Genomic DNA, 72,089 nt, shown 5'->3' with positions numbered 1-72,089 from the left:
GGATGTGAGAGTTGGACTGTGAAGAAAGCTGAGTGCCGAAGAATTGATGCTTTTTAACTGTGGTGTTGGAGAAGGCTCTTGAGAGTCCCTTGGACTGCAAAGAGATCCAACCAGTCCATTCTAAAGGAGATCAGTCCTGGGTGTTCATTGGAAGGACTGATGCTGAAGCTGAAACTCCAATACTTTGGCCACCTGATGTGAAGAGCTGACTCATTGGAAAAGACCCTGATGCTGGGAGGGATTGTGGACAGGAGGAGAAGGGGGCGACAGAGGATGAGATGACTGGATGGCATCACTGACTTGATGGACATGAGTTTGTGTAAACTCCGGGAGTTGGTGATGGACAGGGAGGCCTGGCGTGCTGTGATTCATGGGGTCAGAAAGAGTCAGACATGACTGAGCGACTGAACTGAACTGAGATTAGTTAAATAAAACATACATTAATAATAAAAAGTGACTTACAGAGTCACTTTAAGCATTTTCCCACAAGTCCACATACACTCAAGCCAAATAGACATGGCAAATCTGTTAATTTCTGATAATTTATCATAAAAATAAACATTTTTGAGAGTTGAATAAAGAGTAAAATATTTTATTAAGAACTCCATGTGTGCCAAGCTCTATAAACACTAGAAATAGATAGATAAATAAGATATAAATGTTATTTTGAAAAAGGTTTCTCCTGTTTAATAGGAGAAATCTTTTAAATAAGTGTTTTTATATTTAAATTTTAAAATATATTAAAAACTTCAATATAATATGAACACTATGATGATATAATGATAATAATAGTTATAAGTAGAGCAAAGCTGATTGCTACAAGCTTTGTCTTTGAATGAAACTGTCAAAGATGCAGTTGTAAAGAGTTGATTTTGAAGAGTCTGTTGAACTTCACCAGGGGAAATACAGAGAACGGTTTGTGTAACTGAATTAGCAACACATGAGACAGCCCAGTACTTTTTTAGGCAGTGAAAATTATTTTATTGTGTATGGACTAGTGGGCTCGAGAGCGGCTTCCCTGGTGGTTCAGTGATAAAGAATCTCACTGCCAATATCGGAGATGCAGGTTCAGTCCCTGGGTTTAGAAGATCCCCTGGAGAAGAAAGTGGCAACCCACACCAGTGTTTTTTCCTGGAAAATCCCACGGACAGAGGAACCTGGTGGGCTACAGCCCATGGGTTGTGAAAGAGTCAAGACGTAATTTAGTGACTAACAACAGTGGGTTCTGGAGTAGAAGCCATAGACTTTGAGAAATTGAGTCTGAACAATTAAAAAGATAGAGTAAGCATCTGTGAATCTCATGCTGTGTTGTGCTTATTCGTTTGGTTATGTCTGACTCTTTGTTACCTCATGGACTGTAGCCCACCAGGCTCCTCTGTCCATGGGGATTCTCCAGGCATGCGGTGCCATGCCTTTCTCCAGGGGATCTTCCCAATCTGGGGATAGAATGCAAGTCTCTGATATTACAGACAGATTCTTTACCATCTGAATGTCATGCTAAGGTAGCTGAATCCTGAAAATGATGGGGGAAAACTGGCCAGTTGTAAATAAGGAATAACATAATTGGATTTGTGTTTTAGAAAGATCATTCTGCCAGCATTTAGAAGAGCATGAGTGAGAGCCTTTTCCAATCACCAAGTTAAAGCCCCCTAAACTCTACCTACTTACCCTTAGAGAGTTTACAATGGACATGTTTACAGCTGTCACCATGGTTGCTATAACAAAATAATTAATATAGGGACTCTTTTATGTAGTTACACTTTACTCCAGTGGCTCATGGAAAAAGATCATTGGTTGACTCTTTTGCATTTTACAATCCTCTGGTAACCTACTTAAGATAGAAATCACATGTCATCAGTTTGGACAGAGTCAAATATTAAAAATGCTTTAAACTATGATTAAGAACAAGTACTGGGGGGTTTGGTATGATTAACGCAATATGTATCATGATTAAAAGATTTGAGAAACAGAAACTTGAATTAAATAGAGTCTGGAGACCAGAAAGTAAAGCTTTCATACTTGGTGGTAATAGCAGAACCCTACAGGGAGAAAGACTTCTCTCCTCTCCTGGCAAGCACTCAGCCAATGAAAAGCCATGGACCCTTTGATTACTGTGGCCCTCACAACTTCCTTTTGCCCTCTATAAATGTGTTCTTCACTTGCCTAGAGGGGACTTGCATTTGGCTTGCTTGGTTGCAGACCCTGAATTGAAATTCTCTACTGATTCCAAATAAACACATTTTTGCTGAAGAAATTATCTGGCAGTCTATTTGTTTTAGGTCAACAATAATTTTCTCTTTATTTTCCTATTTTATAGTCTTGCGTTGAGAGTTATAAGGATCAATATATTGCACAACCCCGCCCTAGGCAAAGTCTTTTCCATTCCATCTGCCAACCCAAATGTTAAATTGTAGAAACAACTACACAATGACCCTCTTGGTAGCCAAACTCTAGCAGTGGTTTTTCATCAAAACACAACTATTACTGTCTAATGCAGGAGGCATCTGGTATTCAGTCTGGAAAAGCAGAGCTCCAAAAAAGTGAGAACAAAAAAGAGAGCTGAAAATTAATCTCAGAACATCATATTTCATTGTTTCATTCGAAAAATAAAATCACCAGGAACCAACTAGGTCCTCAGCCTAGGAAAGACTTAGTGAAGGCTGCATAGAACCATGGTCTGCACAAGCAGTTCATTTTCAGGCCCTTTGAGCCCTGAACTGCACCATACTGCTGTAACAAATGCTGAAATCCTCTTAAATCATGGGCGGTGGTATCAGTTAGAGAAGACAAGCTGTCCTGGCCCCAGTTTCGGTCTCTGCTGCTCCCTGTCCCACTGCCTATATGAAGGGACTAACCTGCATATTCCCAGAAGATGTGGGTCTGACTCCGTTCATCACCTAAGAATTCTGCCTTAGGATGTGGGCACCACAAACTAATGGCTCATGTCAAGGCAGGTGTGAGCCAAGAATTATATTGATATTGAAAACTCAATTTTATTATTGACCTTCTGTATTTTAGAAATTACCAAATACAATGGAAAAATGATCAATGAGGAGACTTAAATTAGAGTTCTAAGTCTGGTATGCTAATTTATATCACTGAAAGAGATAGATAATTTTTATCATTATATTTTTGTAGCATAAAAATATATTGTAAAGCTTAATGTAGTTGATTTTAGATCAAGAATCTATATTGTGTATTTTAGAAGTTAAGAACATGCAAAGACATAATATTTATAATTAAATGATATAATTTATATATCTTTAATGTTGAAACTCAGTTTAAAAAAATCATTAAAATTTTTGATAATTATCATAGTGTTTTCTTTTTTTAACAAAGGTGCTTGCTGTAATAAAGAATCCATAAGAAAGCATAAAAGGCATAATTAAAATGCATTTCAATGCCTCACTAAACTTTGAATTTTCTTCATGTTAGTTTCACAATCTATGAAATTTTAGAAGCATTAAATACTTCATTTATGCACTTTTTTTAAATTAATTTAATCATTTGCCAAACTTTTGAATGGTCACCATGTGCTATGACCAATACAAAACTAAATAATATTATTTCTTTGATGAAAGCCACACTGACAACTTTGACAAAAGAAAGCTGATAGCACAAAAGCAGAGGTTAAATATATATATACATATATATATATGTATATATGTATATATGTGTGTGTAAAGTTTAAAATTAAGAACAAGACACACAGAATGTAATAGACAAATAATTTAGTGCAAGGACAAAAAAGGTATTCACATGTCACTACATTGTGTGTGTAAACTTTCATATAAAAATGTGTTCAAATGGTTATTAGCCTTCCATCAACTGAATGTAGGTGTGTAAGACAGACAAGGAATAACATTTAATTAGAATCAACTCAGTAGCACAGAGCTTATTTTTCCCAATTTTCTAAGTTTCAGAGAACTTAATAATTTTCTCAAAGTCTCAGAGCCTCAAAGGAGGGTCAACTAGCATGAAAAAGCTAATAATTCTGACTTTGAAGCCTCTGTCCTATGGGCACTTTGGCTATTTAAAAGGGAGAGGAAAATTCTCTGGTATTTGTTATTGTCAGAAGAATTCACTTCCATAGAATGCTTTTCCCTCTGACATTGTCAGATAAAAGAAGCCCTATCATAAAGTTTAATAATGTCAATAATAACAAGAGCTTTTAAAATCTCTTATGGTTGAAAATGGGAGTAGCTGTCAATGTGAACACTTGTCCTGCTGCTGCATTTATGGGTTCAATGTAAAAGGTTTCATTTAATTTCTAATTGGGCTTCTCCTCTGACCTCTGGCCTCTTCTATTTCCATCTCTCTCTTACCTTCTAATTTTCAAATAATTTTAGAATATAAAAACTTTGCAAGAGTATTGTTGACTTCCTGAAAACACCTCGCTCAGTTTGTCCTAAGGTTATCATCTTAAATAATTGTGAGAAAATAAGCAAAACCAGGAAAGTAATATTGTGTTTGTGCTTAGTCACTAAGTACTGTCTGACTCTTTGGTACAATTCTCAGTTCAGTTGCTCAGTCGTGTCTGACTCTTTGCAACTCCATGGACTACAGCATACCAGGCTTCCCTGTCAATCACCAACTCCCAGAGCTTACTCAAACTCATGTCCATTGAGTTAGTGATGCCATCCAACCATCTCATCCTCTGTCATCCCTTTGTCCTTCCACCTTCAATCTTTCCCAGCATCAGGGTCTTTTCAAATGAGTCAGCTCTTCCCATCAGGTGGCCAAAGTATTGGAGTTTCAGCTTCAGCATCAGTCCTTCCAATGAATACTATTCACTGCTAAATGATACTAAACTATACTATTCACTGCTAAACTACAGGGCTTTCCTGTTGGCTCAACTGGTAAGAAAATCTGTCTGCAATCAAGGAAATCTGGGTTCAGTCCCTGAGTTGGGAAGATCCCCTGTATAAGGGAATGGCAACACACTCCAGTATTCTTACCTGGAAAATTCCATGGACAGAGGAGCCTGGTGGGCTATAGTTCATGGGGTCTCAAAGAGTCTGATACAATTGAGCAACTAACATTTTCACTAAACTACAGAGTTTATTCAAAATTCACTCTTTCTCCCTGTCAGTTTTCATTGTTGTTTCAGGATCCCACATTGTATTTAGTTCTTATGTCTTCTCTATCAACTTCAATCTGTGGCAGTTCTTTAGCTTTCCTTGTCTCTCACAACCTTGATGCTTTTGAAAATCGCTGGTCAGTTATTTTGTAGTGTGTGTATTCAGTCGTTATTTTGTGTCTGACTTTTTGTGATCCTATGGACTATAGCACGCCAGGCTTCCCTGTCCTTCACTATCTCCTGGAGTTTGCTCAAATTCATGTCCATGAGGCAATGATGCTATCTAACCATCTCATCTTTTGCTGCCCTCTTCTCCTTTTGCCTTTAGTCTTTCCCAACATCAGGGTCTTTTCCAATGAGTTGGCTCTTTGCATCAGGTGACCAAAGTATTAGAGCTTCAGCTTCAGCATCACCATAATTTGTGTTTTTCTGACATTTTTAATGATTAAACCAGCATTGCACATTTGAACAAGAATATCAAAGATAGGGTTTTGTGTCCTCAGTACATCTTATCAGATATGATATTACTATTTATGTTGTTAAATTGATCATTTGGTTAAGCTATTATCTTCCTGGTTCCTCCACTGAAAGCTTCTATTTTCCTTTTATTAATAAAAATATCTTGAGGAGAGATACTTTGAGACTGTACAAATGTCCTATTTTTCCTCAAAATCTTAACTTCATCTCTATGCACATGCATGGCATTGGACAAATTATTTAAATTCTATGCCTCAGGTTCCACGTATTTAAATTAGACACAATAATTATTTCTTTTCTGTGGACTTTTATAAGTATTAAAACATGTAAAGAACTAGTGTACAGTAGGGATTTAATAAATTATTTTTAAAATATAAATATTGCAGAATTTAGAGGATGAAAAAGAGTTATGAAAGAGGAATATCAAAATTCCAATAAAGGGAATAAGAAAATAAGCAGTAGACATCATGTCATACTTTAAAGTCTGAAGGAAATCTGAAATGGTAGAAAACAGGGACAGTGGAGAATAAAAGTGTTAGAAGGTGTATCTGTGAGTTTCTTACATCAGTGATAAGGATTTGAGTCTCTGTCTGAAGACCACATTTTATTCTAAACAAATATAAAGGATCCTAGGAATTGCTTATTAATATTTTTAAATGGAGCAGTAACATGGTCCATACATACATACATACATGTTACATACATAACATGTATGCAAGGCGAGTGCAGAGAAAAAGAGAGTGAGTCAGGCAGTCAGGCAAGAAAAGGGAAATCTATTAGAGGGAAAAGAGAGGATGACTGGCCCTTAAGGAGAACCAGCATCCTCCCTTTCTGATGGGGTCTTTCTTATACACCACCAATGAAAAATTCTCTGAAGGGATGGTTAATTTTCAGCTTGTAGTTGAGTCCTATGGCCATGTAGCCAGAGGTCTGGAATCCGGTGGTCTCCTAGTTTTGAGAAGGTAGGCGCTAGTGAGAAAACAGAATGTCATTTGGGCAATTGGTCAGTTTTAGATCCCTGTGATTTTACTCTTTGTTTTTTAGGTCAACATAATGAGCCATCTTAACAATGAGACCCCATGTGGGCCCTATCAATACTTAGTTTAAAGGTAGTCTGTGATCTGGGTAATATTTTGGAGGTGCAAAAGTAGGCCTCGCAAGACCAGTTAGGAAATCAAAATAGTGGAGGTTTAAACGGATGACTGCAATAGAGATAGAACCTAATCATCTCCCTTTACATCCTTTTCGACATTTTCTGCTTTTCAGAAAAGTACTAGCCGTTTGCCTACACTGGCCAATTAGGCGTTATCTTAGTATAATACTTTCTGAATATAAAATATGTGTGGTCAGATTTCTAAAATGTTACCTCCATAGCAACCCCATGGCACAGGTAATTTTATTATATTTATTCTAAATACAAGAAAACTGAAGTTCAAACAGAATAAACCCAATCTCATCCCAACAAAACCAGTCTAATTAATCACTAAATTTTGTTCATTTTGTATCCTAAATATTTCTTAAATAGTGTCTCCTTCCTTCCTCTCCACTGCCAGTAGCTTGGCTTAAGTTTCTCCAGTGCATATGTCAACTTCATTTGAACTGGTGGATTGCCTCTGGCATTGCCGCTTCTCCATGCATTTCACATTTGCAGCAGAATGATGACCCTAAACATCAAATCTGGGTATCTTCCTCCCCTGCTTTAAAAGCCCTGCTGCTTTTCCATTGCTCACAGGTTAGAGAGCAAACTTTTTAGAACTAAAGAATTTACTTCTTTCAATTGTTATGTGAATATTGAAGAATCCTTGCATCCCTGGCTAAAGCCCACTTGGTTATCATGTATGATATTTTTAATATGTTGTTGGATTCTGAAAGATAAAAGCCATATGATCATCTCAATAGATGCAGAGAAAACCTTTGACATAATTCAACATCCATTTATGATAAAAATCCTCCAGAAAGCAGGCATAGAACAAACATACCTCAACATGATAAAAGTCATAGATGATAAACTGACAGCAATCATTATTCACAATGGTGAAAAATTGAAAGCTTTCCCCCTAAAGTCAGGAATAAGACAAGGATGCCCATTCTCACCACTACTATTCAACATAGCTTTGGAAGTTTTAGTCACAGCATTCAGAAAAGAAAAAGAAAAAAAGGGAATCCATATTGGAAAAGAAGAAGTAAAACTCACTGTTTGCAGAGACATGATCCTCTACATAGAAAACCCTAAAGACTCCACCAGAAAATTACTAGAGCTAATCAATGAATATAGTAGAGTTGCAGAATATATAATTAACACACCCTTGCATTCCTATACACTAACAATGAGAAAACAGAAATTAAGGAAATGATTCCATTCATCATTGCAACGAAAAGAATAAAATGCTTAGGAATAAATCTACCTAAAGAAACAAAAGACCTATGTATAGAAAACTATAAAACACTGATGAAAGAAATCAAAGAGGACACAAATAGATGGAGAAATATACCATGATCATGGATCAGAAAAATCAATATAACGAAAATAAGTATACTACGCAAAGCAATCTATAGATTCAATGCAATCCCTATCAAGCTCCCAACAGTATTTTTCAGAGAACTAGAACAAATAATCTCACAATTTGTATGGAAATACAAAAAACCTTGAATAGCCAAAGCAATCTTGAGAAAGAAGAATGGAATTGGAGGAGTCAACCTGCCTGACTTCAGACTATACTACAAAGTAACAGTCATCAAGAGAGTATGGTACTGGCATAAAGACAGAAACATAGATCAATGGAACCAAATAGAAAGCCCATAGATAAATCCATGCACCTATGGACAGATACCTTATCTTTGACAAAGGAAGCAAGAATATACGATGGAGAAAAGACAATCTCTTTAACAAGTGGTGCTGGGAAAACTGGTCAACCACTTGTAAAAGAAGGAATAAAAGAAGGAAACTAGCACACTTTCTAACACCATACATAAAAATAAACTCAAAATGGATTAAAGATCTAAATGTAAGACCAGAAACTATAAAACTTCTAGAGGAGAACATAGGCAAAACACTCTCTGACATAAATCATAGCAGGATCCTCTATGACCCACCTCCTAGAGTAACGTAAATAAAAGCAAAAATAAACAAATGGGACCTAATTAAACTTAAAAGCTTTTGCACAATGAAGGAAACTATAAGTAAGGTGGAAAGACAGCCTTCAGAATGGGAGAAAATAATAGCAAATGAAGCAACTGACAAAGAATTAATCTCAAAAATATACAAACAACTCCTGCAACTCAATTCCAGAAAAATAAGCAACCCAATCAAAAAATGGGCCAAAGAACTAAACAGACATCTCACACCGGTCAGAATGGCTGCTGTCAAAAGTCTACAAACAATAAATGCTGGAGAGGGTGTGGAGAAAAAGGGACCCTCTTACATTGTTGGTGGGAATGCAAAGTAGTGCAGCCACTATGGAGAACAGTGTGGAGAGTCCTTAAAAAAGCTGGAAGTAGAACTGCCAAACACCACAGCAATCCCACTGCTGGACATACACACCAAGGAAATCAGAATTGAAAGAGACACGTGTACCCCAATGTTCATTGCAACACTGTTTACAATAGCCAGGACATGCAAGCAACCTAGATGTTCATTGGCAGTCGAATGGATAAGAAAGCAGTGGTACATGTACACAATGGAATATTACTCAGCTATTAAAAAGAATGCATTGAATCAGTTCTAATGAGGTGGGTGAAACTGGAGCCTATTATAAACAGCGAAGTAAGTCAGAAAGAAAAACACCAATACAGTATATTAATGCATATATATGGAATTTAGAAAAATGGTAACAATGACCCTGTATGTTAGACAGCAAAAGAGACACAATGTAAAGAACAGACTTTTTGACTCTGTGGGGGAAGGCAAGGGTAGGATGATTTGAGAGAATAGCATTGAAACATGTCTTTTATCATATGTGAAATAGATTGCCAGTCAAGATTCGATGCATGAGATAGGGTGCTCAGGGCTGGTGCACTGTGATGACGCTGAGGGATGGGATGGGGAGGGAGGTGGGAGGGTCAGGATGGGGAACACATGTACACCCATGGCTGATTCATGTGAATGTATGGCAAAAACCACCACACTATTGTAAAGTAATTAGACTCCAATTAAAATTTAAGAAAAAAAAGAATTTACTGTCATTTCTTCTCCAGCTTAATCGATCAGCAGCCTCACCCCCAACTTCTGTTTTTATCCTCATTCCTCCCACTTTATTACTTTCCACCAAACAATTGTATTGGTAATGACTTGCAGTAATACACTATACTCTCAGCTGATGGTATTTTTGCTTGCCAGTAACCCTGTTTCTGACACTTCCTCATTCCCTTTTTTTACTTGGGGAAATCTTTAAGTTAACCAGAGTTTAGTGAAAAATTTTCCTCTTTTGTGAAGCTTCCATTTCTCAAAAGACTGAATTTATGCTTCTTACATATTCCAATATATTTTATATTTACCTGCATATATTATTGCACTTAATACTATTTATTTCCTGTATATTCTTCTAGGGATTCTATTCTTCCTTTAAATGGTAATTTCTTTGATAACAAGCTGGTATCTATCTCTTTCATCATTATATTGTCAATGCCTTATGCAATGTATCTCCTATGGTAGGTACTAATGTATATGTATATACACACATATATATAGTGTATACTTGTAAATGCTTATATGTATATAGTATAAACTGAATATTTCAATTTGTGAATTAAGATGGCCAAATGAATAATTGAAATAAAGATACAAATAAAATATTTTCTGTATTTGTTTTTCAATGACAATATGAAATGGCACAATATTAGTGGTTAAGAATTTCCAGGAACGTTGTTCATATAACATACACATCTCTACAGCAGGCTGCAATCCATGGGGTATCAAAGAGTCAGACACAACTGAGCATGCACACATGCACACACACATGCATATAAAGAAATATTAATGTTATAAAAAACAATTAAATACATATTTACTTGACTATCTGTAATAAGATGTACTTTTTGATTTCTTATTCTATCTAGTTCATGAATCTCTTCTTATATGTTATTTAGGGAACTGCAGTGATGACCATCATTAAATTATTATGCCAGTCTTCACTGTTACATAGATAACTTGACTTTTTCTGTTTTTCATTCTAATGATTTAGGGGCAGATTTTGTTGTAGCTCCAGATTCATGGCTTTCTGTTTTTATTGGGTTCCTCTTTCCAGACACAAGATCCATATAATCAATCATGTTTATTGGTCTTTAGCCCCAGCACTTCATAATCTGATTGCTAAAAATGCTCTGATTTCCCTGGAACAGGCATATTTTTTTAAATATGTTCCTTGACTCAATGGACATGAGCATAAAGTGGCGTGAACAGGAGAGTAACATGGAGAGACAGCAGGTTTGGCATCAGAAGTAGCAGCATCAGGAGTCTCAGCAGGGGGACAGTATTTCCAGGCACTTCCCAAGCATCATGTCACGAGTCCAACCTGTTCCGGTCTCTCCTGCCTAGGGAGGCTGGTTCTTGATTAATACCAAGTCAAGTGTTTTGTCCTTGCAAGGTTTTACTTAGCAAGCCTGAGGTTAAAGATGACTTTTCCTTTTATCTGTGAATACTTTATCTCCCATTTATAGATGGAGCACCTTTTTCCCCACAGGGAAATACCAGTATGCTAAATCTCTATTGATTTAACTGTTGTCTATTAAAAAGGATTAGATAAACACAATGAATTATAGACAAAGGTAAAATAATTTATGCTCGGTGTCCGTGCCTAAGAGTCAAATTGAGTTCCTGATTTAGAGTGGGGTTTTTAACATGCAAATAATTGTATTTGTTCACTCAAGCCATGAAAACATGTCCCAGTATTATGACCTTTATAGCATTGATATAAGCTAGGCAGAGTAGTTATATGGTACACATAAACAGGAGTCCAGAAGTCAGGGTATTGGATTTATGGCAAATGCCACCTCTAACTATGTAACCTTGGTCAGCTCACTCAAATGTTCTGAGCCTCAATTGCCTTGGTAATAATCGGCTATGTTCCTGTTGTCAATAACATACAGATACAGTTTATCTTTGATGATGAGAGCTTATTGTAAGGCTGTGTGATGAAATGACATGGAATAGGAAATTGTTAGCATTTTAGCCCTAATCCTGGAACTTCCAAACTAGAATGATGTAGTTAAAAGTAAAATAGAAAATTAAGCATCAAATAAGATAAAAACAGATGTAGTATTTCATAGTCTCCATGTGAACCTATTACTGTTATTGTCAAGATATATCATATGGGCTTCCAGGGCGACACAGTGGTAAAGAACACACCTGCCAATGCAAGAGACGCAGGAGAGGCAGTTTTGACCCCTGGGTCAGGAAGACCCCCTAGCAGAGGAAATGGCAACCCTCTCCAGTGTTCTTCCCTGGGAATCTCATGGACAGAGGAGCCTGTGAGTTATAGTCCATGGCATCATAAAGAGCCAAATATGGCTAAGCAACTGAACACGAACAGATGATATCTTATGAGTAGTTAAGTTTCTCACCATCCAGTGTTAATCACACCAATTAGAAATGATTTTGGACAAAGCTGCCTCAAAGGCAAGTGGATCTGTGTAACTAGGTTCACTTTAGTTCACAAACCAATTCTTGCTATAATCAATAGTGGCTAAAGCAGTAGTTTTGAATTCATTAGATGATCATGATATACCATTCTAATCTGTTTAAAAAAAAGCATTTGGGGAAAATTTCTTCAGGAGAGTATATTTTTCTTTAGATGAAGGTGTCAAACCTATAGGTTTGCCATGAAGATTTACATGTATGGAAACTGTGAAATATTAAGTAAAATCAATTATTATATGATGATAAACAAGAGAACTTTTAGAATTTCTTGTGTTTTCTAATGTATTATGAATTATTATCTGTGGTAAAGATACTTTAGCTAGCTAATTAAAATATAGTCAAGTATTAATTATTAAAATCTCAATTAGAATCAGTTTTTAAGTTAAAAATATTCTCTGGAAATCAATCATGTGATGTTAATTGCCCAGTCTAGCCAATTGTCTTTATTCATGGTTTCTTTATTTGCAAATTCATCCTGAAATTTATTTGGAACTCTAAAATTAATCGAGTTCAAGTCATTCACAAACATGGACAGAGTGAGGAAAACTTTGAGTTGTTCTGGGAGTGCATTTCCAGGTGAGACCAAACAAGACAACTCTTGACTTCTTTTTACAGCTTTCATACCGTAAACAAAGATCTTGCTTGCAATTCATGCATTATCGTCTTTTTTTTTTTTTTTAATTTTTGTGCTTTTTCTTGATAATTTTGTCATTTAAAGTGGCCCCCAGATTTAGTGCTGAAGTGCTATCTAGTGTTCCTAAGTTGTTAACAGTGTTCCTTCTTGTTCACAGCAAGAAGGCTATGATATGCCTTACATACAAAATAAGCATATTAGATAAATTTTGTCCAGGCATGAGTTATGGTACCCTTGGCTGTGAATCCAGTGTTGACAAATCAGCAGTATATATTCAACAAGGGTCTTTAAATAGAAACTCATGTAAAATAAAGTTCTATATTGATTGGTCAATGAAAATGTTGTGACCAGATTAGGAACCTAATCCTGTATTTTCCCCATCAAAAATGGTTCGAGATTCACTAACCCAGTGTTTGCAGTGACTTTTTAGAACATTACTACCAAACATTTTAAGACCTTGAGTATATTTATTTCTCCTACTCAGTTTTATGGTCCTACATGGCATAAAATGAGAGGGAGCAAATGTGTGATTTGTAGAAGAAATTTTCCCTGAAGGACTAAGATATAGCCTTAGTTTATGTAACAGCAACACGCTGGCAGAAATCATAGTCATGAAAGGAAACTTTGGGGAGAGACAGACCAGAACAAGACAGAGTGAAGAATGGGGAATGAATCCTCCTCCTCACTGATCGTGTTCCAATAAGACTTCATGTAGAACTCAATGATGGAGCTGTGTTTCAAGTATTTGTCTGTCTCACCTAAGAGACCACAGACTTCTTCACAGAAGAGAGTCTACCCGGCTTATAAAATCTGCAGATATGCAAGACCATACCAAGATAGAAGTGAAAGAAGCATTATCAGCCAAGTCATTATCTACAGTTCAGTGACTCTTACTTTGCCTGCTAAAGTCATCCCACAGTGTGTCTAAGAATCCTGGTGGATGTTATTCATGAGCTCATTAACACTTCTGGCTCACTAGGGTTGACACGAGGCCTCATTCATTTATTGTTTGCTTGTTTGGCTCAATCCTCTTTCCCTGGGTATCATCCTGTCTGTTGACTCTGCCCAGTTTCCTCACATCACTAGAGATTCTGCTGATTACTGACCTATCTATCACTAATACTGTTCTGTCTAGGTAGTATCACTCCATCCTGGGCACAGTTCACAAACTGGCTGAAAACCTCTACTATTCTCTATATTGGACACTGTCCCTCTGTTTTCCAGGAACTGTCTGATACCTTTCCCAGAGAAACCCTTCAGGTATCATGTTTGAGTGATATTCTATATTGCTGTTGATGTACAATTCACCTCTGGTTTAGTTTATGCACCCCGTTAATTAGGCAACATAGACTTGCTTCTTGAATCCCAGTCTTATAGAGTTTTCAGTTAAAAAAAAAAAAAAGTCCTTTTACTCATATGGCCCTCTCATCAGAACTCAGCAGCAGTCTATGGAGTATTGATAGTGAAAACAAATTGTTTAACACCATGCTCTGCAGAGAAATTTTTTTCCAGCCCTAGGTTATGACATCCTGCTTCTGGCCCAAAATTATATGTATTGTGTTCAAGAGTGTAGGTTCTCAGCCTTTCTGATTGGACACTGACTCCACAACATTACTGTTGAATGATCTTTGGAAAATTATTCAATTTCCTTGGGCCTCCCATTCCATATATATAAAATCAGTATTACAGTAATCACCAGGGTATCATCTGCCATCTAGTCTGTGGGATTGTCTAGCATGTATACATCAGTTACACTTAAATAAAACTGGAATTATTAAACACTCAGTGAAGTTTAGTTATTTTTCCTTTGAGATATATTCTCACCTCATACAAATTGATGTGAATTAGATTTACCTCTTAAACTTTTTAGACAAGTCCAGATATGTCTTAATAGTAGGCTTGATCTTTCATTGCCTGATACAATTCTGACCTTTCAGTACACTGCAGTTTTAGCACATTTAAGTAGTAGTTCAGGAGACATTTGTTGAATAAATAATAAAAAGAGATTAAGGCATTGAAATACACAGAAAAGGGAATATGCCACTAATACACAGTAGTGATTTCAGTTGGAGAAAGACAGGAGAGCTTAATTATGCCTAAGGAAAAGCAAAATGCCTCATAACATTTCTTAAATAAAAAATAACATACACTTACTGAGTAACTTTTCATGCCGTGTACTGGCATATATTTTCTCATTTAACAGTCCTGTATTTGTATGTTCTTTTCACTTTTCCCACTTGTGGATGAAAAAATTAAGAAAGAGAGGAAGTAAGTTTGTCAGGGTGACAGGTAATATGGGGTAGGGTGGGGAATCACATGTTGATAATCTTAACATAACAGTGTCGCCTTTTTTAAGGAATCTTTTTAATTTTTTAAAAATGTTTTTGAAGTATAATTGATATACCGTGTTGTGTTAATGCTATATAGCAAAGTGACTCAGTTATATATATATATATATATATATATATATATATGTATATACATTCTAACATCATGTTCTTAATTACATTCTTAACAGAAGAAAAAGGTGAATGAATGAGGTAAATGAGTGAATGAGAATTTAACAGGCACTGTAGATATTAAGGCATAAGCCCTTGCTTGCATCAACTTGATGGGTTTGAAAACCAGTTACCTCATTAGTTAAATGAGTAGTTAACTCATTTTTCTGTGCCTTTTTCCTGACCTATCAAACAACGACAAACATGATATGCATGTAACCAATTATTATGAGGTTTAAATGGAATAATAATATAAAAGACTTATCTGTCTGGCAGACGGTATATTTTAATAAATAGCTACAACTATCATTATTTTTCTAGCTCTTAATTTTATTACTTTTATTTCTTAGTTTAATATTTTACTTACTTAAGGATGAGTTGAAACAAATGGGAATCATTATACACGTTTAAATTAAATGTTATTCTATCAGATAAGTTCTAAAATAGTTTGGTGGGCAAAAATATAAACTTCACTTCCTTGGAATGTTAATGTAAATGAAACCTTTCATTATCTAATTATTTTAGAGAAAGGAGTGTTCTTTTCCATTTTTATGGATGCAGGTGTAAAAACAGAAGAATTACAGTCATACTGCTAGGATACAACTTGCTTTTGAAAGAGTTAGGAGAAGAAATCAGTTTCTTCTGAGAAATCTTTGTGTGAGAATAATAGCAAAACCCTAAGATGTCTTCTTTTTTATGGTCATGACTGTGCCTACAGTGGCACCTTAAATAACACATTTTACAAAAATAGATTGAAGGAGAATGTATTTTCTCCCGAGAATTATACAGAACAAGAGAATATTTATTATCTGTTGTTGGTATTTTGATCATTTTCCTTTAGAGTATAGACAGTGGCAAAGATGCCAACTTGCAACAAATAGTTGAAAACACTTTCTGGTTTAGAGCAGTAAGGCAATTGTTCCAAGATTTTCTGAATGTGGCCTGCAGAAATAAGCAGTTCTTTCATGGCAGATAGATTGTGATGATTATTCTTCAGCTCCTGTTGTAAAATTGTACTATAATTGATTTTTTTTCTAAGTTCACATATACTTAACTAATAGACTTGTATATAAATGGATGTTCTAATTTGAATTCTAAATCATGAACTGAGACCAAATTAAAAAAAATGCAAATCCTTCTCAAGTCTGTAATTGAGTCCTTATTATACCTAATCTTCAAGATCTTCACAATCACAGTCTTTTTAAGTTTGTTTATAAATATGTTTACTTAGCACTCTTTTTATACCATTAGTTGCCAGTTGTATTCAAATAGTTTATTTCCTTTACTCTAAGAGAACACTGCTTGGCAGGTGGATTCTTTACCACTGAGCCACCTGGAAAGCCCATATGAATACATATTATTACTAAAAGTATATTGTTCTGGAATCCTATGCCATTCTATATCTTGATCAAGGCAGAGCTGATCCTTCATATCACTGATATGATGCTTTAATAATCAAAACACTTTATCTCTTAAGGTATGGATAAACCTCCCTTAGGAAGAGCAGTTACTTCTGTAAGAATCAATACATGATGAGGCGTATGCAGATAAATTAAAGAAGTGATAAGTAATATGAAGAAAGATCAAAGCAAAATGAGGAAATAAAGAGTGATAGAGTTGTGGTGACTTTTCTGTTTTGCATAACATTGTTAGGGAACGCCTCTTTGAGTAGGTGATATTTAAGGAGATCCCTAATGCTGGGCTGGAGGAAGCACATGCTGGAATCAAGATTGATGGGGGAAATATCAATAACCTCAGATATGCAGATGACACCACTCTTATGGCAGAAAGTGAAGAAGAACTAAAGAGTCTCTTGATGGAAGTGAAAGAGGAGAGAAAAAAAGTTGGCTTAAAGCTCAACATTCAGAAAACTAAGACCATGGCATCTGGTCCCATCACTTCATGGCAAATAGATGGGAAAACAGTGGCTGACTTTATTTTTCTGGGCTCCAAAATCACAGAAGATGGTTATTGGAGCAATGAAATTAAAAGATGCTTACTCCTTGGAAGGAAAGTTATGACCAACCTAGACAGTATATTAAAAAGTAGAGACATTACTTTGCTAACAAAGGTCCATCTAGTCAAGACTATTGTTTTTCCAGTGGTCATGTATGGATGTGAGAGTTGGACTATAAAGAAAGCTGAGTGCTGAAGAATTGATGCTTTTGATCTGTGATGCTGGAGAAGACTCTTGAGAGTCCCTTGAACTGCAAGGAGATCCAACCAGTCCATCCTAAAGGAGACCAGTCCTGGATGTTCATTGGAAGGACTGATGCTGAAGCTGAAACTCCAATGCTTTGGCCACCTGATGTGCAGAGCTGACTCATTGGAAAAGACCCTGATGCTGGGAAAGATTGAAAGCAGGAGGAGAAGGGGAGGACAGAGAATGAGATGGTTGGATGGCATCACCAACTTGATGGACATGGCTTTGGGTGGACTCTGGGAGTTGGTGATGGACAGGGAGGCCTGGCATGCTGTGGTTCATGGGGTCGCAAAGAGTCGGACACGACTGAGCAACTGAACTGAATTAAACTGAACTCGATGAAGAGAGGAAGGGAAGGGAGTTTGGTAAGGAAGAACATCCTGGTGTAGGAAACAGAAGTGAAAGTCTTTGAGACAGGAAATACTTAGGTATGTCTTAAGGAATTGCTGGAAGGTCAGTGTGATCAGGGTTTTCCTGGTTGCTCAGTGTTAAATAGTCCTCCTGCCAATGCAAAAGACTCTGGTTCAATCCCTGGGTTGGGAAAATATCCTGGAGAAGGAAATGGCAACCCACTACAGTATTCTTTTCTGAGAAATCCCATGGACAAAGGAATCTGGCAGGGTACAGTCCATGGGGTCACAAAAGACTCAGATACAATGGAGGGACTAAACAACACAACAACAGTGTGATTAAGGCAGAGTCAGCATAGCTGAAGCAGGAAGGAGTCTAGGTTGGAAATTAAATTACATGAGGCTTTGAAAATGTCAGGGTGTTGGATTCTGTTCTAAATGTGGTGCAAACTATAAGAAGATTTTGAGTATGAGAGTGATTATGACCCTATTTATAACAGTAGAAGATGACTCTGATAGCTACATGTAGATTAAACCAGATTAGCAGTATACAAACCACTAAGGCTGTCACTGAAATAGTTCCCAGAGATGATGGCTGCTTGGATTCCTATACTACTGTTAACAATGAAGACAAGTGGGCTAACTCAGCACATCCTGAGTGCTGACTTTTCAAGACATATTAACAGGCTTCAGGAATATAGTAAATGTAAAAATAATTGAGGATGACTTCAAAAAGAATGAGCAACTAGATACATGATGAATGCTAAGATGGGAATGGCTTCCCTGATGACTCTGTGGTAAACAATCTGTCTGCCAATGGAGGAGACATGGGTTTGATCCCTTGGCAAGGAAGATCCTCTGAAGAAAGAAATGGCAACGCATGCTAGTACCCTTGCCCGGGAAATTATGGACAGAGTAGCCTGGCAGGCTACAGTCCCTGGGGATGCAAAAGAGTTGGGACAAGACTTAGCAACTAAACAACAACAACAAGAGTTCATTTACACTGGAAAGTAGAGCTATGTTTGGGATATGTTAAGCCCATTTTGTAGAAGATTTAACAGACACTTAGCTATAGGTTCTTAATTGTAAGGTTCTATAGCACTTTGTTGCTCAGTCATTCAGTTGTGCCCGACACTTTGAGACCCCATGGACAGCAGCACATCAGATTCTCTGTCCTTCATCATCTCCCAGAGCTTGCTTAAATTCATGTCTATAGAGTTGGTAATGCCATCCAACAATCTTGTCCTCTGTTGTCCCCTTCTCCTCCTGCCTTCTATCTTTCGCACCATCAAGGTCTTTTCCAGTGAATCAGCTCTTTGAATTAGGTGGCCAAAGTATTGGAGCTTCAGCTTTAGCATCAGTTATTCCAATGAATTTCAGGGTTGATTTCCTTTAGGCTTGACTATTTTTATCTCCTTGCAGTCCAGGGGACTCTCAAGAGTCTACTCCACACCACAGCTCAAAAACATCAATTCTTCAGCACTCAGCCTTCTTTATAGTCCAATTCTCACATCCATACATGACTACTGGAAAAACCATAGCTTTGACTAGATGGAGCTTTGTTGGCAAAGTGTCTCTGTTTTTTAATATGCTGTCTCATTTGGTCATAGCTTTTCTTCCAAGGAACAAGCATCTTTTAGTTTCATGGCTGCAGTCACCATCTGCAGTGATTTTGGAGCCCAAGAAAATAAAATCTGTCACTATTTCCATTGTTTCCCCATCTATTTGCCATGAAGTGATGGGACTGGATGCCATGATCTCAGTTTTTTGAATGTTGAGTTTTAGGTCAGCTTTTTCACTCCCTTATTTCACTTTCATCAAGAGGTTCTTTAGCTCCTTTTTGCTTTCTTGCATAAGGGTGGTATCATCTGCATATCTAAGGTTATTGATATTTCTCCCCGCAATCTTGATTTTTAACATGTGCTTCATCCAGCCAAGTATTTCGCATGATGTACTCTGCATATAAAAGTTAAATAAGCAGGGTGACAAAATACAGTCTTGACACACTTCTTTCCCAATTTGGAACCAGTCTGTTATTCTATGTCCAGTTCTAAATGTTGCTTTTTGACCTACATACAAATTTCTCAGGAGGCAAGTAAGGTGGTCTAGTATTCCCACCACTTTAAGAATTTTCCACAATTTGTTGTGATCCACACAGTCAAAGGCTTTGGCATAGTCAGTAAAGCAGAAGTATATGTTTTTCTGGAACTCTTTTGCTTTTTTGATGATCCACGGGGTGTTGGCAGTTTGATCGCTATTCCTCTGCCTTTTCTAAATCCAGCTTGAACATCTGGAATTTCTTGGTTCATGTATGTTGAAGCCTGGCTTGGAGAATTTTGAGCATTACTTTGCAAGCATGTGAGATGAGTGCAATTGTGCAGTAGTTTGAGCATTTTTGGCATTGCCTTTCTTTGGGATTGGAATGAACACTGCCCTTTACCAGTCCTGTGGCCACTGCTGAGTTTTCCAAATATGCTGGCATACTGCGTGCAGCACTTTAGCAGAATCATCTTTTAAGATTTGAAATAGCTCAACTAGAATTCCATCACCTCCCCTAGCTTTGTTTGTAGTGATGCTTCCTAAAACCCAGTTGACTTCACATTCCAGAATGTCTGGCTCTAGGTGAATAATCACACTTCCGTGGTTATCTGGGTCATGAAGCTCTTTCTTGTATAGTTCTTCTGTGTAATCTTGCCACCTCTTCTTAATACCTTCTGCTTCTGTTAGGTCCATACCATTTCTGCCCTTTGTTGTGCCCATCTTTGCATAAAATATTTCCTTGGTGTCTCTAATTTTCATGATGAGATTTCTAGTCTTTCCCATTCTATTTTTTCCCTCTATTTCTTTGCATTGATCACTGAGGAAGGCTTTCTTATCTCTCTGTGCTATTGTTTGGAACTCTGCATACAGATGGGTGTATCTTTCCTTTTCTTATTTGTCTTTCACTTCTCTTCTTTTCACAGCTATTTGTAAGGTCTCCTAAGACAACTGTTTTGCCTTTTTGCATTTTTTTTTTTTCTTGAGTATGGTCATGATCACTGCCTCCTTCACAATGTCATGAAACTCAGTCCAGAGTTCTATAGCACTACAAGGTATAAATTTAGGAATTAACTTGTATAATAAGACAGAACGAAATCATTAAAGAAGGAAAATATAAATAAGAAAGGAAAGTGATTAGAGATCTAAGCAGGGTCACACCAGCATTTAGGATTTAAAAGAAGGACTCCAAGGAAAAGAATGGAGGAGTAGGAAGGGAAGGAGGAAAGAAACACATCAGAGATAAGCTAAATGGATAACAATTTTAAGAATATCAACAAATTTTTGGAATACAACTGAGATATGCAATAAGGACTGAGACTTGATCACAGAATTTGGGAAATTATTACTGATCATATTGAAAATAGTGAGCGATGATGACAAGATTCATGGAGTAGACCCAAGTATGAGTTGATGAAATAAATACAGATAATATTAAATATCCCATTGAGATTTTTATCAATGGAAACTATATAAGAGCAGCTATTAAGGGGCTATGGAGTCAAGAAAGATGTTTTATTGTGTGTGTGTGTGTTTTCTTCTGTGATTATGTGTTTTTCTAAAACTGGGGTCTGCTGGAAATGGAATTTTCTATCTTCAGCACCAATGAATACAGAGTTGTCTTGCTGTTGTATGTACATTAGTATTCTTAGAAGTAGGTCATTTTGAACTTTGACTCTATCTGATGATTTCTTTTAAAATTTCATGTTCCCTAAATTCTACATATATCCATTATGAATTGCATTTCCCAGCCACCTCAGTGAAGACTTCTTTCAATATTCCAGGCTTTATAATCTATTATGTGAGAACATTTATTTCAGTAGTTTTCTTATCCTTATCATATATGACATTTTATTATTATCTACTTGCTAACATGTTCACAATATCTAAACCATTAATCTATGGGCTCCAAGGTAAATTTCCTGGGTTTAATCTTCAGTTCTGATATTTTATTATTTATGACAACTTTGGCAAGTGTCTTATCATTTCTTAGTTTCAGGTTTCATATATCCAAAATGACAAAAATAATAGTAAGCATATTCCAAGCTTCTTTTGAGAATTCCACCAAACAAATGAAAATACAAATATAACAGCAAGTAAGTATTAGTAAGTGATAACTTTAGTATTTATATTATGATATTATATTTTATTATTTAAGCTTAGACCACCCCCAGATCCTGGATAATGCTTTTAACAGAACAAACTATAGTTAAATGAAAAAAATCAAATTTTCCCAAATGTTCATTTAACTAATTTATTCAGCAATGATCTTTTGAGTATTTACATCTTTCATTCATTGTTCTGGACACTTGCTGATAGGCCAACAAAGAACAGCAAGAAAAAATGATTAAAAATGGCTTTGAAGGAGTTTCCACAACTTTACGCATATTAAAGTCTCACTTATCTACAATTTCCAAACTCCGACTCTCAAGAAATGGAAAATTGATACACAATGTGAAAGCACTAAAATAAGTCTGTTTGTATAATTATTTATCCCCCAAATATAGGGTGCTAGAGTTGTATATAAAATGCAGTGCACTGGGATGACCCAGAGGGATGGGATAGGGAGGGATTTGGGAGGGGGCTTCAGGATGGGGAACACATGTACACCCATGGCAGATTCTAGTCAATATATGGAAAACCAATACAATGTTGTAAAGTAAAATAAATAAATAATTTAAATTTTAAAATGCAGTATATGATTATATTACCTTAGAAAATTTAAGAAATTCTGAATTCCAATTTATAACTGGCCTCAAAGATGGTAGATAATTCTATGTGTGCTTGTATTATCTAGGCTTCAACTCACTCTACTTATTAGACAGTTATATTTTGAAAGAAATTTATTGGAATGTTCATTAAAAGTTCTCATCCTAAAATTTTTTCTGGTAAATGAAGTCTGAGCTTTACTTTTGTCATTTTAAAATTTTACCTTTGTGGTTATGGCACAAAACCATGATGTATAATATATTTTAGATTTCAGAAAGGATTTATTTTAAAAAAATTAACAAAATTTAGAATAAATCATAAGCCAGTTTATTTCGGAATTTGTTTAGGATTGTATGTATAAAACCCAACAATATTCCTTCATGGGGCCACTTTTTAGAGCAGTGGTCCCCAACCCTTTTGACACCAGGGATATGTCTCCCCAGACTAAGATGGGGAATGGTATTGGGATGATTCAAGCACATTACATCTATTGTGCACTATATTTCTGTTATTGTTGTATCAACTCCACCTCAGATCATTAGGCATTAGACCCCAGACTAGTTGGGGAGTACAATTTCAGAAAATAAATGTCATAACAGAAAATTTGCATTCTGGTCTAGAATAGAATCAAAAAGGACTCCATATGGAAAATGTTTACTGCAAAAAATCAAGAACACCCATAGTGGCAATGGCTCCTATCCTAACCCAGCTAAAATTTTTATTCACATAACTCAAGTTGCAAGGAAGGTCTTACTTTTCCTTACAACACTAAAAAAGAGTTTGCCACCTGCATCTCACCGCATATCTGTAAATAACAGATTGCACCAATTATGTTAGTGTTCTGTTGCTGTGAATTAAAATAAAATGCAGCAGTGGGAAAGATTTATAGGCAAATGCCTCCTTGAGAATTCTAAAGCCGATGAAAGTATGAATTATTAAACTGGCTAGAAGCTTTATAGAAAGGCTTGTAATCAAGCTTTGCTTGCACAAAATAAGAAACCTGTGACTAATTTCAAATAATGTTGTTTGCCTAACAAAATGGGACATTTAAAGGTCAACTTTGTAATGAAAATCTGATTTCAAAGAAAGGAAAATGTTACTTTAGCCTTATATTTCATGTAAAATAAAATAAATTGCAGAAAATAAAATGCAGGTCACCTCTAGAAGTTAAATGTTTCTGGTGATAGTTTACAATGATTTTTAAAATATGATAGAAAGTAATTGAAGAGAACCATTAGAACTTCACATTGTAAGTTAAGACAGCCAAAGTCTGGCAAACACCAGTTTTATCTTTACCTTGAGCTAAAAGACACAATCTTTCTAACAATTGTGCTATTACCTTAGTATTATAATTAGCCCCTCTTTTCTTCAATTTTATTCTAGAGAAAATAAATTGAGGCAGATAATTACTAATGGGGATAGAAAAGGAACTCATAAGAGAGCAATCTGAAATCTTATAGCTTTGAGCACTACATTAGGTATATTTATTAAGAGAAAACCTTTTTCCCTTTCTCATCAAAGCTACCTCTTAACTCTCTTCTTTATCTAAATAACTGAAATGGAATTCAAGTTCATTTTTTTCAATATCCATATTAAAAAAATAGAAAATCTCTTCTTTCATTTATGGTTTCAGAGATAAAATTCTGAATCAGTTAAAGAAGAAGAAATATTACAACTGATACCATATTTTAAATAGAAAGAATCATAAGAAACCACTGTAAATGACTATACACCAAAACTTTTGAAAATTTAGGAGAACATTTTAGAGAATGTGAAGAAGATTCTGTAACAAGTTAAACATGAATTTGTCATAGGAAAGTGATTTTGTACAAGAAGGGAAAATAAGTTAAAAGGTAAAAATACAAGAAGAAAGAATAAGAAGATGCCTGGGGAGACAAAAAATATAGACAGGGGAAACAATAAATCAATATAGAACTTAAAAGAGAACTTACTAAAAGAGAGGACAGTAAAGAAGAAAACAAACTCCTTTCTATTTATCTGAAGTACTAAAAGCTGACAAATAAAAATACTAATATATTGAACACATTCAAAGAAAATTTTGTCTTGTGTCTAAACAAATATCCCTATTCCTTTACTGCTTTTTTAAAAGCGCAGTTCATCACAACCTGCCTCACACCCTTCAACATCCACAAAGTAAATTTCATTATGTTTTAAGGTGCGTCAGGCTTTAAGTTACTCAAACTACTTTAGTTCTCCAAATATCCCTAAAATCTGGCTGTGACTATAGCAGTAAAGAATTTCGATGTATTAGGGCAAAGTAGATTAATTATATAGATTTATATGTATTATTTATTCCAAGGATTAAATAAACCAAGGAAACCTAACACAAATGCTTTTTTTCTCTTACAAACATATTTAGTTCTAGTGTCACATCTGAACCTAAATACCTTGTAGTTTACCTGGTTTTGTTTTCTTTGCATTATGTCATTGATTGCTATGTTTATCATTGTCACTATAATTCTTGATTTCAAAACTTTATAAAGTAAAAAAATGGATTTGTTGTGAATTACTGAACTCATAAATGAAAATCGCATTGTTATTGATATAAGAGCTTGAAATAATTGTCATAAGATCTAGCACCACATAGACTCAGAATTCTTGTTTTGGAAATTGAGCTCCTGCACTACAAGAACCTTAAGCCCTGGGGAGAGATCACATGGAGGGGAACTAAAGTTGTTTGTTCTACAAAACAGATGAATTCCCAGCCAATTGTCCACACCTACTGCCATGCACTTAGAGCTCAAATAGAATTTCAACCTTAACCAACAGTGACTATACCTGTCTAAGAAACTTCAAGAGAAAACTGGCTAGGTGATTCTAGACAACCCAGAGACTATAGAGGATAAATAAAATATTAGTTGTTTAAAGCCATCAAGTTTTAATGTGGTCTATTTTGCAGCAACAGATAACTAAGCCATATGCATTTCAGGAAATGTATCATGGCATATTAAGACTATTACCACATACCTCAGATTTAATGTATAATGTTATTAAAAGATTTTTATGCAGTCAAAATAACATATATTCTGCAAGTGTGAGGTATGCTCTGTATATGCTCCTGAAGTTAATTTAGTAAATTGTGTTGTTAAGATCTTTTTAGTCCAGAAAGGATATTTGTTCAGAAATATTTCTATTTGTATTCATCTATGAATGATATTTTCACTTGGAATAGAATTCTGGGTAAATAGTTATTTTAGATCAGCTTTTCAAAGATATAATCTTTTTAGTTTTGAGGATTAGTAGGCTGACTATTATGCTGTTGGTCATTCAAAAATAAAGCATTTTTTTTTCTAATTGTCACCTTTAAGGCATTCTTTTTGTTTTTGATATTTAACAATTTTACTATAGTGTGCAAAGGTTTCATTTTCTTTCTATATACCCTAAAAGGAATTTCTTATGCTTCTTGAAGATGTGACTTAATATCTTTCATACACTTTATAAAACTCTTAGATATTACCTTTTTGAATATCATTTATTTCCCATCTTTTTCTTCTCTGCTTCTGATGATTCTTTTTTTTTAAGTTATATATTATTGCAACATGCCATGGATCTTGGATTTTCTTTCTTCTTCTCTTTCTCCTTCCACCCTCTTTTCCCGCTTCTTCTCCCTCCTCCACCTCCTTCTTTCCCTTCTTCTTCTCTTCCTTTTCTTCCTCTTCCTCTCTGTGTTTCAGTCTGGATAGTGTTTAATAACCTATTCCATTCCAGTTCAACAGTCAGCTCTTCAATTTTCCAGTATGTTCTTAAAATACATCCATGATTTTTAGATTTTAAAGTATTTATCTATTCTGTTCTAAAACTCTCATTTGATATTTTAATATCAAATTTAATATATATTCAAATATAATATATATTAAATAATAATATTTAATAATAATATTCTAGCAATTGAACTAAATTATCCATTCATTTTCCTTGACATACTAATCACACTTATATTAAAGTTCATATCCAAAATTTTAGTATTTGGGCCATCTCACAACTGTTTCTATATCAATTTTTTCCCTTATTCCTCCCTTTTAGAATGCCTAATAACATTTCACTGTGTGTCAGGCATTGTGTTGTGAAACAGAGAACATTCACCAATCCTGACTCAAATTTCTACAGCCGAGGAAGATCACCTTATTTCATAAGCAACTGAGCTGACTGAAGGCTGCTTTTCATACATCTATTGCTTGATCTATTTCAAGTGCACTCCCTTGCAACATGCCAGTCTTGAACTCCAACTTTACTTTTATAGGAAGGCTAAATATTCAACATTGAGAACTGATGCTTCTGAACTGTGGTGCTGGAGAAGACTCTTGAGTCCCTTGGACTGCAAGGAGATCCAACCAGTCCATCGTAAAGGAAATCAGTCCTGGGTGTTCATTGGAAGGACTGATGCTGAAGCTGAAACTCCAATACTTTGGCCGTCTGATGTGAATAGTTGACTCACTGGAAAAGACCCTGATGCTGGGAGGGATTGGGGGCAGGAGGAGAAGGGGACGACAGAGGATGAGATGGCTGGATGGCATCACCGACTCGATGGACATGAGTTTGTGTAAACTCCGGGAGTTGGTGATGGACAGGGAGGCCTGGCTTGCTGCGATTCATGGGGTCGCAAAGAGTCGGACACGACTGAGCGACTGAACTGAACTGAACTGACTGAAGACTGTCAAGAGCTCCAATAAACATTTCAGCTATTTTCAACAAGGATTCTTAGCATCTGTCCCAGTGTATCTTAAGATTTGGATACTAACATAAGGAGAAAGCCAGTCAATGTGTCACGTTCACCCTTTTATGCACATCTTTCCTCTCCAGGATCTTGGTTACACAGGCTTTGTCTGCCAAGGTTGCCAAGCCCAAATTTCATTTTTCTCCATGTTTCTATGAAACGGCTGGAATCTCTGCAGCTTCTCTGCATCATGTTGGTTGTCTCTATGAGGCTTTTTAGCCTCACACTCTGTGCTGATTAAGGCTTGGAAAGGGCTCTAAAAAGAAAAATGAGGTGGATTGTTGGACTCACCTAAATACATTTTCCCTCTTTCAAGGGCATTCTCTTGGATTCTCTTGGATGCCAAGGGGGCCTTGCTGCCTTCACACATGCGTTTCCTTTTCTTTTTTGTTTTGTTTTGTATTTTTCCAGTTTTTCTTACTTTACAGCAAAACCATTGTCCAGATAAAAGCTATACCGACATAGCTAAGAGAAGAATTCCTGAGGAACGCTACAATGAATTGAAGAAATTTCTCTAGATACAATTTACAAATAAATAAATAAATAAACTTGTGTACTGAGACGTCAGCATTATTATATAAAGGAAATACATTTCCTATGATTTTTCATCAAATGATAGCCATTTATATAGTATCTGAATGTGTTTAGAAAAATAATATATATATATACATATTTTTTTGGTGGTGCAACGTTATCTGCAATTTTAACTTTTTTTTCTTGAATAGAGTTAAATGAAGGAATTGGAGAATTTTCTAAAATGAGTCTAAGCAAAAAATCAATTTTTAATTTATTTAAACAGTGTGCATTTGTAGAGGAATAAACTGACCAATGAACAGAATAGAGTGCCTCTAATGGACTCGTGCACATATAGAATGTTGATGTGTGGAGGAGATGGCATTATTCACTGGCAAAATAAAGGAACATTTAACAAATAAAGCTGGAGATATTCCCAGAACACTACCTAATTTACTAAATTTGAAACAAAAAAAAAGTCCCAGCAATAAATCATTCTATGGGAAGAAGAAGGATGGCATAGGAATGGTTCCAATAAACAAGTATAAGTTATCTGGAATATTCTAGATCTTGGTTTCCATGGTAGATTAAAAAATTCACTTGCCTGTTCATCGTGTCTGACTCTTTGCAAACCTATGGACTGTAATCCATCAGTCTCTTCTGTCCATGGCATTCTCCAGGCAAGAATACTGGAGAGGATTGTCATTTCCTCATCCAGGAGATCTTCCGACCCAGGGATCAAAGCTGCATCTTCTGCGTTGGCAGGCAGATTCTTTACCACTGGACCACTAAAGAAGCCTTATATATGTTTTGAGATTGCATAAAATGATTAAGAGTAGCCCTCATTAGAAAATCTACAATGCATTTTCCACAACTGTCAAAAGTGTATGACAACACAACCCTCTATTATTTTACTTGTAGTAAGGCATAGCTTGCTGACAAGGCTGTGGCTAGAGTTCTGTAGCTTCATGTGAAATCAGTGTTCACTTCCTATAGAAAGAAATTATTTAGTATGTCTATCTTTGCCATTTAAGAGCTGATCAGGATATCCTAGCTTATATCCTAGTGAATGAAATGAGGCTGTCTCTCCTGTTTGTCCCACAGAAACAAATACTTCATGGAAACTTTGGAGGCTGGCACTAGGAAAAGATTTTTGTTTGATTATCCCATGCTTCTCATAGTTAAAGATTGTTTACTATAAAACATTTACAGCTTTCCATGTGTGTACACAGACCTTTCAATATTCTTTTCAGTTTAAAAAATGTAAAATGATCAAAACCACTAAGTTTAGGATTCCTTTCAAGTAAAATTCTACTTTTGTAGTCATCATATCATTTAGATGTATGAAGTATTAAAGCTTTTATTTGAGACAAAAATTTATTGAATCTAAAAAAAAATTTGATCAATATATTGATACTATGAACCTCAAAGTTTTAAACCAAAATTCCTGCCAATTTTTCTAACTAGAGTAAATGGAAGTGACTCTGTAGAGAAATCATACATGTCAGTACAGAGGCACTATTTCCTCCCTATATATCAGTATTAAATTCATGCATATTATAACATTTCATTAACCAGTCAAAAATTGGGAGGGAGAAAAGTGAGTTGCATAGTCTACAAGCTGATAAAATACTATATATACACACACATACATGCAGTCTGTAAAATATATAATTTTATAAGTCAAAATATAGAATTCTGTATTACATAGGATAAAAAAATTCTTTCTTTTTTCCTGACACAATTCCACAATTTATTGTTGAATATTTCAAAAGCAAGTTATGGAACAGTCCATATTAGATCATTCCATTTACATTAAATGTTGAGTTACCAAAAGAAATACGTGGAAGGCTTCACACACACTCATAAGAGCCTCCCAATGGATAAGTCCAGAGAAAGGACTACTGGAAAAAAGATATTATTACATGTAAGATACTTTAACTAACATTATCCTTTGGCTAGAAGGTAATTTTAAGTGGTAGATCTTAATACACTTTGGGATATTTAAAAAAAATCAGATATAAAAACTGCCAAAATGTTGGATAGAAAATTGTTTAGGGCTAAAAAGACAAAAAAATCACTTAAGTACAATTGAATATTTCTCTATAAATTATTGGAAATTTTGCATTTATTCTTGGTTTAGAAACACTTCTAACTCCAAGTGGAATAGTGTGCTGAAATGATGAGATTATCTTTTTTTTTTTTTTCCCAAAAAGCATTTGTTTTTAGGTTTGATGCCAAAGTGAAAGCCACTCAGTCATGTCTGAATCTTTGCAACCTCATGGACTATACAATCCATGGCATTCTCCAGGCCAATATACTGGAGTGGGTAGTCAGTCTTAGCCTTCTCTAGGGGATATTCCCAGCCCAGGAATTGAACCCAGGTCTCCCACATTGTAGGTGGATTTTTTACCAGCTGAGGCACAAGGGAAGCCCAAGAATACTGAAGTGAGAACCTATCCCTTCTCCAGCAGATCTTCCCAACCCAGAAATTGAACCAAGGTTTCCTGCATTGCAGGAGGATTCTTTACCAACTGAGCTATCAGGGAAGTCTAGAGCACTTTATTATTATTATTTTTAAGAAGGGCAAAAACTCTGATTTCCATTGTACTTCCTAATGATTATGTAAAGCTTTTGTGGCCCTACTTTTTCTTTAAAACTTGTCAGAAGTTAAAGTACTAGAATGATATCTATTCATTAAAATTCATGAAATTAACATTTATTTATTGATCAGCTGTACAAATTAAACTCCCTTTTACTTGCATTCCATTGCATATGTGCTGAGTCACTTCACTCATGTCCAACTCTTTGTGACTCTATGGAATGTAACCCACCAGGCTCCTCTCTCCATGGGATCCTCCAGACAAGAATACTGGAGTGGGTTGCCATTCCCTCCTCCAGGGGATCTTACCAACCCAGGGATTGAACCTGTGTCTCTTATGTCTCCTGCCTGCATTGACAGGTGGGTTCTTTACCACTAGCTCTACCTGGGAAGTCCTGTATACCCATTCAGTTCAGTTCAGTTCAATGACTCAGTCATGTCTGACTCTTTGCAACACCATGCACTGCAGCATTCCAGGGCTCCCTGTCCATCACCAACTCCTGGATCTTGCTCAAAATCACGCCCATCAAGTCAGTGATACCATCCAACCATCTCATCCTCTGTTGTCCCCTTCTCCTCCAGCCTTCACTTTTCCAGCATCAGGATCTTTTCAAATGAGTCAGTTCTTCCCATCAGGTGGCCAAAGGATTGGAGTTTCAGCTTCAGTATCAGTCCTTCCAATGAATAATCAGGACTGATTTCCTTTAGGATTGACTGGTTGGATCTCCTTGCAGTCCAAATGACTCTCAACAATCTTCTCCAACACCACAGTTCAAAATCATCAATTCTTCAGCACTCAGCTTTCTTTATAGTCCAACTCTCACATCCATACATGACTACAGGAAAAACTATAGCTTTGACTAGACAGACCTTTGTTGGCAAAGGAATGTGTCTGCTTTTGAATATGCTGTCTCAGTTGGTCATAGCTTTACTTCCAAGGAGCAAGCATCTTTTAATTTCATCGCTGCAGTCACCATCTGCAGTGATTTTGGAGCCCAAGAATATAGTCTGTCACTGTTTCCATTGTTTTCACATCTACTTGCCATGAAGTAATGGGACCGGAGGAGAAGGGGCTGACAGAGGATGAGATGGCTGGATGGCATCACCGACTTGATGGACATAAGTTTGAGTAAACTCTGGGAGTTGGTGATGGACAGGGAGGCCTGGCGTGCTGAGATTCACAGGGTCACAAAGAGTCGGACATAGCTGAGCCACTGAACTGAACCGACTGAATGGGACCAGATGCCATTATCTTAGTTTTCTGAATGTTGAGTTTTAAGCCAACTTTTTCACTTTCCTCTTTCACTTTCATCAAGAGGCTCTTTCAGCCTCCATTTACCTCCATTGGATTGGAAACTCCACAAATAACAATACCCTTGTGTTTTACACAAGTTTGTTATAGTGTTGATTATAGGTTGATTAACCTATAGGTTGATTAACTTAAAGAAAGTGATGATAAAATCACAAGGAAACAAACTCTTGTGTGTGATTCCCATTTTCACAGATCATCAAAATACTTTGGAATTTTCAGAGAAAACATTTTCTTGATTTACACATTTATATTCTTGGTCTTTATAAGTTCTGTTATATAAGGCCTTGAGTAGATTTCTAATTATAGATTTGGTGAGAGAGCTACTGAATTATTGCAAAGTATTACATTTACATGCAGAAGCTGTGCAGTGAATATGATTTTACTCATGGTAGTATTTTTAAGGATAAAATGATGAAAAATACATTTATTGAGCCCCTAACATATCACATGAGTTATTATATGGTTACATAATTAGCTTATTCAATTTCATTTCGATTGAGGTTACTTTTGATTAATAAAGTATATATTCTTTTAACTATAATTTCACAGAACTTTTGGATTTTTATTTTTTCTATTCATGGATATTAAGATAATATGAATCATATTATATAATATGCATAAAAATAAAAAGAATTCTCATATACAATATATTGCTGAATATGGATATTCCAATTGTTACTATAGAATTTGAGGTAGATGTACAATTCTTTCAAGGAAACTCATTTTCTGTAACCTAAACCACTGTATTGCAGTTTTTTACTTCCAGAATATAGCAAAGTAGATGATATAAATTAAGATAAACAATTACCAAGAAGAAAAAAAAACTAGTTAGTTGGTACTTCCTAGAATAGACCAGGTTGCTTTTTCTTTTCTGTAATTAAATAAAATAAATTTTATCAAATACATACATTAAGGCAGTAGTAACCCCAAATAAAAAGCTTTGATTAAGTTTGTTTGGTGTATCCTGATTTCTGATGGTAACCATGTAGCAATTAAAACATCCATCTTCAGGGAAAAAACTGTTTCAAAGATCTTTTATTCCTAGGTAGGGAGTGCATGAATCACTAATTACAACACATTGCTCAGTTTTCTCCACTTACAGTGCTTTCATCTTGTGAGGAGATTAATAGCCATCCTTGAGACACCAGCTGCTTTCTATTTATCAGAGAGAAACCAGTGGCTGGCAGCTCTCCTCGAGGACTAAGGGAAGCTAACACGGGGACTTAACTGCAGGCTGGTAACTTGAGTGTGGAGACAAAACAAAGACCTCTAGGCCCTGATGAGTCCTGAAAACTGTGATTGTTTTCTCCTGTTTCAGGTAATACACCTATTGTATCTTTGATTATATGCTGCTCCTTTTAATTTCTGTGTTTTTGTGCCTCACACTGGTTTTGTGAGAAACCATATTTAAGAAGTATAGAAGCTGATTTTATTGTTTTTAGCAATGTATTTTTTCTTCCCTAAATTTTCTAAATAATTCCTTTACCTCAATATTATACAATCTTAAAAACTGTACATCAGAGAAATAATGTCTATGTCCGACAACCAACTTCCTGCCTGAAATTTAGCCCTAACGCTGTGCTGTAATCACTTCAAAATACATTTGTTAGAAGAAACTCGAGAGAAGATTCAAGGAAGATGGAGGAGTAGGAAGCAGCAGGAATCTGTCTCCTCATCTAGACAACAATTCTGCTGGCACAATCTATCTGATATAATTATTTTAGAACTCTAGAATCTGTGGAAGGCTTGCAACTTACAAAGACTTGGACAGTGAATTGTGGTTAATTTTGATCCATTTCAGCTCTTAACACAATAAGCTACCTATCCACCACCCCCAGCCATCTGGCAAGCAGTTGTGTATTAGTTCCTGGAGCATGCTGCACAATAATATAGGATTTGAGATAGGTTCTCCAAATACTGATGTTCTGTTCTATGATTCCTGATTGCTGCTTTTAATCGCAGAGGGGCAGACAGAGAGGGAGGCAGCCATTGTTGCTGCTAGCCCCTCCCACTTTGGATGAATTAACTTCCAAGGGCTTTATAGAATCAGTATCCTTTTATTTCCCCTCCATTCTTTTTGCTTTTTGTTCTCATGGGAGTCAGCCATTAAAGACTAGAATATTCATAAACAACTGCATATACAGGGCAAATTAGAAAGTAAATTTCCAGGGAAATATCTAAGAAGACTTAACTTTACATCTCAGCCTGACACTCAGCACAGAAACAACAATCCAAAAAAAAAAAAGTGTATGGACATTTATGAGATATAATCCCCATGGCCCATGAGAACCACAAGCTAAGGGCCTTCGGAAGGAAGAATTTGCATAAGGACAAAGATTTTAAGCAGATCAATCCAATACATGTATATTATATATAGATACATCTCCCAAACAATGCTTAGACAGTTTTCAGTGCCCATCCCTTAGTAAGTGCTGAATGTGAATAATTTTCACTCTTCCACCACAACAAGGTAGATATTATTTTCTCCTTTATTTCTGGAAGGAATTTGCAGCATAAAGAGATCACCAGATTTTCCCAGTAGGTAGCAAGTGAGAACAGCTGTAGAACACAACATTCAGCCTACCCGGGTGCAAAATTAATGCCTACACTCACTCTGCTTCTAAAGTGGAATTGAAGTTCCTTCAGCAGCATAATATACGTTGTCATATTATTGGAAAATTAATTCTGAATTTGCCAGAAGAAATTAGAAAGACATTAGACAGGAAAGGACTGGTAAACACCTTCTATAACTCAAAGATCCAAAGAATTAACCTAGGCAGAAATGACCTGGGGTTCAACCATCTCTTACAGGCATTATATAAAAATGGAATAGGAAGCTTAAAGCTAAGATTTCTAGAACACATAGATAAAAATCCAAAAGCTATTTAGTCATGAAGCTCAATCTGAATGTTAATTATAATTTAGAAAAAGATATAAGTTTCAAAGACCTATTTTAGGCAGTGTTTTATATTATCTGCTGGACAATATGGAATGAGTGAGTGATAGTCGCTCAGTCATGTTCAGCTCTTTGCGACCCTATGGACTGTAGCCTGTCAGCTTTCTTTTTCCATGGAATTCTCCAGGCAAGAATACTGAAGTGGGTTGCCATTTCCTTTTCTAGACAATATGAAATGCTACCACCTGAAAACCAAATAGCATCACCGACTCAATGGACGTGAATATGAGCGAGCCCGGTGAGATAGTGGACAGGGAAGCCTGATATGCTGCAATCCATGGGGTCGCAAAAAGTTGTACATGACTGAGCAGCTGAACAACAAAAACCAAATCCAAAGAGAAATATATAAGAGTAACAGAGAGGAGACTTCTCTACCTTTCATTCTTTAGAGTGCGTGTGTTGCATTTCTATAATACTACAACCACCTTAGAGTAACACAAGACTGAAATTATGTAGATTAACCCAGTCCTAAAAGTAACAGCTAGTTACATTGCTGTATAAACTGTTTTATATGGAGGGCTTGCATCAGAGACAATAAAGCGTACACTTTATTTCATTTGTACAACTCCTGGAAGTATTCAAAAACACCATGGCAGATTCATGACCATGCATGGCAAAACCACTACAATATTGTAAAGCAATTAGCCTCCAATTTAAATAAATAAATTTATTTAAAAAATACCATTCATGGGAAGGAATATAAAACAAAGGTAGAAATTTTTATAGATCCAGATCCTATCCATTTTATCATTTATTTCAGAGGGTGAGTATTTGAAATTCAATTCTACTTGATTTATCTACTATAATAATACATTCAATGTCATTTTAAATTGTTCTTGGTATTATAGAGTAGAATATGAGCTTCCTTGTCTCAGAATATTGCTATGTTGAAAGATTTTAACAATAAATATGTATAGTTGTTTCTATTAAATGATTTGAGTTGATTTATTAAAAAGACATTTAAATGAAAATAAATCATATGCTATAATAAAAAGAGCATACTGACTCTGTGCTCTATGATATTAAAAAAATCTCTGTCCCAAACTGATTCCAGACCATGTTTTCTACTGAAAAATTTGTTCTGAATATGTATCTACTAACCTTGAACGCCACTGCCTCATTGTCTTGGCAGTAGTACCCTGAGATTGGCATCTATTCTTGCTATAGGCTAAGGTTAGGGCTTCCCTGGTGGCTCAGAAGGTTAAGAATCCACCTGCAATGCAGGAGACCTGGGTTTACTCCCTGGCTCAGGAAGATCCCCTGGAGAAGGAAATGGAACCCACTCCAGAATTCTTGCCTGGAGAATTCCACAAACAGAGGAGGCTGGCGGGTTACAGTTCATGGGATTGCCAACAGTCGGACATGACTGAGCAACTAACATGCCCACCCACACACACAAGGCAGGGTTGGGAAACCTCTGAATGACATCACTTTGCAAGTGAGACAACACTATAGTCCTTTTAGAGATTAGTAAACAGAGGTCCCAAAAACTTAAATGACTTCTTTGAAGTTAAACAGCTGTGTGATAATCAGTGTTAGCTTTGAAACAATATCATTTTATTTCAAACTTTATCATAGCTGCCTCTTGACATTGTAATTATGGGCATTAAAACATGAACTTTTAGCTCATTCTTGGTTTTGCTGTACAGTATTAATGTGAGAAATGTAAATACATTTTTTAAAAAATCCAATTAAAATCTCATGTATTCAAATCTCCCTGTATTATTTAGATTTTTTAAAATGCTTACATAATATGTATTTTCAAATTTTCTAATTTTCTCCCTGTTGTAATCCTGGCATATTTTTTAGCATGACATCTATTATATTAGTGTATTCCCCATTAGAATTTAATGTGTAGAATGATCAAAAATGATCTTCTCAGAGTATCATATGAAGCAATTTTTTTTTATAGATGAATTCTAGTTTAGAAATACTGAAGATAATGGATTAGTAATTTAAAAAGAAGTTTCAAAAGAATATGTTTTCAAGCTCATCCTACTGAGGCTAAATTTCATAAGTCACTAGCATGACATGTCCAGACCTAGGTGGAATTAAGAAAAATTTTGTAAAGGAGTGTTTAAGAGTTTCTTCACTCCTTTGATCTTGTTTCTCTGCAGGGAATATTTTTTGTACACAGACATGAAGTCAACTGATCTTTGTCATTTGATTCAGTTCAGGCCCTTCAGTCATGAGCAGTGTCCGCTGAACAGCAGAGTCTCATCAGAGAACAAGGCCACCTGTGAAAGCAAACCATGATGCATAGTCTGACACTGTTACCCTGAGGAGCTAACCTTGACATTGGTGAGGCCCAAATTAGTATAAAATTCTTAGCTCATCTTTCATTAAAAATCATCCCTCATGGGTCACAGCTTTGTCCAGATGTTTGGAAGCTAAGTGAAATTCAAAACAATTTCTTATCTTTAGCAAATAGAACTCACCCATGTGAAACTTAAACAAATAGAGTCGGGGGGAGGGGGGTGGGAACTGAATCTACTTTTGTTATTAGTAGTTGTAATTTTTAACTTTTTCCCTTTTTGTAGTCAATTCCTAAGTAATTCCACTGTAATATTATTATTTACATAATTGCTGGTACATGATTTTAACTTTCTTGAATGTCACACAACAAAAATGCAAAAGTTTTTGCAAGTAGATTCCATTATGCTTGAAGTGGTCCTTATTTAATAATTTTTAAAACAGATTCTGAAAAGAAAATGTATGGCTTCTAGAAAATTGCCCTAGTTGATTTACTCTCAGTGCTACCCTCCATTTACCTTCTAAATATGTTCTAAGAAATGAGCTTAGGCAACTGTGATTTTTCTGTGTGTGTGTGAGAAAGAGAAATTTTGGGAGTTTTGATAATGCAAATGCACATTTATATATGTGGAAATAGTGAATAAACAAAGAGGTAAGATTGCTGCATTGGAGAACATATGAGTGTGTACATTAGTTTGATATTGTTACATTTCTCTCTAATGTAATTATGCCAGTTTACTTAGTAGAAGTGAGTGGATGGGTATATTTGATTTTTTCTAAATGTCCAGTAGCATTTTCTAATTTGGGAATTCATCTTTTACTTATAGGATATAATTCTTTTTATAGTACATTGTATTTGTTGTTAGTACTAATCTATGGTTAAGTATAGGTATTGTAAATATTTTTCCTAAAATTGACTTTAAAAGTAAATTAGGAAGCAATGTGATAGAAGATAATGTGATGTTTTCTTGATACAATCTGAATATAGTCAAATCAGAAATCTTGTTTTTTTAAATTTGTTTTTAATTGGGGGAGATTGTTTTATACTGTTGTATTGATTTCTGCCATATAGCAACACAAATCAGCCATAGTAATACACACATAACCCCCCTCTTGAACCTCCCTCCCCTCCCGACCCTCCAAATGCTCTAGGTCATCACAGAGCACCAGGTTGAGCTCCCTGTGTTATAAAGCAACTTCCCACCAGCTATCTATTCTACACATGGTAGTGTATATATTTTCCTTTTTGAATTTCTTTTTCTTGGGGATGGTCTTGATCCCTGCCTCCTATACAATGCCACAAACCTCCGTCCATAGATCTTCAGGCACTCTGTCTATCAGATCTAACGCCTTGAATCTATTTCTCACTTCCACTGTATAGTCATAAGGGATATGATTTAGGTCATCCTTTAATGGCCTAGTGGTTTTCCCTACTTTCTTCAATTTAACTCCAAATTTGGCAATAAGGAGTTCATGATCTGAGCCACAGTCAGCTCCTGGTCTTGTATTTGCTGACTGTATGGATCTTCTCCAATATAGCCAATCTGATTTCTGTATTGACCATCTGGTGATGTCCATGTGTAAAGTCTTCTCTTGCTTTGTTGGAAGAGGGTGTTTCCTATGATCAGTGCGTTCTCTTGTCAAAACTCTATTAGCCTTTTCCCTGCTTCCTTCTGTACTCCAAGGACAAATTTGCCTGTTTCTCCAGCTATTTTTTGACTTCCTACTTTTGCATTCGAGTCCCCTATAGTGAAAAGGACATCTTTTTTGGGTGTTAGTTCTAGAAGGTCTTATAGGTCTTTATAGAACCATTCAACTTTAGCTTCTTCGGCATTATTTGTGAGAGCATAGACTTGGATTACTGTGCTATTGAATGGTTTGCCTTGGAAACGAACAGAGATCATTCCGTTGTTTTTAGGGATGAATGCAAAGAAATAGAGGAAAACAATAGAATAGGAAAGACTAGAGATCTATTCAAGAAAACTAGAGATATCAAGGAAACATTTCATGCAAAGATGGGCACGATAAAGGACAGAAATGGTATGGACCTAAGAGAAGCAGAAGATATTAAGAAGAGGTGGCAAGAATACACAGAACTGTACAAAAAGGATCTTCATGACCCAGATAATCATGATAGTGTGATCACTCACCTAGAGCCAGACATCCTGGAATGCAAAGTCAAGTGGACCTTAGGAAGGATCACTACCAGCACAGCTAGTGGAGGTGATGGAATTCCAGTTAAGCTATTTCAAATCCTAAAAACTGATTCTGTGAAAGTCTTGCACTCAATATGCCAGCAAGTTTGGAAAACTCAGCCATGGCCACAGTACTGGAAAAGGTCAGTTTTCATTCCAATCCCAAAGAAATTCAATGCCAAAGAATGCTCTAACTACTCCACGATTGCACTCATCTCAGCGTTAGCAAATTAATGTTCAAAATTCTCCAAATCAGGCTTCAACAGTATGTGAACTGTGAACTTCCAGATGTTCAAGTTGGGTTTAGAAAAGGCAGAGGAACCAGAGATCAAATTGCCAACATCCTTGGGACCATTGAAAAAGGGAGAGAGTTCTGGAAAAAACATCTACTTCTGCTTTACTGACTATGCCAAAGCCTTTGATTGTGTGCATCACAAAAAAAAAACTATGGAAAATTCTTAGAGAGATGGGAATACCAGACCATATTGCCTGCCTCCTGAGAAACCTGTGTGCAGGACATGAAGCAACAGTTAGAACTGGACATGGAACAACTGCGCTGGTTTAAAACTGGGAAAGGAGTATGTCAAGGTTGTATATTGTCACCCTGCTTATTTAATTCATATGCAGAGTACATCATATGAAATTCTGGACTGGATAAATCCCTATCTGAAATCAAGATTGCCAGAGAAATGTCAACAACCTCAGATATGCAGATTATACCATTCTAATGGCAGAAAGTGAAGAGGAACTAAAAAGCCTCTAGATGAAGGTGAAACAGGAGAGTGAAAATGCTGGCTTAAAACTCAACATTCAAAAAACAAAGTTCACAATATCTGAACCTATCATTAACGGCAAATAGATGGGGGGAAAATGGAAGCATTGTCATATTTCATTTTCTTTGGCTCCAAAATCAATGTGAACATTGACTACAGCCACAAAATTAAATACACTTGATCCTTGGAAGAATAGCTATGACAAACCTAGACAGTGTATTAAAAAGCAGAGACATCACTATGCCATCAGAGGTCCATCTAGTCAAAGCTATGGTTTTTCCAGTAGTCTTGTGTGGATATGATTGTTGAAACATAAAAAAGGCAGAGTGCTAAAGAATTGATGCTTTTGAACAGTAGTGCTGGAGAAGACTCTTGAGAGTCCCTTGGATAGTAAGGATATCAAACCAGTCAATCCTAAGGGAGATCAACCCTGACTATTCATTGAAAGTACTGATGCTTAAGCTGAGGCTTCAATACTCTAGCCACCTGATGTGAAGAGCCAGCTTATTGGAAATGACCCTGATTCTGGGAAAGATTGAGGGCAAGAGGAGAAGAGGGCAGTAGATATGAGATGATTGGATGGTATTACTGACTCAACGGACATGAGTTTTAGCAAAAAGGGAGATAGTGAAGGACAGGGAAGCCTGATGTACTGCAGTTCACGGGGTCACAAAGAATCAGACATGACTTAGGGATTGAACAACAATGAATTTCTAAAATTTATTACTTTGTACTTTATAATATTATAGTTATTGTAAATGGTATATTATAAAATTATGTTTTCTAAGTACTTGCTGCTAGTTTAGAAGTATGCAGACTTCCCCAGTTGCTCAGCTGGTAAAGAATCCACCTGCAATGCAGGATACCCTAGTTCAATTCCTAGGCCAGGAAAATACCCTGGGAAAGGACTCAGCAGCCCACTCCAGTATTCGTGTGCTTCCTTGGTGCTCAGACTATAAAGAATTTGCGTGCAATGCAGGAAACCTGGGTTTGATCCCTGGGCTGAGAAGATCTTCTGGAGGAGGGCATATCAAACCCACCCCAATATTCTTGCCTGGAGAATCCCTATGGACAAAGGAGCCTGGTCGGCTACAGTCTGTGGGGTCAAAAAGAGTCAGACACAACTGGGGGACTAAGGACACATACATAGAAGTTTGCATTTTTAGTATTAGCATTAATTTTATATCCAGAAAATGGTTATCTTATTTATTTTATTAAATTTCATGTTTTCTGGAGCTTTCTACTTTGAAAGTCATCTATGAAAAATTGTAACTTTCTTACTTGCTAATATTTATATCTTTTACTTGTTTAACTTGCCTTACTGTGCTGACTAGATCTCCATGAAATTTCTGAATAGAAGTTAAAACAGAGGACATCTTTAACATGCTCCTGATTTTGACTGAAAACCTGCTTATATTTAACATATCATATAGATTTTAAAGATATCCTTTACCAGAATAACAATATTCCTTTTTTTCTTAGTTTGCTAATATGGTATTAATTTTTTTAATATTTATTAGAAATATATTTTGAATATTATCAAATTCCTTATCTAACAAGGAATTAATTTCTTCTTTATTTTGATGAAACACTGTAATAAGTAATTTTATGTAAACACAACATAATGATGATACACACATTTTATAGGCACTACTGCATTGTTGTTCAGTTGCTCAGTCATGTCCAGCTGTTTGCGACCCCATGGGCTGCAGCACACCAGGCTTCCCTGTCCTTCACCCCCGAAAGCTTGCTCAAACTCGTGTCCATTGAGTCAGTGATACCACCCAACCACCTCGTCCTCTGTCATCCCCTTCTCCTCCCGTGAAGAGCGTGTCTTAAATTTGTTAAGAAGAACTGAAAATATTTATGAATAGGATTCATCTATAATATCCTTATATGTTCTGCCAATATATTGGAGAACAGATAAGGAATATGATTTTTGCTTGTTTTCTAGGAATTTTGTGTAAGTTTGAAATTTTAAAAATATTTTAAAAAATATCTCATGAATTCTGTGCATTAATTTTATATCCTGCAACTTTACTATATTCATTGATTAGCTCTAGTAATTTTCTGGTAGAGTCTTTAGGATTTTCTATGTAGAGGATCGTGTCATTTGCAAACAGTGAGAGTTTCACTTCTTCTTTTCCTATCTGGATTCCTTTTATTTCTTTGTCTGCTCTGATTGCTATGACCAAAACTTCCAAAACTATGGAAAATATGGGCCTGGTATATTATTTTGGATTAATTATTTTACAGATCACATTAACAAACTCTATAAGACTATTTCAGGTTTAATAACTTCCTTTTTAAATGGGATGAATAATTTTTCTTTTTTTCCAGAAAGTTGTTTATGTTTTCTAAGTCTTTAAATCAACTGCAAATATCTACATAGACTAGAGGAGAGAGATCAAAGAGAATGGCTGAGTTTCTGCAGAAAAAAAATGTATGATATGTATGCACAAACACACACATGAAGAATGCCCCCAAACGTTTCATCGCTGAAACCTGTGATTATGCTATTGCACATGACAGAAGGACTTTGAAAGTGTGATTAAATGGATTGGAGAATTTATTCTGAATTTTCTTGGTGGGCCTAAGAATATCACAGCACTTCATATTAGAAGATTATAGAAGGAGTCAAATTTAGAGCAGTAGAATATGTGACAGCAGAAGCAAGAGAATGAAGCCATGTGGCCATAAACAAAGCAATGCCACTTTCTATAGCAGTTGGAAGAAGCAAGAAATAGGTAATCCCCAGGAATCTTCAAGAAAGCAACCTACCAATACCTTCATTTTAGCTCCATGAGGCTTATTTTGGATTCCTGATCTCCTGAACAATAAGAAAAAAAAAAAAATTAAACCCATAATGTTGTTGCAATAGTTTAAGCAACAATAGGAAACCAATGTAGATTTTGGCACTGAAAGTGGGGTCCTTATGTAACAGATACTTAAAAATGCAGAAGTAGCTTTGGAATTAGTTGATGTATTGGTTCCGTTCAAGTTCAGGCACTCAGTCATGTCCGACTCTGAGACCTCATGGACTGCAGCACGCCAGGCCTCCCTGTCCATCACCAGGTCCCAGAGCTTACTCAAACTCATGCCCATTGAGTTGGTGATGCCATCCAACCATCTCACCCTCTGTTGTCCCCTTCTCCTCCCACCTTCAATCTTTCCCAGCATCAGGGTCTTTTCAGATGAGTCAGTTCTTCCCATCAGGTGGCCAAAGTACTAGAGTTTCAGCTTCAGCATCAGTCCTTCAAATGAATATTCAGGACTGATTTCCTTTAGGATGGACTGGTTGGATCTCCATGCTGTCCAAGGGACTCTCAAGAGTCTTTTCCACCAACACAGTTCAAAAGCATCAGTTCTTCAGTGCTCAATGTCTTTATAGTCCAACTCTCAAATCCATACATGACTACTGGAAAAACCATAGCTTTGACTAGCCGTACCTTTGTTGGCAATGTAATATCTCTGCTTTTTAATAAGCTGTCTAGGTTGGTCATAGCTTTTCTTCCAAGGAGCAAGCATCTTTTAATTTCATGGCTGCAATTACCATCTGCAGTGATTTTGGAGCCCCCCAAAATAGTCTGTCACTGTTTCCACTCTTTCCCCATATATTGCCATGAAGTGATGGGACCAGATGCCATGATCTTAGTTTTGGAATGTTGAGTTTTAAGCCAACTTTTGAGTGAAAAAATTAATATATAGGGCCTGGAGAATGTTAAAAAATACATTTTTGGATTAAACTGTTATTAGAAATATAGTTATTGAAAACTGTTGGTGAGGGCTCACAAGGAAATAATAGTAGTAGTAGATGATAATAATAGTAGATGATGCACAAATCTTGAAACATTCTCAGTGATAGGTCAGATGAAACTGAGAAACACACTTAAAAAAAACAACAACTATATTTTCTTAGAAAACTTCCACATATTCATAAATAGAATATTTATTGTTGTTGTTCAGTCGCAAACGTCTGACTTTTTGCGACCTCCATGGACAGCAGCACTCCAGGCTTCCCTGTTTCTCACCATCCCCAGAGCATGCCCAAGTTCATGTTCATTGAACTGGTGATTCAGTCCAACCATCTCATCCTCTGTTGCCTCCTTCTTTTGCCTTCAATCTTTCCTAGCATCAGGGTCTTTTCCAGTGAATTAGCACTTCTACTCAAGTGGCCAAAGTATTGTAGTTTCAGCTTCAGCATTATTCCTTCCAGCGTGTATTCAGGGTTGATTTCTCTTGATGTCATTCAGTCTCTCCATCATGTACAACTCTTTGTGACCCCATGGACTGCAGCATGCCAGGCTTCCCTGTCATTCAGTATCTCCCAGAGTTTGCTCTGACCTGTGTCCACTGAGTTGGTGATGCCATCCAACCATCTCATCCTCTGTCATCCTCTTCTCCTCCTGCCTTCGATCTTTCCTAGCAGCAGGGTCTTCTCCAATAAGTCAGCTCTTCACATCAGGTAGCCAAAGATTTGAAGCTTCAACTTTAGCATCTGTCCTTCCAATGAATATTCAGAGTTAATTTCCCTTAGGATTGACTGGTTTGATCCCCTTGCTGTCCAAGGAACTCTCAAGATCTTCTCCAGCACCATAGTTTCAAAGCATCAATTCTTCAGCAATCAGCTTTCTTTACAGTCCAACTCTCACATCTGTACATGACTACTGGTAAACCCATAGCTTTGACTATACAGACCCTTTGTTGGTAAAGTGATGTCTCTGCTTTTTAACATACTGTCTAGGTTTGTCATAGCTAGTCTTTCATGGAGCAAGCATCTTTCATTTTCATGGCTGCAGTCACCATTCCATGATTTTGTAGCCCAAGAAAATGAATCTGACACTATTTCCATCGTTTCTGCATTTATTTACCATGAAATGATAGGAGTAGATGCCATGATATTCATTTTTTGAATGTTGCATTTTAAGCGAGCTGTTTTTGCTCTCCTCTTTCACCTTCATCAAGAGGTTCTTTAGTTCCTCTTCACTTTCTGCTATTAGAGTGGTATTATTTGCATATCTGAGGTTGTTGATATCTCTTCAGGCTCTTGATTCCAGCTTGTGATTCATCCAGCCTGGCATTTCATATAATGTATTCTGCATGTAAGTTAAATAAGCAGGGTGACAAGATAGAGCTTGACGTACTCCTTTCCCAATTTTTAACCAGTCTGTTGTTTCATGTCCAGTTCTAACTATTGCATCTTGAACTGAATACAGGTTTATCAAAAGGCAGGGAAGGTGATCTGGTATTCCCATCTCTTGAAGAATTTTCCACAGTTTGTTGTGATCCACACAGTCAAAGGCTTTGGCATAGTCAATGAAGAAGATGTTTTTTCTGGAATCCCCTTGCTTTTTCAATTTCCCTTAGGACCGACTGGTTTGACCTCCATGCTGTAGAAGAGACTCCCAACAGTATTCTCCAGTACCATAATTCAAAAGCATCAATTCTTTAGTGTTAAACCTTCTTTATGAAACAACTTCTATATCTGTCTAGAAAGCAGTATATTAGTTGACATTAAAATGCTGAAGGTGAGGGCTCAAAAGAAAATGCAGAACATATTGAAAACATAAGGAAAATAGATACTGGCTATAGAGTGGCAGAAATCTTGAATTGCAATTTGCTAGTAATGTACCAACTAAGTGATTAAGGGTTACTAAAATTAACTATTCATAAAGTTTAGTACATTGTTAACATTTATTGATGATTTTAATCCCACATTCCAAAACAAGATTAACTGACAGGGAGCAAGGCTATATCGATGTATGTACACCTGCAAGCCACAGAAGTATCAGAATATTCAGTTTGCTGGTAAGTTATAGAAAGCACTATCCTCAAAGATTAAATAACATAATATTTATACTCTAGACTGTTCAGAGTTTCCATTATATGCAGGGTAGTTTGCTCATTCTCCAGCCATTTCCTTACTAACCCTACAATTTTACTTTAGATTATAAGTAGCTCCAGGCTCTACTTCTTTCACTGCAGAGACAAAGTAACTTACAAGGAATTTACTCTAAGAATGTTTTTATGAAATTAGCTTCTTAATCTTTATGAGGTGATGGATATTGACTCCTGGAGGTAAAGAGTGCTTTGATTGGCAGTCTAACATTGCATTAAGGAATAGATGCTTTGATGCCAAAAACACACATGAGTTTTAATACTGGTTTTATCATTTTTATGTATCAGATTTCTACTCTGTAAATGAAGATAAGAATAATTACCCCATAAAGTTTTGGAGTTAAAGGAGAAAAGCTGTGTAAAACACCCAGCACATTACCCAGGACAAAACTGGTAGATGTCAGTTAAAGAAGAAATCTTGTTTTCCTGTGGTAAACCTTCTTGAGATTCTTGTGCAGCTGAAGTTGCTGGTTCTACTTAAAGGGAATTTAAGGCACCTAAATATGTTAAACTCACTGAAAGTTCTATGAAAATGAGCTATTTAATGTATCTCAAATCTGTCTCATAGTTCTCTTTTTGACCCAAAATGACATGGCTCAGATGCTCATGGGGAAGGGCTGACTGATAGTTATTTACCTCTAGTTTTTAACAAGGTCATCATCCTACAGCTCTACAAATGGATTGCACCATCCTGAAGGACGAGGCCATACCTTATGGCATCTGTGTTCATTACGAAGTCTCAAGCTACCATGCCAAGTGTCACCAGCACTGATGTTAAATTTTCCCTTCTGAAAGACAAATAAAAAAGGTAGGAAACAGGAAAGAAAATTATTGTTATGCTTATGAGAAGTATATAATAAAGTAAATGGAAGTTGATTCAGCGTGTTAAAGGGTCAGAGTCAAAAGTTAATTTTAATAATGATATATCTGACTTTCTTAATATGACATGAAATAATAATACTGTTTCTGCCAATTTCACGGGAGTGGATAGCCTTGGGTTTAGATTGAAGGAACACATGTTAATAGATAAGGCTCAGCGTTTAGGAAATAATTAGTAATGAGTCATTGTGGTTCATTTGTTCAATTTATCTAGCTGTTAATTCAACCCCATGCTTAAGGATAAAAACAGAATGGGTCCAAGCTAATAGACCCATTAGAAGTAGTTCAGTAGAGCAGAGACTAGCAAGTGTATATGCTTAAAGTTAGAGTAAGGCGGGCATACCAAAATCAGGGAATGTTCAGAGAACAAGGTTAAGATCAGACCAAGTGAAGGAAGATAAAACAGGACAGTTAAGTAAGACGAGTGGCCTAAGTCCAAGGCAGTAGTCTTAAAAAAAAAATCCACAGTAGAGTGCACAGAGTGGAAAAATCAACAAAATATATTAAAGTTGTAACCACTGTACCAATAAAGAAAAGGAAATTAATTTTTGTTAATAGAAAACATTTATGCTTCAGCTCCACAAACTTTTTATTTTTGCTGATAAGTTGACAGCCAGCTGTGGTTAACTGGCTAATTTTCAGAGATAAAGTAGTTGTGAATATGTGAAATTAGCTGGATGGTAAAAAGCTACAGTGAAGTAGGAACAGAAAGGGTATAATAGAGAAAATATGACCAATAAAATCACATAATTATGGCAAATTTTTTAAAATTATCAAAAATTGCCATAAATATTTTTCTAACTTAAAGTGTTAAAAATACTTTTAATATTAGTCACATATATCTAAGTCAAATAAAGCTATGCTTTTTTTTTTCTTTTGAGGACATTGCTACCATATTATAATAGTAATATGGTGAGAATTTGTATTATAACTTCTATACAAATTTAATCAGAGAAATGTAATAAAATGATTTTATTAAAGCCTCTTCTGTGTTATTTTATGGTGACTATATCAATTAAATGAACTACATGTGAGAGCTGATGCTGGGAAGGATTGAAAGCAGAAGCAGAAGGGGACGACAGAGGATGAGATGGTTAGATGGCATCACCAACTCTGTGAACATGAGTTTGAATCAGCTCTGGGAGTTGGTGATGGACAGAGACTGTATGCTGCAGTCCTTGGGGTTGCAAAGAGTCAGACATGACTGAATGACTGAACTGAGACATATGAGAGCAATGTAAATCAATGTAAGAAATGAGAGGTTGAGAAATCATTCCTAAAAATTGAAATATATTATGTCACAAAATAGTTTTCCACTGAGATTTAGCTAAATTTTGCCACTAATACATACTCTCACTGCAACCTCAATATTATTCTAATAATAAATAGTTCAGCTAAAACAAATCAAAGATCGCTGTTATTATTAAATTATTGGGGGTAAAAACCTAGCAAACTACTGAATTATATCAGACATTAAGTATCTCCTTATCAGGTTACCATTTAATCAGGTAGATGATGTCCATTCCATTCATCAGGAGACAGCCAATGGCTTCCAAGTAGGCAAGATTTTCATTTTACATTGATACAGAAAGTCTCAGAATGATTAATGTGTTCAGACCTTTTAGCCTATGAGGCTTGAATCTTTGGAGCCTTCCTACCTACAGTGATTAATCAAACAGATTTCTCAAAGCACGGCAGCATAAGGATCAAATAACTTTGAAAGAAAAGATGGATAACATAAAATAACAATATGTAAAATTTCCTTTGTTCTCTTGTGTTTGTTCTCAAACTTCGAGAGAGTCAAAACAACCAAAGAAAAATCCTACTGTGATAGTATTTGTGGCATATTTGTAGCAATTTCCTGAAGTTATAAGAGAATTCCATCTTTCAAGTTGTGTGCTTTTCTTTCTTATTTACTGATGTTTTGATGCAGAGAAATAGAAGCCAATGTCAATGTTGACTGTCTGGCCAATACTACAAACACACCTTGTTTCCCTTGAATAAGCACTTCTTAAAATTCATGAAATTGGGGTCACCATCACCTATCCTTAATTAAATGAGATGTTCCTTGAATTATGAAAACATGAAAATGAGAAAACATACTTATTTAAATACATCTTAGAAGTATCAATAGGTTGGTTACATACTGAAGGCCAAGAAAGATTTGGGAGGGAGAAAAGAAGCAAAAACAAACAACTGAAAATAGTTTAGGGATAGAGAAGAAAGAGCAAAAATGTGGATGTAAAAGAAGATAGAGGAAATACAAAAGGAAAAACACAAAGAAATAAGATGTTAAAAACATAGAGAAGAAAAAAATCAGGAAAAAAGAAAAATATCAAGACAGTGATATGTGAAATAGAGCTGAGGCAGAAGCAGATTTTGAAGAACATTTTAAAGATCTAGGATTGGAAAATTATTTTAGAGGCTGTGGGACAAGGTGTCTTCTAAGGCTGAAGACCATGAAGGAAATGTTAAAGAAGTGCAAGTTTTCAATTGATTGTCAATTAAAACTAATAAGCTATAGTAAAACAAAAAATGTCTCAACTGCTCATGATATTCCTTGGCTAAATCAAAAGTTAAGATTGAATGAAGTAATCAAAGCAAACTTCTCAGAAGAGTGCTTGACCTTTAGTGAATGCTCAATAATAATGAGCAATAGTGAATGCTTAATAATAATATTAATATTATTTCTAATCTAGTTTATAGATCTGCCAGACTGTGCAGAACCAAAGCAGAATGTGTTTTGAGCCCCTCTATATTCTAAGAAATAATCTTCATGTCAAATAATATTCAAAATATTCTTGTAAACATGTGAACATTTGAACCTTTGTATGTTTTTCTTATACCAAAAAAATAAAATCTTAGTTACAAAATTGAAACAAAATTCTTAATCTTATTGATCTATAGATTAAATATGTAATTTCATTGAATATTTATATGACGTAAAAATTATATACAAATTTAAACTTCCAGAGTAGTTTTACTTGTAACTTCTCAAAAGAAATCACCAAAATCTCTGAGCAGGTCCAAGCAGCTCCCTACATATCTCTCATAGAAATTATCCCTTGTATTTTAAAGATTTCTCCAAGGAAATGGAAGATTTTCATTTTTAGAAAGCATTATTTATTGATACTTATGTGTTAGTTGTTTTTCCATGTGCTTAAAGGAGGGTCTTTAGAGTTAAGAATTATGCAAGTATTCTAATTGTTATTTTCAGTAGTATCATTCACATTTCATATGTATCATTTCAAATACACAGGTGCAAGCATTTGCTTGTCAATTATTAACAATCAGTGAGAGGGTTCTTCAAACCCCATTAAAATTTAAAAATGGAAAAGGAAAGGAGAAACTAAAGGGAAATGATTTTCTTTTGTTACACAAGTAATCTTATGATAATAAAATATATAAAATTCAATTATCAAAAATAAAATTGTCAGCAAGGAGAGTTTAAGCCATTTTATATTGGATAACCACCCTGATTCACTATGGTTCAAAGTCCTTCAGACTTAAAGGCAATGTATTACTTCTCACACTATAATTCATTGAAACATGCACCTCTCACATCTAGTTTTCTCTGTTTCTGATGACAGCCCCAATGTCTAAAGGTTGAGTCTCACTCAACCACACAGAGTCTTTAAATTGATTTTCTCTTGTGTTTACTTATGAAGTTTCTTGGAACCGCATCTTGCACTGTAGGCACTTAGCAACGCTTTTCTGTTCTGAATTATTGTGTAGTTCCAGTTGTGTCAGTTCAGAAGAAAGGAAAACACACATTTATTGGACACTGCACACCACCAAGCAATGCATTAAATGTGATCCTGTTGATATTTATCTCACAACAATCTTACAAGGTGATTGTTTTGACCTTTTTAACAAGTGAGGAAACAACTGAGGCTAGGGGAAGGTGACTTTCCCGAGGTTGTTTCCCAAGGTTATTCCATGGTCTTGGTTTCAGAGTTCTGATACTTTTCATGATACAGTTGGCCTTCTGTATCCAGGAGTTCTACATTCACAGATTCAACCAGCCAGGGATTCAATAAACCACAGATTGAAAGTATTGGGGGAAAAAAAAAATTCAGAAAGTTTCAACAGACAAAATTAAAATTTGCCATGAACTGGTAAATTTACATAGCACTTGCATTGTATGAACAGCTGTTTGATATAGTATTACATCATATTAAGTGTTACAAATAACGTACTTATGATTTAAAGTATATTGGAGAGTATGCATAGTTTATAATATGTGCAAATACTATGCAATTTTATATAATAAGAGACGAGTATTTGTGGATTTTGGTATCTGCTGAGGGTCTTCAAACCAATCCGCCAGAGATCTCAGAAGACAGCTATACTCCATTGCTTCATAAGCAGTAGAAAAGATCACGAATTAGCACAGAGTTTACAATTCAAGATTTTAGTCTTTGATATATTGCAGTTAGCTAATAAACCTTTTTATCTTGGCCTTATCACCATACATCACGTTCTCTCTGTTTAAAATTGGGGAAGTATTTTGCAGTGTCTATAATTTATTGTTTTTTTTTTATGACTCACTTCTTACTGAAATGTTGTTAGTACATGTGTGCCATTTAGGTTAGAGGATAATCCTGATCTACTAATGTGCTCTACAGAAAGCACAACACTCAGGCAATCTGTTACTCATTGCTCCAGTAAAATTCAAAGCTTCACTAGTGAGTACAATGAATGCTCAGAAATGGGTCTTCATCAGTAAAGACAGTATTCTGTTATATGGTATGAAGAATGTCATAGATGGGCTATCCCTGGTAAAATTAGAGACTTTCACGTTACGTATTTTGGCTCTGCTGAAAATATTTTGGAGGCCTAGTCCAGTTTTGTACTAACCTGGGATAGGAAGCCAGTGAATGCTCTAGGCTTTACTCCTGTGACTAGGTTTGCTCCCTCAATAGTCCTGACATCTAGTTCAAAGCCAGATGTCAACTGTAAAGCCCAGAATCTTGTTCATAGAAATTCATTATATCTGCCTCAGGCAAACTTTGATATAAGGTGGGGCTGGGGCTCGTGAAAGGACAGAGTGCAGCAACTTTATCCAACATCTGGTTAATAAATATTTGTTTCCTAAGCATCTCTTTAAGGGAGAAAATTTGTTATAAGGCTTGCAGTTTAGATGGGGTTCTGGAGGTAAGAGTATAGGTCAACCTCATTCATCTCAAAGCTATTTGGTAGCTATTTATCTCTCAGGACTTCCCTGGTGGCTCGGTGGTAAAGAATCCACCTGCAATGCAGGAGACATGGGCTCAATCCCTGGGTTGGCAAGACTCCCTGGAAAAGGAAATGACAACCCACTCCAATATTCTTTCCCTGGGAAATCTCATGGTCAGAGGGACTTCTGACCTATAGTCCTTGTGGGCTACAGTCCATGGAGTTGCAAAGAGTAGGAGTATGACTTAGCCATTAAACAACAGCAGTCTATCTCTCAAAAAAAAAAAAAAAAAAGGAGAGAGGGAGAGAGAAAGAGAAAAGCTCAGATTACCCCAGAGCAGTTAGCAACAGTTAGTGCAATGACCTATAAAATGCTCTGAATATATACAGATGCAGAAGTCTACACTAAAACATCTCTTGGAAAGTAATCCAAGTGCAATTTTGTTTTTAGGGTATAAAACACTATAAAGTGTGCTATTTAACTATCAACTTTTTATTTTCTTTTTCTTTTTTCCCCCCAATCCCTTAGTCTTTAATAGTGTTCTCATTGGCAAAATTCCCTGTTATACAGACATACTTATACCTCATAAAGCAATTTACTGACTAAAGGATTCCTTATCACTCTGGCATCCTGACAGCTGAGCTGGAGTTTTCTAATTATGAAAACACGGAGAGGAAAACATCTGCATGCTTCCAGGGCTGAAGATCAGCAGCTCTCCTTAAGCAAAGAAAAGAGCTATAGGATACTTGCAGTATTTGAGGGATTAAATGAAAGTTGGCTACTGATGTTTCCTTGAGGAGTCCCTAGGGAAGTCAGGGGAGAGTCTGGGCGTGTGTAACAAGATAAAGGGAAATTTAAGAATGAAAAGAAGCATGTACTGTCCAATAAATTTTAATAGTGGTTTACAGCTCCTAAATTAGGTTTAATAAATGGTATTATAAATATCAAAAATATTTCCACTACAACCTATAGGTTTGGTTACTGATTCACAAAGCCATTACAAAATATGTTAGCATTAATATGTCAGGCCAGTGGACCAGCTCACCCATTCTTAACTTGGCTGTGGCATACAAGCCTTCATTGACAACATTTTTAGAGCATGAATATCTCAATTGCTCTCTATATCAGTTCAGAAAAATCTTAAACTCTTTAGCGTGATATATGTAACCCTTAATGATTAGACTGGCTCCACCCTCAGTTTATTTATCTCCTGCCCTAGATCTGTAAACTTCCCACCTTTCTAGCTGGAGCCCTCGGTCCCTAGGAACATTTAATACTGATTTCTCTGCCATCAAGGAGAGTTGCATGGAATCCTGTTCATGGTGCCTGCTGGCAAAGAGTGGCCACTGGTGACCCAATGGTCAGATAGACGTCTACACTATACTTTACTATGGCTCCATGTGAGTAAATAAGTGAACAAGCAAAGGATCGGGTGAATAAGAATACCATCAACATTCTCTTAAAGCCTGGCATTCACAATTGCAAAAAATACTGCAGGTCTCATACACATTTGTTTCCCCAAAATAAAAATAAAATTTTCAGACAAATCATCTCTACTTCATTTAACAGTGATAACAAATATTAAATTGATAATAATTTTGAAGCACTATATTATCCTGCTTCCAATGACTTCTAGATTTCTGCCTTGACCTTGTAAGTAAAAAAGTTTATCATTGTCATAGTGTTTGAATTATCTTTTTCAAATGCTTTACTATACATTGTAATTGTTCACACTAGAACATATACGTTCTTACAAATCAAATCCACATAGCTCCAAATACAGCTCTATGGCTTATTCTTAGTTACATGATACTTCCCAACACCATACTAAATCCTAAGCCAAATCTGGGAATTTCTAAGTAAATAGTTTTATCCAAATCATTTAAAAGACATGTTAAATGAGATTGTCCATATTGTTTAATCTAAAATTTTTAGCTTTTTACATTAAAGGACTTTTTCTGAGCATACTATAGAGTGATACTACAAATAAAAAATGAGAAAACATATATAAAGTGGCCTCAAAAATTAAAGTATTATCCTAATGCAAAATATCATTGAAATTATAATTATGTTCTATAATTATGCAATTATATGTATAGAAAGTGAAAAAGTGAAAGTATGCGTCACTCAGTCATCTCCAACTCTTTGCGACCCCATGGACTGTGGCCCTCTGGGCTTCTCTGTCCGTGGAATTCTCCAGGCAAGAATACTGGAGTGGGTAGCCATTCCCTTCTCCAGGGGATCTTCTGGACCTAGGGACTGAACCTAGGTCTCCTGGATTTCAGGCACATTCTTTACCATCTGAGCCACCAAATATGTATAATTATAAATGTAAATATAATTATTTTTTAGAATTAGGATTATAACCTCTAGATAATCATTAATCTAGGTCTAGAAACAGGCTAAATCTGCCCCAATATTTCAAAGTTCCTTATTTTCAAGATATGATGAAAGTAAGTACATTGCATTCTTTGGACCTGGTTATACCCAATCTTCCCCAGTGACTCAACCTGGTAAAGAACCCACCTATCAATACAGGAGATGCAAGAAATATGGGTTAGATCCCTGGGTTGGGAAAATGCCCTGGAGAAGAAAATGGCAACCCATTCAAGTATTCTTGCCTGGAGAATTCCATGGACAAAGGAGTCTGGAGGGCTGCAGTCCCCATCAGGTAAGAAAGAGTCAGACTAAACTGCTCGCCCATGCACGTTCTTACTGACGTTTGATGATTTATCAGACATAGGTTTTCTACTGATTTCCATGTTATTCAAACTTTCTGTCTTCATCTGTACACATGTGATCTCAGGCAGATATTTTCTGAGTTCTTTCATGTAAGAGTCTTGATGACTGAATGAAGTGAGGTCGTAGCAGAAAGAATAGGGAACCAAGAGTCAGAACACCTGGATTTGGATTCTAAACTTTCTGTTTCCTGTTTGGGTGCAATCACTTCATGTCTCTGAGCTTCAATTCCCTCATCTGTAAAGTGGATTTAATGATACTAAACTCATTTCTATGCAGAATAAGAAAGACATTGCAAAGTGTTTGGGAGTTTGTAATATATATTAGGTGTCTTTTTCTCCAGTCTCAATATAACTTTGGAAATATGAAGCTATACCACAGGCCATCTAAGTTATATATCAGATTCATTTGATAGAAATGGAAGCAATTACTGAGGGCTTAAAATGTGCCAGACTCTGTGCTAAACACTTTAATTGCATGATCTTATTCAAAACTCATTAAAAACCTCAAAAGTATTATTATTCCCACTTATGTTGAGGAACATATCATGTTATCAGGATGGTGTGATCACTCACCTAGAGCCAGAGAGCCTGGAATGCAAAGTCAAGTGGGCCATAGGAAGCATCACTATCAACGAAGCTAGTGGAGGTGATGGAATTCCAGTTGAGCTATTTCAAATCCTGAAAGATGGTGCTGTGAAAGTGCTGCACTCAATATGCCAGCAAATTTGGAAAACTCAGCAGTGGCCACAGGACTGGAAAAGGTCAATTTTCATTCCAGTCCCTAAAAAGGGCAATGGCAAAGAATGCTCAAACTACCACACAATTCCACTTACCTCACATGCAAGCAAAGTAGTGCTCAAAATTGTCCAAGACAGGCTTCAACGATACGCGAACCATGAATGTCCAGATGTTCAAGCTGGTTTTAGAAAAGGCAGAGGAACCAGAGATCAAATTGCCAACATCCACTGGATCAAAGAAAAAGCAAGAGAGTTCCAGAAAAACATCTATTTCTACTTTATCGACTATGCCAAAGCCTTTGACTGTGTGGATCACAATAAACTGTGGGAAGATCTCCAAGAGATGGGAATACCAGACCACTTGACCTTCCTCTTGAGAAATCAGTATGCAGGTCAAGAAGCAACAGGTAAACTGGACATGGAACAACAGACTGGTTCAAAATTGGGAAAGGAGTATATCAAGGCTGTATATTGTCACCCTGCTTATTTGACTTATATGCAGACTACATCATGAAAAACGCGAGGCTGGATGAAGCACAAACTGGAATCAAGATTGCCGGGAGAAATATAAATAACCTCAGATATGCAGATGACACCACCCTTATGGCAGAAAGTGAAGAAGAACTAAAGAGCCTCTTGATGAAAGTGAAAGAGGAGAGTGAAAAAGTTGGCTTAAAGCTCAACATTCAGAAAACTAAGATCATGGGATCCAGTCCTATCACTTCATGGCAAATAGATGGAGAAACTGTGGAAACAGTGGCAGACTCATTTTTTTTGGACTGCAAAATTATTGCACATGGTGACTGCAGCCATGAATTTGAAAGACGTTTATTTCTTGGAAGGAAAGTTATGACCAACCTAGACAGCATATTAAAAAGAAGAGACATTACTTTGCCAACAAAGGTCCATCTAGGCAAGGCTATGGTTTTTCCAGTAGTCATGTATGGAAGTGAGAGTTAGATAAAGAAAGCTGAGCACCAAAGAATTGATGGTTTTGAACTATGGTGTTGGAGAAGACTCTTGAGAGTCCCTTGGACTGCAAGAAGATCCAGCCAGTCAATCCTAAAGGAAATCAGTCCTGACTGTTCTTTGGAAGGACTGATGCTGAAGCTGAAACCAATCCTTTGGCCACCTGATGTGAAGAGCCAACTCATTTGAAAAGACCCTGATGCTGGGAAAGATTGAGGGCAAGAGGCGAAGGGGTTGACAGAGGATGAGATGGTTGGATGGCATCACCGACTCAGTGGACATGAGTTTGAGTAATCTCTAGGAGTTGGTGATGGATAGGCAGGCCTGGTGTGCTGCAGTCCATGGGTTCAAAAAGATTGGGACACGACTGAGTGACTGAACTGAACTGAACTGATGTTGAGCAAGCTGAGTCACAATAAGCTTAAGTAATTTGCCCAAATGTGTGTGTGTGTATATATATTGTTGCTCTAAAAGATTCACTTCTCTTTCCCTGGCATGTCAAAAGAACCCAATGTCTTCATCTGTTTGAATTCTTTTGACATGCCAGGGAAAGAGAAGTGAATTTTTTAGAGCAATAATGTCTATGTTCAGAAATTTAAAAACATCATTCTTATTGGCAGTGTGGCAAGACAAAATAGGAATTAAAATCAATTAGATGCTTTCATATAAACATGCAAAAACAAACAAGTAAACTAAAAGAGGATTCCAGTTTCTAGGATTAAATTTGCAAAAGCCAGGGTCATCAAATCACTAATCTCAAGGTTTCCAGGTCTTTAGGTTGCTTGTTCAGTGCTACTATTTTTAGCTCATTGTCTCATCCCCTCAGAAACATTCTCCAGAAATAGACTTCTAGATCACTCATCTTCAACTGCTCTCGTTCTCTCTGCGATACATGATGAATGATATTCATAGTCACAATAAACACACATGGACCTAAGACCTGAGAAAATGGAAAAAAAATGCATGAGTTATGTGCAATTCTTGCTATGATTGTTATTAAAATACTTCTCATACTCCCAGTTAAATGATACTGATGTCATTATACAAAAACCCTATATTTGTCCTTATTTTAAATGGAAACCCAAATTTTAGTAACTCAAACTATAATAGTAACAAATTCCTCAAGCACAACAGCTTGTCATGATGCTGATCTTAAAATTCTCTTTCACACTGTAATTCTGCAGCCCAAGTGTTGGGTTATGTAAGTTTACTTTTGGTTCAAAGTGACATAAAAATTGAATTGACAAATAAAAATGAAAATGGCTTTTTCATGCAGTCACTAAGTCTAGAGACATGGTTTCCTGCAGGTATGATTTGATCCAGAAGTGCATCATGACACTGGGACCCTGGTTTCTTTTGCGTAATGTTCTTTCCTCTTCCTTGTGCCCAGTTTATCCTGATTGTCCCCTCCTCACACTGAATAGTAAAAATATTTGCACTATTTTCACACTCCACATCATTGTCATACATATTGATCAAAGAGGACACATATTCACCCCCAAATTTCCAGAATAGATCCTGAAACTCAGGCTGCTGGGATCAGTTTATGTCACATGCAGACATGAGCCAATTACTACAGCCTAGACTAGAATGCCTTGATTGGCTTAGCCTTGGTCACAGGTTTTATACCTGGAGGATAAAGTTTGCTTCCTAGAAACTACAGAGCCTCCCCCTCCACCTCATACACATCAAAAACATCAGAAGCTGTTAGAAAGGAGAAAAGAAGCTAATGCAGAGAATATAATCTGAAAACTCCACTTTTAAGAATAGGTAAGTTAGTTAGTTAAGTTGCTCAGTCGTAACGGACTCTTTGCGACCTCGTGGACTGTAGCCCACCAGGCTCTTCCATCCATGGGATTCTCCAGGCAAGAATACTGGAGTGGGTTGCTATTTCCTTCTCCAGGTGATCTTCCCGACCCAGGGATAGAACCCAAGTCTCCTGCATTGCGGGCAGACGCTTAAAAGGGAAGCCATTTAAGAATATTCTTAAAAAAAAAGAAAGAATATTCTTAAAAGGGAAGCCTTTTAAGAATATACACTCTCTGAAAATAATTCTTCCCCTTTAAATGGCCAGATAGAACAGCCTTTCCTTTATTAAGCCTAATGTTTGCCCGTTAATTCTACCCATCAATTTGCATTCTTCCCTTGCAGATCCACAGAACAGACTGTATCTTTTCATGTGCTGATAGCTATGGCTGATATTTATCAATAGGATATCTTTTTCTCTTAGTTACTCCTATGAAAATTAAAAGTTTAGTTTCTGATATATTTGATGCACCTAAATAAGGATATCTCAAGAAAATAAAAAGTGTGTTAATATTCAATATATCTGTGATTCCAAAGAAAAAGCAGTGATTTATGAATCCCTATCTTGACAGTTCATAGAAAAAAATGTCATTCACATATAAGTGTTAATCAAAACACAATCAGTATTCTGTAGTGGATTGGTTAGATTATTGATGAAGGTGACTAGCCTCCTTGTTTCTGGATGGGGAAAAATATACTTTGTTTAACTTCTTTAATGCCAGGTTAATAGAGGCACTTTGGAGCAGCTGAAGTCTTTGGACCTTGAACAGAATGATTTTAGCCCCTTAGTTCTTCACAGCAGGGAGTCGGAGAAAGTGTGGCCAGTTCTCATTTCAGTTTATTGAAAGCCATTCCCACTCTGCAGGAGTTTAGAGATATAACTAGATGTTTGCCTCTCCCCAGGACCCCAAAATGGCATTCCTTTTGGGTAAATCTTTTACGATTCTCTTATCTTAGTTCAATCATTCATTTAAAAGGGTTGTGCCTTTCCCATACCAGCTCTTATCTCATTTTTCATGAAAAGGAATTCTCTTATTTTTCTGTAGTTGAGGGGATTTTGACCTTAAAGGAGGCAAAAAAAAAAAATAAGTCTAAAACCTAAGAGGCTTTTTAGAGTGTAGCTATGAATTACACTGGGTAGTAACCATAGAAGAGTATTTAGAATTACACTCGTGTTTTTCCTCATCCCATACCTGACAAATGAATTGATAGATGTGACACAATCCATTTTATTTCTGGTTAACAGATGGTGTGTTCCAATTAGATCCTAGTACATTTTGAATTGTGATAGGTCTACTGGAAGGGAAATTTGTGGTTTCTCAACCATGAAAATAAAACTATTCTAAATTCCTTTTTGAAAGAAATGCTCCTTTTCATTCCTACTGTGTGTAGAATCTTTATCAAAATGGTCTTGCGTACACACATATTCACACATACATACTACATAGTTTAAATTAAATTGCCAAAGCATTGTAGGAAAGAGTCACGTATTTCATTATATTAGGCATGGCACTTACTGAGAAAAACACTGAAAAATTAAATCAGTTAACAATTTATTAGGAAAGGAAGACACGTTATAAACATGAGTTATAGGCATTTAAACTGTGGAAATATAAGTGAACACCAGCTGAACAACTTAATCTTTGAAAACATTTGATTTAATCCAGAATATGCTGATAACCACTTTTTAAGTTGGCAGTTTATTGGTACTAGGTTAAAAGATGATTATTTTAAAATGTGTATATCTTTCCTGTGTCTTTTGAATTATTTATTTCAAAGCTTAGTTTTTAAAAGAGTATATATGATGACATAATTGTCTTGTTTCTGTAACAATAATTAAAAGTATAAAAATTCAGATTTGTTTTTCTTTTTTTAAATATTTTTTTCTTTAATTTGTGCAGTGTTGTGTTTCTGCCATACAATGATGCAAATCAGCCATAATTATATATACATCCCCTTCCTCCCTAGTCTCCCTCCCCCACCCCCCCAATCCCATCCCTCCAGGTTATCACAGAGCGCCAGATTGGGCTCCCCGCACTAAACAGTGCCTTCTCACCAGCTTTCCATCTCACAACTGGCAGTGTGTATATGTTTGATGCTACTCTCGCCATCCATCCCACTCTCTCCCACTACTATTGTGTCCACAAGCTCACTCTCTAAATCTGCATCTCCATCCCTTTCCTGAAAATAAGTTCATCAAAATCATTTGCTTTTTAAGATTCTATATATATGTGCTAATATATATACTTGTTTTTCTCTTTCATATTTACTTCACTCTGTTTAACAAGCTTTAGGTTCATACATCTCACTAAAACTGATTCTTAGAAATGGTCCCTATTATATCTTCCTAATAGAGACAGTGAAATAAATACAATAATGAAATTAGCATGTCAGATTTCCTGGTGAAATACCATTCTTTACACATATGTGTTCATATAAGACCTAAATTAATGATTTAGACATTTCACAACCACAAGTTTGCATTTTGTCTAATAACATGGATTAAAAGGTATATACAAGAAACTGTATCTAAAACATCGTAAAACTAAAGATGTTTCCCCATCAAGGTTCACGGCTTTGTCATGGTGAAGGAGCTTGTGTAACTCAGTGAAACTATGAGCCATATCTTGAAGGACCACCCAAGATGGACCAGTCATAGTGAGGAGTTCTGACAAAACATGGTTCACTGGAGGAGGAAATGGCAACCCACTCCAGTGTTCTTGCCTGGAGAAACCTCTGAACAGTACAAAAAGGCAAAAAGTTATGACACCTGAAGGTGAGCCCCCTGTATAACACATATTGAAAGGTGTGCAATATGCTACTGGGGAAGATCAGAGGGCAATTACTCAGAGGTCCAAAAATAATGAAGGGCTGGGCCAAAGTGGAAATGATGCTTGTGAATATGTCTGGTGGTATGTTGAAAGTAAAGTCTGATGTTGTATGAACAGTATTGCATAGTGCATGCAATATTACACCCATGGATCAAGATCAGTTGGACATGATAAAGCACAAGATAGCAAGATTGAACATTGACATCATAGGGATCAGTAAATTAAAATTGATGGGAATGGGCAAGTTAAATTCAGATGACCATTATATCTAATACTGTGGGCTAGAATTCCTTAAAGGAAATGGAGTAGCCCTCATAGATAACAGAAGAGTCTGAAATGCAGTACGTGGGTGCAATCTCAAAAATAACAGAATGATCTTGCTTTGTTTCCAAGGCAAACCATTCAACATCAAATTTATTCAAGTCTATGCACAACCATTGATGTAAAAGAAACTGAACATGATCAGTTCTACTGTTGAAGATCTAGAACATCTTCTAACTAATAGCAAAAAACTATGCCCTTCTCATAAGAGGGGATTGTAATGTAAAAGTTCAGTTCAGTTCACTCAGTCATCTCTGACTCTTTCTGACCCCATGGACTGCAGCACCCCAGGCTTCCCGGCCCATCACCCATTCCCAGAATTTCCTCAGACTCATATCCATTGAGTCAGTGATGCCATCCAACCATCTCATCCTCTGGTGTCCCCTTCTCCTCTTGCCTTCAATCTTTACCAGCATCAGGGTTTTTCCAATAAGTTGGTTCTTCGCATCGGGAGGCCAAAGTATTGGTGTTTCAGCTTCAGCATCAGTCCTAATGAGTATTCAGGACTGATTTCCTTTAGGATTGGCTGGTTTGATCTCCTTGCAGTCCAAGGGACTCTCAAGAGTCTTCTCCAAAACCACAGTTCAAAAACATCAATTTTTCAGCGCTCAATTTTTTTTATATTCCAAGTCTCACATCCATAGATTACTACAGGAAAAACCATAGCCTTGCCTAGATGGACCTTTGTTGGCAAAGTAATGTCTCTGCTTTTGAATATGTTATCTAGGTTGGTCATAACTTTCCTTCCAAGGAGTAAGTGTCTTTTAATTTCATTGCTGCAATCACCATCTTCAGTGATTTTGGAACCCAGAAAAATGAAGTCTGTCACTGTTTTCTCTGCTTCCCTATCTATTTGCCATGAAGAGATTGGACCAGATGCCATTATCTTCATTTCTTGAGTCTTGAGTTTTAAGCCAATTTTTTCACTCTCCTCTATCACTTTCATCAAGAGGCCCTTCAGTTCTTCTTCACTTTCTGCCATAAGGGTGGTGTCATCTGTGTGTCGGAGGTTATTGATATTTCTCCCAGAAATCTTGATTCCAGCTTGTGTTCATCCAGCCTGGCATTTAGCATGATGTACTCTGCATATAAGTTAAATAAGTAGGGTGACAGTATACTGCCTTGGCTTACTCCTTTTCCTATTTGGAACCAGTCTGTTATTTCATGTCCAGTTCTAACTGTTGCTTCTTGACCTGCATACAGGTTTCTCAAGAGGCAGATCAGGTTGTCTGGTATGCCCATCTCTTTCAGAATTTTCCACAGTTTATTGTGATCCACACAGTCAAAGGTTTTGGTATATTCAATAAAGCAGAAGTAGATTTTTTTTTTCTTCTGGAACTCTCTTGCATTTTCTTTGATCCAACTGATGTTGGTGATTTGATCTCTGGTTCCTCTGCCTTTTCTAAATCCAACTTGAACATCTGGAAGTTCATGGTTCATGTACTGTTGAAGCCTGGCTTGGAGAATTTTGAGAATTACTTTACTTGCGTGTGAGATGAGTGCAATTGTGTGGTAGTTTGAGCATTCTTTGGCATTGCCTTTCTTTGGGATTGGAATGAAATTGACCTTTTCCAGTCCCATGGCCACTGCTGAGTTTTCCACATTTGCTGGCTTGAGTGCAGCACTTTCACAGCATCATCTTTCAGGATTTGAAATAGCTCAACTGGAATTCCATCACCTCCACTAGCTTTGTTCATAGTGATGCTTCCTAAGGCCCACTTGACTTCACATTCCAGGATGTCTGGCTCTAGGTGAGTGATCACACCATCATGATTATCTGGGTCCTGAAGATCGTTTTTGTACAGTTCTTCTGTGTATAATTGCCAACTCTTCTTTATATCTTCTGCTTCTGTTAGGTCCCTACCATTTCTGTCCTTTATTGATCTCATCTTTTCATGAAATGTTCCCTTGGTATCTCTTATTTTCTTGAAGAGATCTCTAGTCTTTCCCATTCTGTTGTTTTCCTCTATTTCTTTGCACTGATCACTGAGGAAGTCTTTCTTATCTCTCCTTGCTATTCTTTGGCATTCTGCATTCAGATGGTTATATCTTTCCTTTTCTCCTTTGCTTTTTGCTTCTCTTCTTTTCACAGCTATTTGTAAGGCCTCCTCAGACAGCCATTTTGCTTTTTTGCATTTCTTTTTCTTGGGGATGGTCTTGATTCCTGTCTCCTGTACTATCATGAGCCTCCATCAGGCACTCTGTCTATCAGATCTAGTTCCTTAAATCTATTTCTCACTTCCACTGTATAGTCATAAGGGATTTGTTTTAACTTTAAGCAAATTAATTTAAGGTTAAAATTCATTGCAGTATGTTAGGTTCCAATTGTCCATACATTTCTGATGTATGTTTTCCCAAACCTCTGGTGAATGATTCTTTTTTGCCTCTTCTAACTTCTGGTAGCCCTGGCTGGTGTCCTAAATGTAGGATAATCTAGAATCAAATAATAATTCATAGAATATAAGGTAAAATTGATTGCTAGTCATGTGTTACTTTATATATACTCTTCAATAGGAAAAAACAAAACACTGCCAATTAACTACAGAGTGCTTTCTTAGCATTAAGTTACATCCTTATTAAAGCCTACTTTTAAACTTATTTAGGCATGGATTTTTTTCTTCATACATTACTTTTGTGTGTACATCAAAAGAAAAATAAAAGCACATCAACTGGTTCATGAATTTTAAATTTTCTACACTCCTAGTGTGAATGAGCAGGACTCTATGGGCCCTTCCCAGGACAGGCCTTCCCCCATATCTTCTGCTTTAGCTCCTCTGTGAAGTATCTAGATAAAATAATATTTGATATACATTTCCTGAGTTATTTTGCAGATATGAACTCCCCACCCCACCCCACCAAATGGAAGATAACTGCTTGATAACCATGGGCACATTGCTCCAGGCCTCCTGGAGTCTACCCCTGTGACATCACTTTGTTCTCTCATCACCAGCCAGACAACGGTGCACAATTTGATCAAGTACCCTGTGACTCTTCCTCCCTCACCAGGTTTTTATTGATTTATTTTTTCCATTTATTTTTATTAGTTGGAGGCTAGTTACTTTACAATATTGTAGTGGTTTTTGCGATACATTGACATGAATCAGCCATGGATTTACATGTGTTCCCCATCCCAACCCTCCCTCCCTTCTCCCTTCTCACACGATCTCTCTGGGTCTTCCCAGTGTACCAGCCCCGAGCACTTGTCTCATGCATCCAACATGGGCTGGTGATCTGTTTCACCCTTGATAATATACATGTTTTGATGCTGTTCTCTCAAAACATCCCACCCTCACCTTCTCTCACAGAGCCCAAAAGTCTGTTCTGTACATTTGTGTCTCTTTTTCTGTTTTGCATATAGCGTTATCATTACCATCTTTCTAAATTTCATATATATGCATTAGTATACTGTATTGGTCTTTATCTTTCTGGCTTACTTCACTCTGTATAATGGGCTCCAGTTTCATCCATCTCATTAGAACTGATTCAAATGAATTCTTTTTAATGGCTGAGTAATATTCCATGGTGTATATGTACCACAGCTTCCTTATCCATTCGTCTGTTGATGGGCAGCTAGGTTGCTTCCATGTCCTGGCTATTATAAACAGTGCTGCAATGAACATTGGGGTGCACGTGTCTCTTTCAGATCTGGTTTCCTCAGTGTGTATGCCCAGAAGTAGGATTGCTGGGTCATATGACAGTTCTATTTCCAGTTTTTTAAGAAATCTCCACACTGATCTCCATAGCGACTGTACTAGTTTGCATCCCCACCAACAGTGTAAGAAGGTTCCCTTTTCTCCAAACCCTCTCCAGCATTTATTGTTCATAGACTTTTGGATAGCAGTCATCCTGACTGGCGTGTAATGGTACTTCATTGTGGTTTTGATTTGCATTTCTTTGTAATGAGTGATGTTGAGCATCTTTTCATGTGTTTGTTAGCCATCTGTATGTCTTCTTTGGAGAAATGTCTGTTTAGTTCGTTGGCCCATTTTTTGATTGGATCATTTATTTTTCTGGAATTGAGCTTCAGGAGTTGCTTGTATATTTTTGAGATTAATCCTTTGTCTGTTGCTTCCTTTGCTATTATTTTCTCCCATTCTGAGGGCTGTCTTTTCACCTTGCTTATAGTTTTCTTTGTGGTGCAAAAACCTAAGTCCCATTTGTTTATTTTTGCTTTTATTTCCAATATTCTGGGAGGTGGGTCATAGAGGATCCTGCTGTGATTTATGTCGGAGAGGGTTTTGCCTATGTTCTCCTCTAGGAGTTTTATAGTTTCTGGTCTTATGTTTAGATCTTTAATCCATTTTGAGTTTATTTTTGTGTATGGTGCTAGAAAGTGTTCTAGTTTCATTCTTTTACAAGTGGTTGACCAGTTTTCCCAACACCACTTGTTAAAGAGGTTGTCTTTTTTCCATTGTATATCCTTGCCTCCTTTGTCAAAGATAAGGTGTCCATAGGTTCGTGGATTTATCTCTGGGCTTTCTATTCTGTTCCATTGATCTATATTTCTGTCTTTGTGCCAGTACCATACTGTCTTGATGACTGTGGCTTTGTAGTATAGTCTAAAGTCAAGCAGGTTGATTCCTCCAGTTCCATCCTACTTTCTCATGATTACTTTGGCTATTTGAGGTTTTTTGTATTTCCATACAAATTGTGAAATTATTTGTTCTAGTTCTGTAAAAAATACCATTGGTAGTTTGTTAGGGATTGCACTGAATCTATAGATTGCTTTGGGTAGTATAGCCATTTTGACAATATTGATTCTTCTGATCCAAGAACACGGTGTATTTCTCCATCTGTTTGTGTCCTCTTTGATTTCTTTCATCAGTGTTTTATAGTTTTCTATGTATAGGTCTTTTGTTTCTTTAGGTAAATATACTCCTAAGTATTTTATTCTTTTTGTTGCAATGGGTGAATGGTATTGTTTCCTTAATTTCTCTTTCTGTTTTCTCATTGTTAGTGTATAGAAATGCAAGGGATTTCTGTGTGTTAATTTTATATCCTGCAACTTTACTATATTCGTTGATTAGCTCTAGTAATTTTCTGGTAGAGTCTTTAGGGTTTTCTATATAGAGGATCATGTCATCTGCAAACAGTGAGAGTTTCAATTCTTCTTTTCTCATTTGGATTCCTTTTACTTCTTTTTTCTGCTCTGATTGCTGTGGCCAAAACTTCCAAAACTATGTTGAATAGTAGTGGTGAGAGTGGGCACCCTTGTCTTGTTCCTGATTTTAGGGGAAATGCTTTCAATTTTTCACCATTGAGGGTGATGCTTGCTGTGGGTTTGTCGTATATAGCTTTTATTATGTTGAGGTATGTTCCTTCTATTCCTGCTTTCTGGAGAGTTTTAATCATAAATGGATGTTGAATTTTGTCAAAGGCTTTTTCTGCATCTATTGAGATAATCATATGGTTTTTATCTTTCAATTTGTTAATGTGGTGCATTACATTGATTGATTTGCGGATATTAAAGAATCCTTGCATTCCTGGGATAAAGCCCACTTGGTCATAATATATGATTTTTTTAATATGTTGTTCAATTCTGTTTGCTAGAATTTTGCTAAGGATTTTTGCATCTATGTTCATCAGTTATATTGACCTGTAGTTTCCTTTTTTTGTGGCATCTTTGTCTGGTTTTGGAATTAGGGTGATGGTGGCCTCATAGAATGAGTTTGGAAGTTTACCTTCTTCTGCAATTTTCTGCAAGAGTTTGAGTAAGATAGGTGTTAGCTCTTCTCTAAATTTTTGGTAGAATTCAGCTGTGAAGCCATCTGGTCCTGGGCTTTTGTTTGCTGGAGGATTTCTGATTACAGTTTTGATTTCCTTGCTTGTGATGGGTTTGTTAAGATCTTCTATTTCTTTCTGGTTCAGTTTTGAAAAGTTATACTTTTCTAAGAATTTCTCCATTTCTTCCAAGTTGTCCATTTTAATGCCATAGAGCTGCTGGTAGTAGTCTCTTATGATCCTTTGTATTTCAGTGTTTTCTGTCGTGATCTCTCCATTTTCATTTCTAATTTTGTTAATTTGGTTCTTCTCCCTTTGTTTCTTAATGAGTCTTGCTAATGGTTTGTCAATTTTGTTTATTTTTTTTTTCAATAAACCAGCTTTTAGCTTTGTTGATTTTTGCTATGGTCTCTTTAGTTTCTTTTGCATTTATTTCTGACCTAATTTTTAAGATTTCTTTCCTTCTACTAACCCTGGGGTTCTTCATTTCTTCCTTCTCTAGTTGCTTTAGGTGTAGAGTTAGGTTATTTATTTGACTTTTTTCTTGTTTCTTGAGGTAGGCCTGTAATGCTATGAATCTTCCCCTTAGCACTGCTTTTACAGTGTCCCATAGGTTTTGGGTTGTTGTATTTTCATTTTCATTCATTTCTATGCATTTGATTTCTTTTTTGATTTCTTCTATGATTTGTTGGTTATTCAGAAGTGTGTTATTTAGCCTCCATATGTTTGAATTTTTAATAATTTTTTTCCTGTAATTGAGATCTAATCTTACTGCATTGTGGTCAGAAAAGATGACTGGAAAGATTTCAAATTTTTTGAATTTCCCAAGGCTAGATTTATGGCCCAGAATGAGGTTTATTCTGGAGAAGGTTCTGTGTGCACTTGAGAAAAAGGTGAAGTTGATTGTTTTGGGGTGAAATGTCCTGTAGATATCAATTAGTTCTAGTTGGTCCACTGTGTCATTTAAAGTTTGTGTTTCCTTGTTAATTTTCTGTTTAGTTGATCTATCCATAGTTGTCAGTGGGGTATTAAAGTCTCCCACTATTATTGTGTTACTGTTAATTTCCCCTTTCATACTCGTTAGCATTTGCCTTACATATTGTGGTGCTCCTATGTTGGGTGCATATATATTTATATCATATTCATATATCATATATTATATCATATATAACAATATATTATATATTATTATATCTTCTTCTTGTATTGATCCTTTGATCATTATGTAGTGTTCTTCTTTGTCTCTTTTCACAGCCTTTATTTTAAAGTCTATTTTATCTGATATGAGTATTGCAACTCCTGCTTTCTTTTGGTCTCCATTTGCGTGAAATGTTTTTTTCCAGTCCTTCACTTTCAGTCTGTATGTGTCCCTTGTTTTGAGGTGGGTCTCTTGTAGACAGCGTATATAGGGGTCTTGTTTTTGTATCCATTCAGCCAGTCTTTGTCTTTTGGTTGGGGCATTCAACCCATTTGCATTTAAGGTAATTATTGATAGGGATGGTCCCGTTGCCATTTACTTCCTCACCAGGTTTTTAAAAATGCTCTGCCAAACCCTTTGGTGGATTCTGGGTTGTTTAGGACATGAGCCACCTGTCACCTTGCATGGCCTTGCAGTAAACCTTTCTCTGCTCCAAACTGGATGTTTTGGTTTGTTTAACTTCACCCTGCACTGGGAACAGGAACTTGTACTAATGCTAGAACATGATTCTTTTGAATTAGCCAACATATAAGTTAACTATGCTTATTTTCTTCACACAAAATCTTCCTGTGTTTATCAGCATTGATGAGACAGCATCGCTGTCCTGCTTCAGGAATGTTACTTAACATCCATTATGAACCCTCTCTTCCCACAGTCATTTGATTCCTTGGAGGTGATGATTAGGATTATCTCTTAATACAGTAATAGCTATTCTTTCCATTTCATGCTGAAAATTTCTGATGATTAGGAATCTATGGAAAATAGTAGTTAAAATAGTATTATTAAGACTATCACATGAAAGAGACTTTCTAATTTCAGAGAAGTTGCAGTGTGAAAAGAAAATGTTCCTAAAAAGAAACAAAATTTCTGAACATTTTAATGACAGAATATTCACAATTTTAACAAGTAGTCTATGTTTTGATAATTATCCCCCTTAGAAAGTATTTCCAATTATTGAGATAAAATTCTAACTCAGTAGCTTTAAACTGTTCCTTTCAGGTCTGCCTCTTGCTATACCACCAAAACAACTTAGGAGATCTCAAAAGATCTTTTAAAAGTAGATCTGTTAAAACAGCTAAATAGATCTTCTAAAAGAAATCCCTTCAATTATTCTAAAGGATTACTCATTATCTACCCTCCTCCCCTAAGAATCTTTTGTCAGACTAAGCAAATTCATTTCTAAAAATATTCCTCATATCAATGATTAAATATGCACTTGCTGGATAACTCATATAGGGCAAATATTGTGTTATACACTGGGGAAGCAAAGTTTCTTACAGGTGTGTGTGTGTCTATACTCATCTAAATACTTACAGGCAACTTTACACCTTCACAGGAGTGCTGAGGTGACTAGCTGTACTGATGCTTGGAGTAGAAGAATAGAGAGTCCAGGGAGAGAGAGAAGTTTAAAGGTCATGAAACAGGAGGATGTTTGATGTCCTTAAACATCAGATAGAAGTCTTTGTGGCAGACCCTCACTAGTTTAAGATTAAATTCTAAAACTTGAAGGAAAATGTAATTCATCTAATGGGATGCCAGTCTCTACTGACTAGACTTAAGTATGTGACATAGCTTTAAGTCACCTGCCTGTCCTGTTTTTATCCCGTGAAACTTCTTCTTATATCACTGATTATTCTAAGAATGTGTCATCTGAATCCAAACGCAGTCCTGCCAGTGTTCTTTCTGAAGAGAAGGTGATTCTCACTATCCTGCACTTAACAGTGTTAGATCTGTGAGCTAAATCCTTTTTGTATTTAATTTCTTCTGATTTGTCATACCAGACACTTGAGATGGTTTTGGATTCAGATTCTTTTATCCTTCACAACCAAACAGCCAGTGTCCCCATCACCTTCTGAGGATCTGCTAATATCTTTTCATATGTTTAAATCATTGATTTAAAAAAAAAAAAAAACTTGAATGGGACACAGTTAAGAACCATGTCTTACAATGTCACTATAACATCTCTTGTGTGCTAACATTGATCAATAGTTTGATATTTTGGGGGCAATACTGTTCAAAATGTTGCAAATTAATCAATTTACACTGTAGCCAACTCATTTATCTTTTCTTCAAAGACATCATAAGAAAACTTTTTATAGAATGCATCCTATTGCATAATTATATTAGTTAGTTTTTGAATCCTCCCCCCCCGCCCCGTCCCTTTCACTAAAATGTGAATATTAGAGAAACTTTAAAATGTTTATGATTAATTCCAGGAGGAAAATGTTCTATCTTAGTGAATATCATTAAAGGGAGATTTCCTGAAATTAAGAGTTATTTAGCCTGATAGTACTAGAACTGAATACTTATTTGTGACAGCCAAGGAGATATAAAGAGATGCTTCTACAAGGGCTTAACTGGAGGCCAAGATTCATTGGTACTCTCAATGCAATGATGCCATGTTCCCGGCCATTCACTGAGCATGACAGAGTCTAGAACTCTTCAACATAGGGTTCCTCTAATGGGCAGTCTTTGCTTGGGTACCCCCAGTCATTATTCCCAAAACTTTCTCAGAGCCATGCTGTAGCCTATAATTCTTTTAACAAGAACCTCTCTCTTTCCATCGTTTAATTCACAAGTCAGGTCCACATCAAAGTCCAAAGATTTTCCTTACCTATAATTCCCTGCTTTCCTCTTCATCATGCACAGGCATCACCTTAAAACATTTACTTTCACATATAATGCTGTCTTAGAGTGTGCTTCTCAAAGGATTCAGATAGATGCAAGTATCTTCTGAAAGACTATCAGCATTTAGTCTACCATGTCGCCCAGGTCTGCTTACTCTAATCATTGCAGAAAAAGTAAGTTTGTTCTGGACTTCCTTGGCAGTCCAGTGGTTGGGACTCTGAATTTCCATTACAGGGGGCACTGGTTTTCTCTCTGGTCGGGGAACTATGATTCCACATGCTGCATGACATGGCCTGAAAACAAACAAAGAAAAGTAAGCTTCTGTATTCAGTTGTCTTCCCGATGTTCATGCCTATTCTCTTCTCTTATGGTGACTAAATAGTTCACTCATATATTCCCTTCCTTGTGTGTCTTTAAGGGTGCCCGCTGGATCCCTAAAACGTGATCATCTTATTCTCCTGGGTCTCAACCACACCTCATAATATCCTCACCATCTCGTTACTTTGGCAGAAACGTGGCTGCACCTAAGGTGCGCTGCCTTCTCGACCACCTCCACAAGGGCTATTTTATTTCTTTTATACAAACTGGTAGGATAATTATACTTCTTGTTCACCACTTATATTTCAAAATGCTAACTTTCTACTTTCTTACCAAAAAAAAAAAAAAAGAAAGAAAGAAAGAAAGAAATCCTTGTCTTCCTGATACAACAATCAGAGATACCAGGCTCTGTTCCTGTTAATCTACAGACTTCTTAGTCTTGTCCCTTAATTTTGACAAGTATCCCCACTGATTCAATGTAAAGTTTAATTACCAAACAGGTTCCTAGTTTGTCTTTCCCTAACAACTCCAGTAATTCTTCCTGGAGCCATAAGCACCTTCATGAATGATCCAACCACTTTTCTAGTCTCATTGTACTTACTTCCTTATCATCGGGTGTCATGGGATTCTCTTTCCTCAATACATTCTCTTTCAGATACACTGAAGTCACAGAATTTATCACTACCAAATTCTAAATAATGTCAAAATCCTAAAAACGTGCATTCTATTCTATCACAATTCCCTAACCTCCTTCCTTACTTACTCAAGTATTTCTGCTTAAATATTTTTGAGCATATAGTTACCTCCACTTTATTCATATCATGAATTTCTTACTATCAACAATCTCCTGTCTTTCTTTACTTTCCATTTTATGCAGGTTTGTCTATGAGCCATCAGTTTAA

This window comes from Odocoileus virginianus, chromosome 10 (genome assembly GCF_023699985.2).
Source record: "Odocoileus virginianus isolate 20LAN1187 ecotype Illinois chromosome 10, Ovbor_1.2, whole genome shotgun sequence".
Lineage (NCBI taxonomy): Eukaryota > Metazoa > Chordata > Mammalia > Artiodactyla > Cervidae > Odocoileus > Odocoileus virginianus.
This window is presented reverse-complemented; position numbering follows the sequence as displayed.